At 35.5% G+C, this 72,089-nt stretch overlaps 2 protein-coding genes and 1 long non-coding RNA gene across 3 annotated transcripts; all 3 read left to right on the forward strand.

The window, feature by feature from the left end:
• The first annotated feature begins 21,318 nt into the window (after positions 1–21,318).
• On the forward strand, positions 21,319–31,300 carry LOC134649113 (phenoloxidase-activating enzyme 1-like). The gene is made up of 7 exons (XM_063503831.1): positions 21,319–21,496; positions 24,323–24,531; positions 24,880–25,066; positions 28,813–28,921; positions 29,597–29,784; positions 30,423–30,518; positions 30,949–31,300. The coding sequence occupies exons 1-7, from the start codon at positions 21,451–21,453 to the stop codon at positions 31,260–31,262; spliced, it is 1,149 nt and encodes a 382-aa protein (XP_063359901.1). The 5' UTR covers positions 21,319–21,450; the 3' UTR covers positions 31,263–31,300.
• Positions 31,301–34,200: 2,900 nt separating this feature from the next.
• On the forward strand, positions 34,201–38,595 carry LOC134653622 (uncharacterized). Its single transcript, XM_063509021.1, has 4 exons — positions 34,201–34,349; positions 36,634–36,801; positions 37,800–37,949; positions 38,407–38,595. The coding sequence occupies exons 1-4, from the start codon at positions 34,278–34,280 to the stop codon at positions 38,584–38,586; spliced, it is 570 nt and encodes a 189-aa protein (XP_063365091.1). The 5' UTR covers positions 34,201–34,277; the 3' UTR covers positions 38,587–38,595.
• A 26,181-nt stretch (positions 38,596–64,776) lies between these two features.
• Positions 64,777–65,229, forward strand: LOC134653633 (uncharacterized). Its single transcript, XR_010097273.1, has 2 exons — positions 64,777–64,935; positions 65,049–65,229. It is a non-coding gene; the product is annotated as an uncharacterized LOC134653633 (long non-coding RNA).
• The last annotated feature ends 6,860 nt before the right edge of the window (positions 65,230–72,089 follow it).

The following is a 72,089-nucleotide window of genomic DNA, read 5'->3' on the forward strand; positions in this document are numbered from 1 at the left end:
TGCCTAATTACAGAATCAATTAGTTAAGTCGTACTTATTTCCATTATAAAAAAAATCGTAGTACGCAGGAATAGTTATTTGTACAACAAGTGATCAAAGTTTGATATTTCTTCGAGTGCTTATTTTGAGTCCCGTGCAAGCGAAAGATTCTATAATAAATTCACGAGCGTAGCGAGTGAATCTAATTTAGAATCTTGAGCGTGGTAAGGGACTCAAAAGCGCACGAGATGTAAATAACTTTGATCTCGTGTAGTACACAACATTTTTCACCTCAGCGCAGTGAGAACATACCTATTAGATAACTTGAAAAATGTAATCCTTCTTCATCACTTAATACCTGCACTCATGTTTTCTTAAGATATACAAACAATTAAGTTTAATTACCGCAATGGAACACAAAAACAAAATAATAAATTCCATTAAAATAATATAGAAATAACAAACATTAACTGACACTTCAATCGACAACTTTTTTTTGTAAATCTTTGTTATTTTAATTATACAATAAAATACCTAAAATATAGTATTTTATCAGTTTTTATAAAATCTTAAACTTTATTTATATTTATTAATTATTAAGATTTCATACTCGTACGTGGTTTGGAACGATGCGGTCTGAAGTTTTTCGGGGGTCTATTATAAACCGTGAATATACTGCTGAATGTCGTTTTAACTTTTTTTTGTCTGTTTCTTTTTGCTAACAGTGTGAAAGGGACAGAGATAATAGAACCCAAGAATTTCGAACTTTTATTAGACCCCGCATGTTGAAATGACATTTGACTATAAAGGTAACTTGAATGTCATTTTGTCTCACTTAGTGAGCAAAATCGCATTTTGCTCACTGTTTTTAAGAATCAAAGTACCCTTGTTCGAGCTGCTGAGGTGAAAAATATTTTAAAATATATAGGTACCTCTACCTAATTGAATACCATAGGTATTGATTATTTCGGGTTTTATTTGCAACCGTCCTCCATCGCTGTTACAACCGACTATGGTATGGCGGCGGTTGTAACACTTGTTACCTACGATTACCTACAAATTGAAAAATGACTCGCTGACGAAAAACTATTTATTTATTTATTTATACAAATTGGTTATGCATGAACGTTAACCTAGCGTATTCTTCAGTATTTTTTTTTAATTCTTAGAGCTGTAGGTATTAGCAATAATAGGAGAGCAATCAAGTTGAAATTGTTACAACCCTACTAAATGTGAAGACTATTTCCACTTTATTTTAAGAGAATAAATACACTTCGGCCGCTGCTCTATACAAACGTAGTCCCCATTTTCCTCTCTGGATATTGGCATTATGGAAAATGTTTTAACATATTTTAATGTATATTAACCATAGCTAATGCCCTGCCCCTATGTTTGACTTTTATTGATTTTTTATTTGTGTAAAAATTAAGAGCGTTAAAAACAAGTTTCATACAAATTTGAACTGCTCCTACCTTTTATAATAATTAAAGATTCGAAATAAATCAAACAAATTGTGTCAAAATATTTTAAATAAAGTCATATAAAGTTAATCCAGAGGGGAAAATGAGGACTACGTTTGTAAGAAAAGGCGATTTCGCGCGGCCGCGGTGTATCCTCTTAATAGTGCGTACATACAAACACATTTTGTAACATGACAGGCTCTCCTAAAACATACACACCGACTACGAAGTATGCATCAAACCGTATTTGTTCATCATTTTAGTTAAATTTGAACTCCCTTGGGGCGCAAATAATAGTTTCACTCCAATAACCCCAGGATTTTAAAATCACATAACAATATCATAAATGTTTACAGCCAACAAGCTCGAAACTGTTCAAACTAAACATTAATATCTTGTCCTGATCCTAACTTCAGTTAAGCGGAATTAAATTAACTATTATTGCAACTGTTACGACTCAAGTCCATAGTACATTTGGTGTGTTTATTATTGCTCGTTGTAAAGCAATTTTGAGATGTATTTACACGATTGAGGCGATTAGTCTGTTTCATATCGCAGGGTAGTAGGTATTACAACTTATTTTAACCATAAAGGGTAAATTATAATTATAAGTACCTATCAAAGAATACATGTAAAATTATCTGTAACGCAAATTTGATCTTGGATTTATAAATACTAACTCGGCTGGCATTAGTTTCGCCTTTTAAATGATAAGTTTTTCTTTTGCGCATTAAATATTAAAAAAAAAACTACTGCTCAAATTACTTTCAATGAAAAATTGTTCTTTATGTATCACATACTTCCTTTAACAATAATATGGAATTTGTTTTTTTTTTATAGCTACATGAAGATAAACTATGGTTATATAACCCTAAACACGTTTCCTCAAACGAGGGTCCTGGCGTAATGCTCTAATTTTATGGTGAGTAATACAATGGCAATGAAGCATAAAGTAAACCGATATCACAATATTCACAATAACACCTTTTATAAACGGTTTGTTCTAAATGCGAATGTCGGCATAATAATGCGCATTTTAACTCGTTATTTAAATAGTTCCGTTATGAGTGTTAATGTATAACGCGTTATTTTACTTATTTAGAGACTTAATTGGACTCCAAAATTTAGTTACGACCAATTAACTAAAAATTTTATTAAAATAAAATAGGAAATACTACCACGGCTATGAAAAATATTTCAATCAGAATATACAATATTAGACCTAGGTACCTGCGTATAAAATTAAAAAAGATACCTAATCATAAAACTACACATTATAAACAAACAACTTAGCTTGAGGCAAGAAACTTGTCATTTTGTATTGTAAATATATAAGTACTCGTAGTGTATATCTCATACCTAGGTACTGGTTATTTTATTAAATATGTATTTTAACTTTCCCTTTTCTATTATTAAAATATATCATTAGCTAAGCGCACCTTCAGTTGTAACTCAGCATTAATGTACGTTAGATCTTCAGCAGCGATAAACGACATAAATTCAGAGGAAAGTAAAATAAACCCACCCCTTCCTGAACCAATTCTCTTATGGATCCCGCCCGAGTATATAAAATGTGTATTTTTAAAATGGATTTTTGAGTGCCCGAAACTTTGATGGGCAAATCAAAGTGTTCGAATTTACTGGCGCGTCAAAGGAAGGGTGGGTTTTACATTCTTTTTACTTTTATAGTTAGTGCAGATAAAATGGCATCTGAATTCGTGTTTATACTGGCGGCTAAGTACGTCGCTCGGGATGTGGAAGTCGTAAAACGCCTTACGGTTGTAAGGTGGCAACGAGCCGCTTTGTTTGCTTTTGCGTCTTTCCAATCGCTCTTTACAAAATGAGCTCGAGAGAGTCGAGAGCTGGTGTTCGCCGCAGATCATTTACGACAAGAATTCATTCTTAATTAAATATTAGATTTTATAAAACTTGACACGTACTTACACAAAAATTATATTTACATTGAAACATTTCATATTCTCACTGATAAAGCTCTGGAAAATACAAAATATTTACAGCTAACTTTCAATGTTCAGATTCCAGACTGAATCCTTACAATCGTTTCCAATAAAACTCGTACTAAATTGGATTTTATATCGATACAGGTTAGGATCAATAAGTTTCAATAGCTAAGCATATATCTTAAGGCTTTACTGCAGGCTATCTGTCTGCCGAATCGCTGTGCAAAATGGCCTTATTAATTCCCTTTTATGTCTAGGGGCACATACGGTCGCTGTATAAGCTATTTACGTCTCCTGCAGGGTTCGCTTTCTTTATGCCACTATAAAGTACTGCCCTAAATGTAATGTCTTGTTTTAATTGTCGCCTAACACTGTCACGTAATTGGAGGCGTTTTGTTTAAAACCAGAAATTGGGAAGTTCTTATTTTGTATCCGGAAAACTTAAGCACGAAACTTAAGTATACATTTTTGAAGTGAAAACTTCTTTAGCTAGCTACTTTGATACTGCACGATGTTGTATGGGAACCTTGCACTTTGTGACTATGCGCTGAAACTTGGCACAGTTGATTCTTAGCTAGTCTTGAGTTGATAGAGACCGGGAGACATCGAGAGCCAACGCCCATTTAGTGGGGGGGAGGGGGGGAATTTCGACGCTGCCGCGCTTCAATTGAAGCCACATTTCTCTAAAGCTATGGGTATTAGGGCATGTGATATATCATTTTCAGATAAATTGAGGATGAGGAATCTATTTTTAGAACAAAAACAATGCACTTTCTAACAAAAAAAATGAATAAAGTAGAAAAGACTAAAAAAAGTATAATTTGTTTTTTTTATAATTACCATTTTTTTTTAAAGAATAACAGAAATCTCAAAACAAAAAATATAGTCGTAAAGCTACACTTATCTAGTTTACAAAAATCTATAGTTTATTATATAAATCTGTTGAAACATGGGAGATAAAAAATAATATTCAGTGTGGGTTAGGGTGATCTCAGTGCATGATCGTCCGTGAAGTAGGGCTTAGGTACTGTTTTAAACACACGAATGGTAAATATATTATTGTTTTAGATCTGTTAGCGCCACTTGCATCATCCCACTAACCCGGGGTTAACCGGTTAAACCTAGAGTTACCATAGCAAGTGGCGCGTAGTATTTTAAATGAAACAACGCAATGTACATTTGACAAAATGCCAGGACAACGCGAGGAAGATGATGATGACGATCCACTGCACAAGTGCACATACAGAGGTCTGAACATTTAAGCTGCCTGGTTTTCAAATTGAACCAGCCGCGGCACTGTTTTATGTACATTACATTTGCAGTACATATTTGCACCTGACAATTTCTAAACCTGATTCTGCAGCAACAGGCAAGTACGTCCATATAGGCTCCCAGTTGTTGTTGACCTTCGTGCAACCCCAAGTAGACGGACAGGGTACCTGGATTTTGAGCTTGTGCCAACTGACCCCATGCACCTCTTGATATAATATGGCTTTTAAAAATGCTGATATAAAGTAGCTTTGGTCTGTGGGATGTGTTCTATCTGCCGGTCTTTCTTAGTATACTGTTATTTACGGCACTCATTTACTGAAGTACACTATTCTCTTTCTTTTACCATTGAACAAAGATACCGTGTCAAACCCGTCTTTTCTTAATTTTCTATCACCAAATATACCATTTATACCTAAGGCGGTGGCGATATCATGACAGCACACATACTGATTATGTTTTCCTGTTCCTATATGCACCCACAGTTCCTCAAGCTAAGGTAAATTTTGCACATGTGCAATTGTGCAACTGCCAGTACCACCACATCACATACGTATCCACAGTACGTATTATGAGTGTCGTAAAGCCCCGATCGACAGCACCAGATGCATGCACCATGATCCGAGTGTCATTTTATAAGATAGGTCAGATTTACAGCTTTTTGAAACAAATTATAATAGGATCTCCAAGCTTAAACCAGAAGATTGTGGGTCATAATTGTTATTTCAGATCAGCATCGTATACTTCAGTAAATGATTGCCGTAAATAACAGTACCTATACTAAGAAAGACCGGCAGATAGAAGACATCCCACAGACCAAAGCTACTTTAGATCAGCATATTTAAAAGCCATATTATATCAAGGGGTGCATGTTTGGTGTCAGTTATTGGCACAAGCTCAAAATCTACCCTGTCCGTCTACTTGAGGTTGCACGAAGGTCAACAACAACCGGGAGCCTATATGGACGTACTTGCCTGTTGCTGCAGAAGCACGTTTAGAAATTGTCAGGTGCAAATACTGCAAATGCATAAAACAGTCCCGTGGCTGGTTCAATTGGAAAACCTGGCAGCTTAAATGGTAACTCCAGGTTTAACCGGTTAACCCCGGGTTAGTGGGATGATGCAAGAGGCGCTAGAGTCAGACCAAGAAAAGTCTGCAGCGGATTTGATAGCCCGCGCAGTGCACGTGTCATTTTAAACGTCAAACTTCTATGAAATTATGACGTATAAATAACACTTGCACTGCGTGGGCTATCAAAATCGCTGCAGACTTTTCTTGGTCTGACTCTAACAGATCTAAAACAATAATATATTCACCATTCGTGTGTTTAATACAGTACCTAAGCCCTACTTCACGGACGATCATGCATGACATGCATTGAGATCACCCTGACCCACGCTGAATATTATTTTTTATCTCCCGTGTTTCAAGAGATTTATATAATAAACTATATATTTTTGTAAACTAGATAAGTGTAGCTTTACGACTATATTTTTTGTTTTGAGATTTCTGTCATACTTTAAAAAAAAAATTGGTAATTATAAAAAAACAAATATACTTTTTTTAGTCTTTTCTACTTTATTCATTTTTTTTGTTAGAAAGTGCATTGTTTTTGTTCTTAAAATAGATTCCTCGTCCTTAATTTATTCGAAAATGATATATCACATGCCCTAATACTGCTTTAATTGAAGCGCGGCAGCGTCGAACTTCTCCCCCCCTCCCCCCACCCACTAAAAGGAGGTGGCTCTCGTCGGCTCCCGATCTCTATCAACTCAAGACCAGCTAAGAATCAATTGTGCCAAGTTTCAGCGCATAGTCACAAAGTGCAAGGTGTCGTGCACTATCAAAGCAGCTAAGCGGCGCTGGGCACTTATTAAGGTGGGGAAAAAATTCAAAAAATTATAAACTCGAGACAGCGTAAGGCGATTACGTGACCGTAAGGGGCGTAAGGCGATTACGTGACCGTAACCCCATAAGGTGGCCACTCATAATTTAAATGGCATTTAAGTCGATAAAGAAAAACCACGGACCTAGAGAATAAACTGGATCGAGTACACGGGCCAAAAAGTGTGTCCACATGAGAAGTCAAACCAGAGCCTTGCATCTCGTTCTAATTAGGGTGACCATACGTCATATGTATGTGGGATATTAGGATAAGTTTAAATGTATAGTTTGGCCAAAATTTTTTCACATTCGTGCATAGTCGTAGAGAATCATACTGTCTTTTCCCTATGCTGGTATAAATGCTCCAGAAAAGGGATGGATATAGATTTTTTTCTCTTCTGTAAAACGCTTCACACAACCTTACTAAAGTGGATCCAGACAAGACAATTTTTCGCCAATCTGATGAAATTCTCCGATCGAATCAGCAGGTGCAGACACATAAATGCCAATTTTCATAGTAATTATCTATGGAATGCAAATTTCCTAATCAAATCGACTGATTTGATCATTCCCGTCTGGATACCACTTTAATTAAGTAAGTCAGTTATAAAAGCTGTTACAGATGGGATGAGCGTATTGGATCGCGATCATTGTTATACTTGGTCAACCAGATCTTGATAGTAGAAAAAGGGCGGCAAATTTGAAAAATTTAGGCGCGAAGGGATATAGTCCCATAGAAAATTTGAATTTCGCGCCTTTATTTAATGACAAGATTTGGTTGACCAGCTATAATTGTGACGAAGGTGGTCCGCCGTACGTCCATTAAAAACACAGCTATAGGTGAGAGCGAGACAGATATCCAGGGTCGCGGACCGGTATGCCCGTCTATTACAGTTTTTAACTAAGGCGCTTGTCACTAAGATGAGCATATTAGAGTTAGATCAAAGAGAATTCTAAATTCTCTTTAGCCCCCTCTAGACTATGTGCGTGAATCGCGGCTTCACGCCGCGAATCGCGCACGGGTGTGGAGGGCCCTTTTGGTTCACTATTTATGCTCTTAATAATTTTACAAACTACCTATCACTATCAATATCATACTCATGGTGTTTTTATATACGTGATGGCTTCCCTTTTGCACACTTCAGCTATTCATTAAGCGTAAGCGTCATCGTACTCATCGTAGATCTGTGATTGTAACAAAATTTTCAAATTTGCCGCCTTTGTCTACAGACGGAAATGTGTGTTCAGTCTATATAGAATCGATTACATATACGTAAATAGTTTGAACCAACGTTTCAGTAATTAAATATTATGTTTAAATCACATAAATATGAATCTGTAATGTTTAAGGACTTTGGATTTAAATTTTGGCAATTATATAGCTCTCATTACGTCACTCAAATAATTAAACATGCCGAAATAAAGATATACCTATTTATGTAAACTTTTTTTACATTAAGTACGTAATAATAATTCTGCAAGATCGATCCACATCGTGCCGACATCATAGTCACCCTAATGAGTTTGACAATATCGTTTTGTATTTTTATCGTAAAATTGAATAATTGTGACTTACCTGTGAAAAGATATTCCACAATCAGCATAGCTTTCACTTCTACAACCCCTCACACAACATTTTTTTAACCATTTTTTTTAATATTTTACGAATAAATTCTGAGCGGCGCCATTTACGTATTTTGAAAATACACGAAAAGTTGGGGATACCAATTCATATTCAAAGTTACTACAATTTCTACCATGTTAAATTTAAATGCTTTATTTGTTGTGCGCATGTTTGGTTTAATCAGTTAATAATATTGACATCATAATTATTTACAAATTACTTAAAAGTTATCAGAACTGTAATCTGAATATAGCACTAAAATTGTATAAGAAGGTAATTAATTTCAGTAGTATATTGATATGATTTCTACCACAGTGGTATCTTTTTAACATTGGCAACATGTGCGAGTGAGACACAGGGCTCTGGTTTTTCTATCTCAAGTGGACCGTTTTCTCTAGTCTGGTACGAACAACTTTCTGTCTCGGTGATAAGGTTCAAATTAGTATGGCAAAAAAAGTGACAGTTCCCTCCAGTTTAAAACATTATAACTTCATGAGAAAAACTCAATGTTATTTGACATTTATGTTGCGGACTCCTTTTCAAGACTCTTTACCTATGTTCAAATAATTTGACGTTGTCATGGCAGTATGTAAATAAACATGTCAATGAAAAAGTGTGATCTTATTTGAGAATGATAATAATATACAATAAATAAATAGAATACCTCCACTAAACGTATGTATCGTGTTACCGGGCGTCGGTAACATAGTGAGGTGAGTTTTCACTTCTATCGGTACTCCCGGAGTGCAACCGTTGTTGCTTGTTTTTAAAGTAAATTTTTGGATTCCATGTACTAGATATATAATAATAATATAGTTTCAGCGAACGGTCTAATAGCGAAGTCTCGACCAACATCTTGAGAGACTCGCTAGGTGGTTGGACCAAGGGCCAGATGCAGAAGGCGGTGATCTTGGACACGGCGCGGATAGTCCGCCGGTTCCTCTCTCTGCAGCCCTGACCACCGGCAGCTTGGGCCTTGCCCCGCTGCCGGCGGCACCCTAGGTTAGGTTTTTTATTATGTGTTTATAACCCTAGGTTAGGTTTTTTACTCTTGGAGACCCTATACATTTCTATGGATAATTTGATAAACTATGTTATTTTTTAGTTCTGACACTTAGAGACATTTACACCTCTAAATACGTTTAGATTTTTTTCCATGTATCTGTTTTGTTTTTATTTTAATATTATTATTATAGTTTTTTTTATGTAATTCGACATTAAGAGATCTTATACATCTCTAAGTAATTGTATTACGTTAGTTTGATTTGGTAGTTGTAGTTGTATTTAATAATTGTTGATGTAAAAATTATTTTGCTTGTATGTAAATTCAATGTTGACGTGTAAAAGAGCCCTTGTGGCCTATTTGCTGAATAAATGTTGAAGTTGAAATTGAAGTTGAAGTTATATATTTTTTATATTGTTTTTGTAAGTGTTTTGTTATTTTACTTTTATACTCACATTGTAAAATCCTAACCTAAGACCCAAATGAAATAAAAATATAAGTTGTATAATTTTGCAACGTAACGCCTGTTGCTATACGCTACAGCAAAAATCTAATTGGTTTTGCCTTTATGTTGAATAAAATGAGTTGAGATTCATAATTGGATTTGATATTCTTGGAACGTAAAGAGAAATAAAGTTAGGGCGCGGCCTCATTAGATACCGCCGGGAACGCCAATTATTTTGGAACGAGATTTCTGATGAATGACAAACCATCGGCGGAGTGTATCGGTAAATGCCAGTCGAATTGAAATGTTGATTTGAAAGTAATTGTATGGTCTTTGATTTTTCTAAATTTTCTTAAAATTGTCTTATGCGTTTTTTTTATAATAATTAATCGGGTTATACGAGTATATGACTGACCGGTCTATGACCGAGACGTGATGAACGTGTACAATTGTCATTTCTACTCAACCCGTGTTCTGTACAATGCAGCGCATTGAAGGCACAAGTGATCCATCTCGTAAAAATTAAATACACTAGAAAACAGCTAAGCTAGTTTTAACCGTTTGAGTAGTTAAAGAACTGCCAGTAGGTACTAGTTTTTGTTAGAAATGAAGATCGGTCATTAAATAACTAAATTGCCTCATTAAGATGGTTCGTGGTTTGAAGTCCAGGTATGTACGTATTGCGTAGATTTGCAGAGCTCTAGATTTAAAAGAGCGTTATTGTCAAAAATATTTCTATCGCTGTCCTAATATTATATTATTTAATAGAGTGTATTATCACTACACGTTTAGATACCTTCCTAATGTGTATAAGTAATTTATATTTACTTACATAATACGTAGGTATGCACTGGTTGGAAAAATTCCGAATACCTACCAATATTTTTCAGCACATTTGTGAATTGGCAGTTAAAGTCAAACGAAAGCAAATTCACCGCTAAATCTTGAAACCTAATTTAGTTGTTAAGGTTTAGACAGCGTGGCATCATTACCGGCCCATTGGCGCAAGCCAGTTAGTCGGGTCTGTGCCGACCGGACTGCGTTTACCGTGCAGCTTTCTTCGCCTCAGAGAAAATAAAACCCTGAATAAAGAGGATTTAAAATGATGTTATAGTATCTAAATATTTTTCTAAGGCCATAACCCAATATTCAGTTTATGACTTTTGACGGATTTCATCAAATTGTTGTCGTAATCATTTATTTACAAAACAAGATATATACAGTGTAATTACTAAAAGAAATTAAAAAGTAGCTTAAATCTAAAATAGGCCCTTGAGGCATTGTACCAAGGATGCTGGCGACATTTCCTCGCTGTATCGCAATGCTGATACGTTGTGCGAGGTAGCCGCCAGCTCTTCGGTCACCAGTTACGTCAACCAGACGCTTCGCGATCAAATTGTTTAGATTTCAATTTTGTAAATGTACATTCAAAGTAATTGATTTTGTGATATACATGTTAACTTTAGGTGTTTTGCCACTTTGATGATGCGTGCGAATAGACGTAGGTTACCTACCTATGTCTAGACACTAGTTTTATTCAGGCTATACGTTTAGTTATTTATATATATACGTTTATACTTATGTATTCTTATGATTACAGTCAGCCAGAGAGATTCATGTAAGTTTTATAATACAATTTCACTATTTTATTGACAAAATTATAAGACTATGCGGTCGGTACAAACCCAGTTTGAAAGCTGACGGTAAATAATGATTCCTATTTCCTTTACTTCCGAAAGGCCGACGCAAACTTAAGTGAAAATTTGCTCGGAAATGTTCGCTAAAGTTTTATTTATAGATGTTAAGCTTAAAAAGCACACGATAGACTTTTTTTTATTAATTACCTTCGTCTACAAACATCGTGTGCCTGACTAATCGAAGGAAAACATTTTATTAGTTAAAAACTTTTATTTAGTGTAACCTATGCACATGTTACTACGGCGTGTAAGTCTGTAAAAAAATCGTTATTCCTACGATAATTTTAACAATAAAATGACCAATACTAACTCAACATTAGTTTTCGGTCTTGAGTGACTCGCACGATTGTGCCCGCTGCTAATAGTTAAAAGAAATTTTTAACACCTTTTGCGGAGCCCGGCTTTCGGCATCGGTTGCATTTGGGCATTGAAACAATTTAAGGTCTACTCTCCTGCGAAAGCTCGGCTTTCAGCCTCGCAGGAAAGCTCGCCACAATCGGACGCTTCGAGCTGCTTGCTCTTTCTTTGCGGAACTCGCAGAAAGGGGTGGGAATGGGACGCTCCTCTCCAGTTCTAGATGGTGTTGGACCATTGTTTCATGAACTATCTAGATTTTTCTAAAGCTTGGCCTTTAGACGGTTACAAAGTTACAAGAAATTTCCCTGATACGGCCAACCTGTATTTTTAACTTAGCACAAATAGAGGCTCCCGGGAGCAGATCCTTGTGAGACCCTCCTCATAAATATCTGGCGTCGGAGGACTCGCTCTTGAGCTTTATTCAAGAACTATCAAAAGTTTTCAGTATTTTAATTAGCATATTTTTTCATTAATAGGCGTTAGATAAGTTTCAATCGGGTCATCTGTCCAAAATGTTCCGCATTTATAAAATGTTGGAAATATGATGTATCTATCCGATATATTTACAATATTTGCCATGACAAAAAAAAAACCTACTTACGCGCCTATCTGCTTATTTATATGCAATATCCACAACCAACAGGATTCCCATGACATAGTGTCGGGTATAGATAAGAACCTATACCCTGAAACTCTGTCAAACGGTCTAACGAAGTCGAAAGAATTGGACATATATACGTTTCAAAACATGGGAGTTATGATTTAAGAGCGTATGTGTGTATATAACTCTTGGGCTGTGGGCTAAAAACATAAAAAGGTATCACATCTGTCATACAAAATTATTGTTCATTTCCTTCCAAACTGGTTCATTTCCTTCACCCGACAATATTGGAAGAAATGGAGAGGGATGAATTGGAGTGGAATGAACTTCCGACGGTTTTTTTAAATTTCTTTATAGTCTTTAAGGCTAGAATGTCATCAAGTAAAAGTAATGAAGATATACCAAAATGCTAACAGATTATTAACAAGGTGATTTTTTTGCAATATATATAGCACCAAATTACTTAATGGATAAAAATGAGTAGTAACCGTGACAAAGTGCCTTTCCGGTGAGGAGAACCTAAATTACTCGTAAATCAAGAGCGCGAAACCTCCTTCGTTGACGTATTGCGGTAGACTAAGGTAGTAAAAACACGTAGCAATCACAGTTATTCGTGAATAAAGGCGCGTTTAGATTTGGCATGAGTGGCAATTTTTTAGAGTGAAAATGAAGTCTTTCGCGTGACAAAATTAAAAAGTGCGTTCTCTCTATGATAATTTAACTTTAAAAATACGTACCATGTACCATTATAATTCTGATTATGTGCTTATTTATAAACAATAATGGAAAGTAGGGTTTATCTGCAAATAATAGTGTTTTTTAATTTTCGAACCCAATGGTACGCCATTTTAGGTGCGAGGGAAATGAATTTTTCGCATGTTTTTAATTTTTATTTAATAGATCATTAGGTTTAGCTAAATTCCAAAACTGGCGCATTTTTCGTACCACATAAACATACCTTTTAAAAATAACCACAAGTAAAAAAATATAATTTTAACGCTTCATGTGGGCTCGGACACGAAATCGGCACGAAACGGTAGAACGACCCTTAAAATGTTATACGTGTGAATAAAATCTTCTAATAAAATAAAATAAAATAAAATCTACAAATGTATGTTCTTTCTGATTAAATAAAAAAAAATCTTTTATTTAGGAGAAAACGCCAAAAAATAAATATAAAATATCTTCTAAGCTTACACTGATTACAAAAAGCTTTAACGTGATGTAAGTACCTACATACTAAGAGCTTTTTTTACGCATTGTAATATTCATCTTTCTTTCTACCCTCAACGGAGAAGTTTTTCGGCAGACACTGCCGTTATAAATTGGTTGGGGGTTTTTTAAATATATGTAATGTCAGTAATGACTGAAACAATATTACGATTAGGTACATATTTTTAAGATTCATGACAACGGGATGGTGCGTCATAAACAACGAAAAACATTATAATTATGATATGAACACTATAAAAACGTGGAAATTTACCATAAAAAAATAATCGTACTAAGTTTATCAAATATACAGGTACCACCAAGGGAAGCTCCAAGCTTTGATTGCCGTTTCCGCAGAAGCATTTGTAACCATTATTACAGCCATTATCTATTCTAATTTCAGTCTATTATGTCTACACTCTCACCCATTTATTTACCTCGAAACATGGCCTCCTGATTGAGAAACCGGGCCCGCAATCATTAACATCGTTGCACAAACAACGTTTTTGTTCCTAACGTGATTTACTGCCCGTTCGATCCACCGACGACACCCATTTGTATCAATACACACACTCAAAAGCTTTTAACGTAAGTATTCAGGGACTACTAAATACTGGTGTCGGATAGAACAGAAATATAATGACGATACAATACCAAACCAACACGAATATCACTGTGTCTTGTTAGCATGTACGCAGAGTGAACGCAAGAAATGCAATCCAATACGTTTCCGATTAATGTAATGGGTAGGATAAGGCTATTTGCCCTGGAAAACAATGCCAATGTCAATGACAATGTTGAGTTGACTTTTAACCACGACTTATTTTTTGTTTGCATGATAATGATATATGAACTAGACTAGAGTCTGTGCGGAAAGAGAAGAGCCGTGGAATGTATTAGGCCCCATACATTCCACGACTCTTCTCTTTCCGCACAGACTCTATTAGATTTTTTACATTATCCGAGGCACATGTAATATTTTTAACGTTTCAACTAATTGAGTATTTACTTACCATTTACATTAAATCGATTACTATACTCACTTGCTAAAGTGCGTTACTGATTAGTTAACTTGTTAATTTGGATATCATTTATTTGGTCGAGCAATTAAAAATACAATATTTTATACTATGCGTGATTCATCTCAGATTAAATAATAAAAAGAGATCTATAGTTGCGAGTATTGACACTGTCAACGTCTTTGGTCAAGTGACACATCTACACTTAGCAAAAACACAATTAATGGACAAAACGGGCATTGCAATGTCAAAACGATTGTGAAACAGTACATTTTTTGCTTGCCTTCATATTCCCTTTTCTTTAATACGAACAAAGCGTTCAAATACTATACATACGTAGGTATGTCCGCATGAATATAGGTAGCTATATTTTTGTATTAAAAAATTATATCAATTGATAAGTATTCTTGCGTCTATATGTGCATAAAACTGAGGTGGGACAGCAACAAAAGGTAAAATACTTATGCATACAATCCTTGTTTGCCTCAAAACTTATCAAAAATCCTTCGTTCAAGCATAGTAGCGCAATGCATCAAGCTGAGACGCAGGAGCAAACACCGCACCGCCGTCACTGAGCGCTGGCCGCTCGTAAATAATATCAAGACGCCATCGATAACAAGTCTGACACCTCGGGTTACGAAAATATTTCAATATTTTACGACGTTTTCGATTTTCAGTTTAAATCTTAACTTGCTAGGGTATTTGATTGATTGTACAGGATTATACATAGTAATAAATTAAACTAAAAAAATACTAAAATTACACTTAGATGGCTCTATCCATTTAGCGCCACTTGTACCATCTCCCACTAACCCGGGGTTAACCGGTTAAACCGTTAACCCAGTGTCAAATTGTACTGGTAACCATGGTAACTCCAGGTTTAACGTTATCCCAGGTTAGTGGGATGGTGCAAGACTGCAAGTGGCCCTTAGTCTTGTAATGACAGTTGGTTTGGGCAGGACAGGTGGTGGTGGTTGGATTGGTATATTTGGTATAAGAATTGGACAATCGACCTGTAATTTATATCTTAGGTATGCGGTTTATAAAAATAGAGCTTACCACGTACCAGCGATTATACACATCTGAAACAAATTAATGCTAGTTAAAGAAAGCTTATATGTAATTGTTTATTTTATATAGAAGGAGTCCGTTTTATTATGCTGCTTTACATATTATTTATATATTTTTTTAGTTTTTTATTAAGTACCTATACTTAATAAAAAACTAAATTATCATTCAGGCAAACATGAAAAGAGGTACCACCATCTCCATGTATTACATGATGTCAGCTAGGGCAAGACCTTTTAGCTTGTGAAATTCTTCTCTTCGGCAATGTTTTATTTTAAACAACATTGTCCACACATTGTCAAAGTTACTTAATTTGTAAACAACTTCAAATATTGAAAGCTCTTGAATAACTAAAAGAACATCTCAAACTTTAAAAAACTGAAAAATAAAACATCTAAACCTACATAAACAATCTACAAAGGCCGTTACAAAGTGACACTCAAACTACGGTCTAAAAGGTAAGGTTGTTATGTGTGCTACGGACTTTAAGTAGGTTACAAAGGCATACAGGGTGAAAAAAATGCGTTGTTTTTAATAGCGTTATACTTATAAATCTTATGATACAGTTTTCTCTAGAATGTTTGTAGACTCCTATGTTATACATAATAAGATAATTAGGTATACCTAAGGTATAATTACAGACACATAGGTACTACAACGGCTATCACGACTCATTCTATAACGACTTAAAAAAGGACCAGATCACCCTGCATCGGTACTTGTCGTAGTTTAGGTATTAGTTGTAGTCTCGTCGGAATTATTTACGTAAGCTTTTGAGACAGCAGAAGAGGCCACAACCTCTCCAGTGCCGCCGATCGCCAATTTATCTTGGATTCTCTGGAGTCCGATCGTTTGGGGGGCTATTTTGTATGTTTAGGATAAGACAGTAAAAATATTACACTTCAAAAGTATATTTATGTCAACGAAACACTGAAGCGAAGCGATCCGAGCATTGCATTTCTGTTTGTTTGAAGTAAGTTTAGACATTGAGGAAAAATATGTTAAATTTAAAATTATTAAATTCTGTATTTCTTAGTAATTCATATGAACAGCATTAAGGATAAAATATTATAACTAATTAACGATAGTTAATGACGGGATTTAGCTTTGTAAATTTACAAATAAATAGGCCGCGTAACCTACACCTACTAGTACCTAGTATATATAGGTAGTATAAAAATAAAAGTAATAAGAAAAAAGAACAGTTTATTCTTTCAGATCTTATAATAGGTACTCGTACCTATACTATACTTCAATTTTACACTGAATCAATATGGCTCAATATCATCATCATCATTATTTTTTGCTCCTGTTACAGGCCCCACCCGGTTTATTTTGATTATTTTTACTTATGTAAATTCTAAGATTTTGCGATAGTTAGTATAAATACGAAGAGCAACGTGCGACATTTGTCGCGCGCTGCGAAAGTAACACCCAGTCCTTTCGGTCTCTGTCCAGGCGTTCGATTGAATACGTGCTTCAGTTACTTCACAACGATTTGTTGCTGAATTTACTGACTTTGTTCGTGTAAAATATTAAAATTAATAAAATGTACGAGCACACATGTAAACCCTACCTCACTACTATGATAGAGCGCAATACTAGTGAGCTATTCATTACATATGTACCTACTTGTGCTGAACAAACAAAAACTAGACTCAATGAAGTACCTACGTACCAGTTAGTAATACGAAAATAATATGTGATACAGTAAGATATAAGATACACCAAGTTAACTTTCATTGCCTATATAAGTCATTTTGGTAAACTAAGACGACATTTTATTTCTGAAATTGCAGGCTAACGGCTGCAATATATTTTAATTTTTCTGGAGTAATCCGGTACGGATAATACGTTTTACAATCATCAAGCCCAAGATCTATTTACATTTATCGAGAAGTAACGACTGTATAATCAAATGTACTGGAGATGGGGGCCGAATGCAATTAGCGACGCGACATGAAAGTTAATGTCGTTAATCGTTAAGCGAATTGTGAGGAAATTGCGCCCCACTTGCCGACAAATTGGTTGATTGGGCACTGGGTCGATTGGTGGACGTTTTTTGTGTCATCCGATTTAGGATTAAGGCAGCTGCATTTGTGTTTCCTTCCCAGAGATAGTTTTTAGGTATACCAAATAAATAATTACCTAACTAATATTTTTTCCCGACTTAAGAATTTAACAGAAAAAATGGACTTTAAGGCACGTTGGTAACTACGTCATAATCAGGGCCGGATTAACCCCAGGGATCGGATACCGGTATTTTTTGTATGGGAACGGAAACGGTATTTTTTCGTTCTTTGCTAATTACTTCATTTCTAATTGGGCAATCTAATAATAGGAAGTCGTAACCTAAAAACACAACTGAGTCCTACATTTCGAGTATAAAATAATTCGAAAAATATGGTTATTTCTAAGTTTTTGCAAAAAACCGGTTCCGATCCCTGATTAACCCTAAGTCAGAGTAGGCAACTGCCTATGGGCCCCGCCTCGGCGAGGGGGCCCCGCCTCGGCTAGGGGGCCCCGGCGGACCCGCGCGCGCCAAAAACAATATTTGTTTCATATGGCCAAAATTCATAAATATTGTTTTTATTGTACCTAAATATTTATACCTACTTGATGTCCAATTTCAGTTTCTCAGATACACAATCATTAGATGATTATGTAAATTATGTTATTCTATAGATTTAAAGTCTTTAATATCGAGCTTTCCTTGCTGGTTATAAGTACGCTTCGGGCTTGTTAAGTAATGTGGAGATTGCTGAGCTCGACCTTCAGCCTCACTTTTTACCTCCATTTTTGGTTTGTCTTCCAAATCTCCTCTTCTTCAGCTTAGCCTTTGGCCTCCCTGCGCCAAGCTCGGCCTGTGGTCTTGCTTTTTAATACAATGGACTTTGGTTGGCGTCTGTGCTCCAGCTGAGCTTATCCTGTAGCACGGCTTTGACCTCGCATGAAAGCTCGGCTCACTGGGGAACTTCGGATTTTTAGGCCCGGCCCGGCCTTTTTAACACGCTTTCACAATTTTTTAACAAAAAATTTCGCGCTCGCTGCGCTTGCGTTTTTTTGCTGCTTTTCTGGTTGACCCTGTACCTACATGCTAACTTGACTGGTGAATGAATAGTAATTTAAACCTATGGAATATCTTTATTATTACGTTAATTTTAATCATGTGGCTCGGCGTATGGTATTATGGTCGGACAATCGCTGTTCAGCCTCGCACAATATTTAACTACCTATTGAGAAAAAAAGGGCTCTCCCCACACTTGACGCAAAAAGGAATCGGCAAAAACTGATAGAAAAAAGCTTTATGTCCACGCAATAAGAGCGAAAAAGACATCGCTCGGCATGTTCGGATCGGCTCAACCGACACCTGAAGGTTGAAATTAAAACCACAAACTTACTTCCCTGAACTGAAAAATGAACATTATGTATGCAGAATTGACTGTAAGGGCCTAAGGGGGGCCCCGAGCATTGCACTGCCTAGGGGCCCCGACATGCTTAATCCGGCCCTGGTCATAATATAAATAAATATACCTATATATTTTTGCATTAATCCTCGTAAAATATTATTATGTGATGTAAAAAATGTGATTTCTACACAAAACATTAATAAAGATAAACATAGAAATAGAAATAGAAATAGAAATAGAAATTTATTTGCTAGAAATGTGGTAGGTACAGAAATTAGGTAGTAACATGCAATTTAGCGAGTTCAGCACATTTCGCCAATAATCTAGGCATGCAAATTATGTTTTGTTTTAACCTATATTGTACTATACATTATTTACAAACTATTTACATAATATCATAAACTCACCATCGCATTACAGTGGCAAATATAAATCACTAATATAAATCTTGATAAAATATTTCAAATTAAGTAAAAGTCAACTATAATAAAATAAGAATAAAAATAGTTCTTAAATGTCTAAAAATAACTCCTGTACTGAATAAAAAGCTTTTTCCAATAACCACTTATGCAATTTTGACACAAACCTTGCATAGGTTAATTCTTTTATGTCGTTAGGTAAACGGTTATAAATTTTTATGGCCATTAGGTAAGAATTTTTGCTATAAAGCTTACTGTTATAATTACTTGTCACTACAAGCCTGTTTGGATATCTTGTATTGAATTTACACACATTTCTCAACTTTGTAAACAATTCAGGATGCAACCTTACAAATTTACACGCTTCTAGTATATATAAAGACGGCAATGTTAGAACTTTTAGGCTTTTGAATATGTCTTTACAAGGTGTCAGCGGTGGTACGTTACATATTGCTCTAACGCATTTTTTTTGAGAAATAAAGACTCTCTTAATATCTTTTGCGTTTCCCCATAACATACATACATAAATACGTATAACCAAACATACATCTAGACATACATACATACATAAAAACTATATATTGAATAAAGAAACAACAGTGCATTTTTGTGATTAATCATACCTTCCTCGATATAAAACATGAACTTTGTTTTGGAGGTAAGTATTTTCTTATTCACAACTACTGTCAATTCGGTCACCAAGGAAACGGTTATTAAATTTTGTCGTCCATGCTCACTATACAGGGTGGAATGAACGAATTTATATTACCATCTAGTATACCCACTTTATAAAATGCACAGAACGCAATTAATCCGATTAATCGTGCTTACTAGGCAGACACTATTTCTTAGATCGGCAGGGTGGGAGGTAGGAGGACAAGACTTTCCTTGTTTTATATGCTTGCTAGCAATTTTGGCAAATTCAAAAATTCTATATTAATTTATAATTTTGAGTATTTTTCGTGCTTTAGGTATTTTTTCAGTAAGAAGTATGGAGACGACTAGGTACATGCAAGTTTGTGTAGAGAAATCCCTAAATTGTTCTGATGGTCGCGAGTCTGATGGCGGGTCAGTGATTAGTTATGTGCCAAAGTGTACATCTGTAATATAGGTCTTGAACTGTACGTATGAGTACCTGACACTATAAGAAAACGTTGGTTATCCTCAACAGGTAAATTCGAATACTAGGTACTCAATTAGCGATGACGCATACGTAACTGGCCGCGGACTCCGTCGGAATATTAAAAGGTCGCAAGTGATGAGGATCCATACACGGGACGTACATTGTAAATCTTACGGACCTATTCGTAGGTTATCCAAATATAAACGTATTTGACGATAGAAGATCATTATCATTGACTATTTTTCGAACTACTATTTAAACTTCATAGACCACGAGAACCACGCCATCCTAGAAACGTCGGAGGTAAAAATAGAGCTTAATTTTACACGATTATGTACCGTTTAGTCAAAAATAACTCAATAATGAGTAAAGATTAATGATTCACTACCTTAACCATATTCTGCTATGTGAATATATTGGTCGTACCGGAACAGCTTTTCCTATGAAACCAACACCAAAATTACGGAAAAAGTTTAAGCTTATCAAGTGTCGATTTTTTCTAGAAACAAAATTCGTGATTGGGTGACAATGAGTGAATGTTGTTCAGTATTAAGTACCTACATACATATTCACTAAGCAGATTATGGCTAAGGGTTGAATAATTACCTTATTAAAATTGTTTTGAAATATAAATAAAATGTAGCATCCGTTATTTACATCTATTTTCCTGTATTCTTGGCGGACCATATACATAAAATGTATTTACATCATCGCGTTTTTTGAACAAGAGCGTCGGTAGGAAAAACAAGATAATAATTATGATCCGATCCTATACTTAAATGTGTTCAAGTCAACGTCAGAGACCAGTGTGGCAAGCGCTGCCAAGTAACTTGCCGCGCTCGGCATAAGCTTACTCGACCTAACGTCTTAACTAAACAAACGAATACTGCTTTGTGAAATCATTGTTTTAGTTTAAAAAATGAAGTTGCATGTAGTGTGTTTTGCCTTGCTATGGAATTACGCACGTAAGTTGAGCAATAACATGTTTAATGAGTCGTTTAAAAATTAGATTTATATATAGGATTCACAACCGGTTTTTACTTTATGTGTTCGTTATATGGGGTTTTACACGGTGTAGTGTTGACTTTAAAAGCTATTTTAAGGTTGAAAATTGATTTTTGTTCGTTGGTTATTGATCTAAGTTTTAATAAGATATTTATCATTAAAAAACATAGGTATGTACAGGTAAGTAGCGCTGTGCGTGCCTTTTCTTTGTCTACCTAATTCTTCATCTCACCAGCAACTCACATATATATCTAATTATGTTTTATTTGTAAAGTAAATTCGATTTATCTAAATGTTATTAAATATCTACTTACGAACAAGGCAAAGTGCATTTGAACGATAATAAATCAGTGTTTAGAGGTTATCAATTTAATTATACAAATATTCGTAATGTTGATTTCCGTGGTGACGAGTGCCAGTATAAAACAAAACAATCTAAGACGGTATTAATTTTCTGTCTAAACATAAAGTAGGCTACTTTATATTTGTTTAAGAGTACCTAAAAGTATCAGGTGTTGGTAACAAGAGCATATGTGTTAGGGTAACATTCCATTTCTGACCGCAGCTGCACTACTGGTACTGGTACTAAACGCGTCGCTGTTACTGTCAATTTCCATAGTAAAATGAACAGTAGTGCAGCTGCGGTTGTAAATGGACTATCACCTTTCATTGGTTAATCAAATCTTCGTTAAATCGTGCTATCATTCATAAATGCAAATTTAAAATTACATGTGATGAAGTGACACATTATAAATAAAATTGTTTTGATGAGTGAACAGGTAGCCTAGCCAAGGTGAAGATCGCTTGCGCATCGCCATCGAATCGCTTTGTGTCTCTCTATCACTCTTCCATATTAGTGTGACAGTGACAGTTGCGTTTCGTTCGCTACGTAGCGTTAGCGATTGGCATGTTGTCTACGGGGCCTGGTATACCTATATCGAATGTTATTGCTTTGCTATTGCGATGTACCTAATACCGTGATAGTCAACTAGTGTTAACTCGTTATATTTACTAGCTTATTTATTACATGATATTAATGTAATGTTTCTACCCACCCAAATAACAAACCGTCACAAATAATACATAGCACACTTGGTTGGTTGGTTTTTGTCGATGGTTTGTTATAGGTATTTATTTGAGTAGTTCTTAATCAAATCTAATTAATGACGGCCTCCTAGCCTAGTCGGTAGTGACTAGCGTACGAAACAAGAGGTCCCGGGTTCGAATCCTGGTAAGAGCATTTATTTGTGTGTTTATCACAAATATTTGTTTCCGAGTTATGGATGTTTTCTATGTAGGTATATAAGTATTTATCTATAATTACCTATCTACTATACATATATACCTATATCGTCTTCTGTTAGGTACCAACAACAGAAGCCTAACTGAGCTTAAGTACTTACTGTTTCAATAGGTCGATCGTATAAAATTGTCCTTAATATTATTATTGATTTATTAAATGAAAAATGAAGATTTTCGTAAAGTAGGTAACGCCTGGTTCTATCTAAGTATAATATATTATCATTACTCTTTTGAATTACCTACATAAGTGATGAATTTATTCGAGTGTACGTAAAAGGAAACAGATGAACACAAAATAATAAAATGCCCTTTTAAAAATGCCTACTTAATTAAAACAAATAATACTATGTGAGTACGAAGATCGCAACTGTGTGACATATGTTTTGTAACTTAGTTTCACTGAATTATGAATCGATAAACATCATAATTTATGATAATAAAATTGTCCTAGGGTAAGGGCTTGTCTCGGAAGAAAAATAATAGAAATAACAAAGAAAAACATTCAACTGAATGAAGTATCTTATCCTTTTTAATCGGTTAGAAATAAGTGTAAAGTTGATCGCAAAGCATAGATACCCTATTAGACTACTTAGTGCAAACCTGATTCTCATCAATGCTATCACGTTAGAGGCAATCGTTTGCCGTGAAACTGGTCTTTGTAATCACACAGCTCGAGTAACACACACCACTACAGTTCTGAAGTAAATATCAATAGTTTTGATAAAACTAAATGACGTCGCGTAAAACAATGTATTTTATTGTACTTAACTGCTTTTTTTAATTTGGAGAGTTCTGCTCATAAAATAAGGACGCTGAGCACGAAGAATTTCGTACATGGATCCACATGTTCCTATCTCTATCACACGCGCGTAATTATATTGCTGTCCCACCCATGATGGCGGCGGATCTATATCTGAATCCCTAAAGTCTTTTCTCCTATCTTTGCATTCCCTAATATTATTTGTCATAATGATCAGTTGTTCTAACATTAAAAACCCTAATTTTGGCTTCCCTAATTATTGTTTGCTTATCCTAATGTTATTAAGCATATTTTCTTTTTTGCGAGGGTCGCAGTTCTAACCCTAACCTAACCCACTTTTGTGGCAGCAAGTTCTAAAATCTAACTATTTTTCAGAACCTTACATAATGGAAAATAATCGTTATGACAATTGATCGTTAGGGCATGTGCCCATTAGGACAAACCAGTTAGGGCAAGTGACTTTAGGACAAACGTTGTTAGGGATTCAGAATGACACCCGATGGCGGCGACGATGGTGCGATAGAGATAGTAACAGACTGGTAATATACGAATATCTTCGTGTGTTCCGTCCGTAATTTAGTTATATAATTTATTATCGGTCGTTTATCGTATAATAGTTTTTATTGACATAAAACAAGTATTTATTTAAAGAACCAGTATGTTCTTTAATTACATGAAATAATAATGATAACATTTTTTAATGTCAGTAATACTTTTTCATTAGATTCATCCTGCCGTACGCCACTAGGAGTTGAAAGCGATTGCGTGTCTCTGTACAACTGCCAGCCACTATTGTCAGCCTTCGAGCAACGTCCACTGCCCGGACACGTGGTCAGCTTCCTGAGGCAGTCTTCGTGTGGGTTCGATGGTTACGAGCCCAAAGTGTGCTGCGGCCCTCTGCCTGCTCAGCAGCAGCAACCAGCTCAACCCACGGTAACCACGTCAAACACTTACATGACTCTTTACGTGACTAATAACGCATCTTTACATGACTTTCTCCATCGAGGCATATTTACAGATTTTTACCTACAATTTTATTATTTAAGATCAATAATATGAAATACTGAAATATTAGTTAAATGTAAAAAAAGAATATTTATGGTTAGACTCTTGCACTTGTGACTCGTGCGTGAGCATGTGGAAACCAAGAGAGTCCCGACAATTCCTCAGATATTTTGCGCAGACTGTAATTTCATACCTGATTTGACATTTTTTTTCTAACGAACTTGTTATTTTTCCTATAGATTGAAGTTTAAACATGTATTAGTTGTATATTTATAGCAAAGACCTAGACCAACGCGCCCACCCAGTTCCAACAACGATCAGGCAGCTTCTGTAGAGGACGAGGATTCATCTCCTTCCCCCAGCGGCGAATGCGGCGTTGACACCAACGGAGACCGAATATATGGCGGCCAGTTCACCGACCTCGATGAGTTCCCATGGATGGCTTTATTGGGGTACAGAACCCGTAAGTATTTTTGTGATTAACCCTATAAACCTGAAATAACAAACGGCATATAAACAAAACTATACAAACTATTATGTATCGATGTTATTTCAAAAAATACCTACTGGTGACAGACCTAGTTGACCCAGTAGCATAATAATTTTCAAACATAAATTAAATATGTTATTTCTGTTATACACGTTTTTACTGCTGATGCTGATAGTACACCATGTCCCTCGCGCGTCGTATCAAGCTCAAGCTTAATATGGCTGCGTTAATTTCATCAAAGAATTCCTGTAGCGACCCACGACCTAATGTATGTTAGCGTTTTGTTGCGCTTTGCACCGTTATCCAATATTTTATTTTATTTTATTTATTTTATTTTGAAATATGTTTACATGACCTTACAGACAGATCCAATGCGCCATGAAACTTAACATTAACATATACCAAGCAGGTACATATAACTATTACGAATAACAATCAGGTACAAACAAACAATTACAAATAACACAATTACAAATCACTATAGTCCCTTATCACATCCACAATTACACCTTAACGGATGTAGGCCTCGCATCCATCACCTCACAGAATCTCAGGCATTCATTTCTCACAGACACCCAACGCCACGCAAACAGGTCGCACTCGGGTGCTGATGCCAAGAGTGCATTCAACTGTGTGAGGGCACGGAGCAGCGGAGAGTTCAGTCGTGACACGGTGCGTCCCGCTGGCAAAGCCAACAGATCCCGTCGCCGCGGTCTGAGGGCTATCCTGGGGATGTCTGGCACAAGTCGACTCACCAATTCTGGACAGTCCGAATCACCTCGCAGGGTCCGACACGCCAACGTCAATAAGCTAAGGTTACGTCTCACCTCCAAAGAGTTGTAACCTAAGGTCCCAAGGAGATACTTTGTCGGATAAAGAAACGGGTAATATCCAAACATTTTCTTGTATAAAAACCTTAAAAAGGCTTTTTGTACCTTTTCAAGAAGCAAACTGTAGGTAGATTCGTGGGGATGCCAAACGATCGATGATGTCTCAAGCTTGCTTCTTACAAGTGCATTATAGACAAGCCTGATAGCAACAGGATCGTTAAACTGACGAAGGTTACGTGTAACGAAGCCCAGTCTTCGAAAGCAGTTGGCAGCAAGCGTCGAGATATGCTCATGAAAAGTGAGCCGCGTATCGAAGACCACACCTAGATCTTTAATAGAAAACACGCGGTTTATAGGCTCGGACCCCAGCACATATTGTGCATGCAACGGCATATGAGCACGGCTGAAAGTGCAGACGCAACACTTAGCCGGGTTGAACAGCAGCTTGTTTTCGGTGCTCCAGAGAAAAACAGAGTCGATGTCCCTTTGTAACGACTCACAGTCAGTACTTTGCTCCACTCCATACACCAACTTAAGGTCATCTGCATATAGAAGACACTGAGCCGATTGAAGGACCGAACCGAGGTCGTTTATCATGATCCCGAACAAGAAAGGACCTAATATGGAGCCTTGACTGACCCCAGACCGGGTATGGTATGGGGCCGAGACAAAACATCCATGCTTGACGTACTGCTGCCGATCGCGCAGATAACTAGCGAAGAAAGACAACAATGCGGGAGAAAAACCAATCCGATCCAGTTTCGCCAACAACACATCGTTATCCACGCGATCGAAAGCCTTACTGAAATCAAAATATAGGACATCGACTTGGATACCTCTATCCAGGTGCTCAGATAAACTATCAGCCAAAATTAATAGGTTGGTGTTAACCGAGCGACTATGTCTGAATCCGTGTTGTGCGTCACATAAAAACAGTTTTACCTGTGCACATAAAGTTCGGTGGACTATTGACTCAAAGAGCTTGGCCAGAGTGGAAAGGACGGCAATGGGCCTATAGTTTTCCATGATTGTAGCGTCATTTGCCTTTGGTATAGGTCTCACCCTCGATAGTTTCCAGCGAAGAGGGTACGACCCAGTCCTCAGTGCCAAATTAAAGATGTAGTGTAAAGGGCCTTTAAGGTAATCCTTGCATCCCTTTACAACGTACGCTGGCAAGTTGTCCGGGCCTACTGCACAATTGGATTTGAGGTGCTTTATCCCAGATACAACCTGTTCCATCGATACTGCATCTATATGGATGTAGTTGGCACTACGGTTAAGATGCTCAGTTCCCCTTACGTTGGGATCAAGAAGCGGCGTGTCAGACAAAAATACCCCAGAGAAATAGCTCGCAAACGCATTAGCTACCTCAGCTCCAGTATACAGCTTTCCGTCCAGCTTCACACTACTGACGAACCCTCCCGTCGACTTCAGGCTGTCTAAGTGCTGCCAAAATGCCCTCGGATTGTCCTTCACCTTGCTCTGAATTCGACCAATGTAGTCGTCGTAGGCAGAGGCTATTCGTCCTTTCAACTCAGACCTCAATTTTGCGAACTTGTTATAAGACTGTTTGTTATTTGTGCTTTTCCATTCTCGGTGCAGGTCACTTTTTAGTCTCAGGTCATTAATGAGGTCTGCGGTGAACCAAACAGGATAGCGTCTACTAGCCTTTCTCGGACGACTTCGTTTAGGAATGCAAGTGTCAAAGATTCCGTACAATATTTGGTAAAAGCTATTTACAGCACAGTCGACATTCCCAGCACTGAGAACCTCCTGCCAGTTTACCTCCGAGACTAATTTGTATAAGAGTTCGTAATTACCTTAATATATGCTTATGCCAAATTTTAGCCCAACCAAACACCGAGGACAGTGATCGAAATTTTAATTAATTGAATAATTTGATCCAAATATTTTAATTTTAATGTTATATAAGAAATGAATAATGCTTGACATGTAATATTTAAAATATTATGAATAAATGTCTTTGTCTATGTCTACCATAAACTATAATTCATATGTAGAAACACTATATAAATATTTACGGAACGATGCTGAATAAAAGCGTGTAAAATAATAAGGTAATAGGTAGTTTTAGTGTCTGACAGCTAGGTCAGCTAGACTGTAATATTTGACAGAGTATTATTTGTTACCTCTATTACCATAACGTTAAATTCATTAAGTTTTAAATTACCTAGCATATAATGGAACAGCGTCAAGCACTCGAATATAATTTACCTTACGACCGTCGTTTCAATATCAACCAAAAAGTTTTAAGTATTCTCTACCATGTGCAAATATCCAGTTTTCAAGTCCTGAACAAACATTCTCGTCAAAGTCATTGCGTGTGAATAAAAAAGGGTTTATTCATGACTTAACGAGTATTTACATGGCAACATATTGCGTCACTTGTGGTGTTTCCGTGAGCTACATTAAGTATCTGAATTGTAATAATATTACTAAATTGTAATCAACATTGTACCAGTACTTACTGCTATACTTAATGGTCTGGAAATTCCTTTTACAACTGTAGGTAGGTACGTAGAGTTATATAGGTTGTTTTTTGTGCCTTACCAACCAATAAAATAGATAATGATTCGAAATAACGTGCGTTCAAGGCTAAAATAATTCCAGACAACATTATGCTATCTTAAACGTTTTTTTATCACATTTAACCTTTTCCTTGCTCGTTTAATAAATAAATATACTTATATTTTATTAATTAGAATAAATTAACAATAAAACAGATTTTAAAGAATTTAAAAAAACATGTTTATATGAATATGTTTAAGGATTAAACGCTTGGACTCATCTTGAAGTTTATATCTAGATTGAGATTAGAATAATTGAAATTCGTGATGCCCTATTAAATGTAGTCCAATTGTGTTTCAGCCAACAGAACGATAACGTACCAATGCGGCGGAGTCCTGATCAACCATCGGTACGTGTTGACTGCGGCACACTGCGTCACTGGCGCCATCAACCGCGAAGTAGGCACACTGTAAGTCTTATTTTTATAATACATACTAATTATCACCATCGCCTGTACGAATATACGCCAGTATTTGGTGTGATGTTTTGTTGTTCTATTTCATTAAGTATTTTAATTTTAAAGACTTTTTCAATTATTCGCGGCAACAGGCTTCGGTCAAGATAATTCGCGGATGCATACATAGTAGAAGTTACATAAGCATATCGTGGTAAATTGAAAATAGATAAATTGCTTGAGTAACTTAAGTAATATAGACTTCCTTGGCTTATAATATAAGTAGTATAAGTACTGAGAGATGGCAGCGATCCAGACGAGCCCCGGTAATGTAGTCGGATACGATATCAATATATATTTTTTGTTTAGTTTGGTCGATTTTAGCTTAATGTAGACTATTAAGTCTACAGTAGTCATTAGACTACTCAGAATGGGCGCTGTACGATTTGCTATCGCCCAGTGATTCGATAAAAGTGAGAACAAAAATATTAGGTATATTATGGAGATTTTGCGAGCAATGTAACTAAACCCTTTTTATTTTGTGTCAAAAATGTATTCCCCCACTTTAGTAATGTTTGTACACTAATAAATGACGTAAGCGAGTTAACGCATAGGTACTTTTACGCGCTCACTTTACCGGTTTTGTTTAAACCAGGTTTAAACACTTAAAAAGCCTATTCTGTTTTAAAGTGCCACCGTTCGGCTTGGCGAGTATGACACTCAGAGCGACGTGGACTGCGTGGACAACTCGTGCGCAGACCCACCGCAGGAGATACCGGTGCAAGCCGGCTTCCCGCACCCCGGCTACAACGACAAGAACAAGAACAGGGCGGACGACATCGCTCTAGTTCGGCTGGTACAACGGGCTAAATATACTTGTAAGTAATATTAAACTGTTCTGATTTCAGATAATTAACTTAATTTTACTGGATGGGCTATTTGCACTAACCTGGCCCTTGTTTCACCATACGCTGACAATCGTCGCATAATATTGAAAACAATATTGACGCTATTTACCGTCGTTTTTTACCGAGTCAGAAATGTACAGTCGCCAACAGATAAATTGTCAGTGTAAGGTGTCAATTGTAAAGTTGGACAAATAGGCACGACTATGGGTAATTTGCTTAGTCTATTTACGAAAATTCATTTGACGCAAAAATATCAAATAAATAACGTAGTACATTGATTACCAGTATTAATTAGCACCTACCTAAATAGGTACCTACATATTTGTGTGTGCGCTAGGTTTTCAGAGGAGCTATGGATATTTGCTTGTCGAATTTTCGTCAATAAAACCGAAAACACTCGGGCAAATAAATTAGTGAGGCTAATCCAGATTAACGTATAAATTGTAAATCCAACAAAATAATATTACAAATATAAAACTTGTCTGTATAATATAAATCTATCACACAAAAATGTTTAACAAAAGTAGATTAGGTAAACAGAAAATTTGCAAGCAGAATCCAGTTTACTACAACCAGTTAATAAGACGTACTTACTGTTTATTCTTCAGACTACGTGCAGCCCATCTGCCTGCCGGAACCAGGCCGGGCGCGGTTGGCGGTGGGCAATGACGTTTACGTCGCCGGCTGGGGAAAAACCTTAAACGGTATGTCCACTATTGATTTTACTTCCATTCTGACGATTCCAAGAAACAATCAGTTGGTTTACGAGGGCTGTGGTAAAACGTGTTACTATTTAATACACACTGCGCAATGAAACAAGTTGTAGTTATAGTGTACCTGGTACTAGTAGGTTATGTGACTGTTTTTTTTACACCTCATGCTCATACTGAGGAACTTCATAACTTTTAAGAGAAATCCGAGCATTCATCTCTATTCATGTTATAAATGCGAAAGTAACGCTGTCTGTCTGTTTGTCACCTCTTTACGTTTAAATCGCTGGACCGATTTAGACGAAATTAGGTAGGTACCTATGGAGGTAGTTTGAGACCCGGGGAAGGACATAGGGTAGTTTTTATCTATCATCATTCCACGCAGACAGCAGCTAGTTAAAAATAAAACTAAATTATATTTCAGGACGCAACAGCCCAATCAAGCTGAAACTGAAACTACCCATTTTCGAAAAAGATAATTGTGTACAAAAGTACCGCACATTGGGTGCTGAGCTCGGAGATAAGCAAATTTGTGCTGGAGGGGTGTTCTCCGAAGACGCGTGCAGAGGTGACTCCGGAGGCCCTCTCATGAGAGCCAAGAGCAAGGGAGTGTATGAGTCCGTCGCCGTTGTGTCCTTCGGCTATGGCTGCGGCAGGGACGGGTGGCCTGGAGTCTACACTTCTGTAGCGAGTTACATAGACTGGCTTCGTTCTACGATGAGAGAAAATAATGTTTAGAAACTTATGTACGATTGTTAAAATATGTAAATTGTAAATTTTGGAAATTCAGTCAGTATGACTTCAATTAACGATAACATACCTGTGTTCAAGTGTGAATGACGAACGTTTAGGTATGCATTAATCTCAGATTTGTGATAATATTTAGTGAATTTATGTATTTGACGATTAGAAATAAAAAAAAATATTCATAGATCGAAGATAGGTATTTTCTTTTCTAAATATGTTACATGTTACATGTTACTTGTATTTACTATACAGTTAATTGTGTCTCATAAGTATTAAGCAATTACCTATGAGATAAAATTATGGGACTTTCCTGTAAACATGATAAAATAAACGGATTTTAAACTTCGTAGGTACTTTATCCTCATCGGCATATTAAAACCTTGCCTACTTGTTTAAAGTAAGTATGATGAAAATTTTATTCAATTCTTAAATTCTGTAACGTCCACAAGAAAAACGCCTGTTTTTCCGAACGTTTTTGACCAATTTACTTGTGATTACGTGACATTGCCTATTTACAGAGTGTCAGCCTCTCTGTCAGTTGTCAATAATAATTACTTACTTATGTGCATATATATATATACCGATATACATCTATGGCGTGTCTTTATGGTTCCCATAAAATATAAGTTCTGGTTTTATTGCCCCTTAACATTTTTAGTAATAAATAATGTTTAGTCATAATGTAAAGTGATAATAAAAAGAAATGCAATTAAAACCACCCAATAGCGCTAAATTAAAACAATACTCATCGAAGCATTTGTAAATTAATCATAAATACGCCAGAAAACCTATCAATTTGTCGTCAAATAACAGAACCTTGCATCGAGGTCCAATATCGTGACCAGTAAAAATATTGTACATTTTAATAAAAACAGTTTACTTTACTGTGACAACAACGATCGCTAAAAATGATTGTTCATTGTTAACAAATAGTACTTACTACATTGTTTTTACTCGTATTTAGGTAAAAGAATGTAAGTACCTATGATAATAAAATTATGCTTATAGAACATATTTTTTCTTAAACCGAATTATATTTGTGTCCACTGTATAACGTTTTCTCTAAGGGTCGGTATAGACGGACTGCAACCTGACTGCAACTTGTGTGGGAACTGCACGCCGACGTTGCAGTTGGCGTGCAGTCGGCGTGAAATTCCCATACAAATTGCAGTCGGGTTGCAGTCCGTCTGTATCCTTCCTAATGCGGTTATATCTTATATGTAGTTTAATCGCGTTTAATATCACACACTTAATTATTTACATACATTAGATATTATAGTTACGCCATGAAAAACTTGCTAACTTGATTGATATAAATTAATCCTCATATATTCCCTACACGCATTAATGCATCCCAAAAGTCATCAAGGATTCCCACTTCGATGAAACAAAGAAATTCAATTAAACGTAACGTACATCATTTGCATATAGGTGTCACTGGCAATCAAATTAAGTGGAGCGCTCACAATGCTATGCGCATAATTAAATCTTTTACCCTTTAGATGCGTGGTGGCCCCGGTAGCCTTATATTTTAATCGTCCTCGATGAGGTACAAGTTCAAGATGGTAGATTGAACAAAAACCCATGCTTTACACTAACCTTTTATTTGTTATGTAAAGTGCAATTATCATGATGTAGAATGAAAACGAGCGATATAAATAAAACAAATAAAATATGTTATTACCTGACTATATCATATCTAATCTCGCATTCAAAGTGCCACTTGTCATTTACAAATGACACTTGATTTGTTCTTGTGGATATGGTTAATCAAAGTCAGATTCAACTTTACAAAGCTTTTACTGTAAACACACCGTTCCCCTGTGTTTTCGTCTAGATCCCGCTGAGTTATTGCTAGCGAAGCAGAGATGAAGCATTTATTTCCCGCGTGCATGAACGCTTAAGAAATCCGAGTGAAAATTATTTATATCTCCGCCATTGAGAATTAAGTCTAGCAAATAATTTATGGGAAAACATCGATTGTAAGGAAAAATGACTGTAGAAGATTGGATTCAATTTCTGCAGAGTCTTTTAGATCTTTTGGATTATCAAGGGACGTCAATATATCGCTTAGATTATTTAAAAATAACACACGTACATGTAGGTACAGCAAGCTGCATAGAAAGTTTGCAACTTACGAGTGCATTTCAAATGTATTTTAATGTAGGTATACATAGTCTAGGTAAGATAACATTTTTTTTAAATTAGGAAAAGGCACAATACAAACACCTAAGTTACAGTAACGTAAAAACAAGCTATAAATCACAAGATTGAATATATTCATTTTCTCTGGGAGATAACAAATACGCGAAGGGGAAACTTCAATCGGAATCTAAAAATTACGACAGTTTAAAAGTAGGTGTCATTTACATAAAACTACTATATCGGAAATGATAAACAGTCTCGTTCGCCCCATTTGTTTGTTCATATGAAATTGATAGATAAAAATTCGCGCGTGAAAGATTTTTTTGCCATTACTTGAGAATATTTTTATTCAGATAGAGGCTTATTCAAAAACGTTAAATAAAACATACATGTACATATTTGGTCTTTAAGTATTTAGTTATGCCTCCAGTTTATGTTCGGTTGCTTATGTTTTTCTGGCCGAGTCACAAAACAATCTAAAGTTAAAATAACTACTCACTTATTTATTCATGGATTTTTTTACAATTGCCTGATGTCACTAATCTACTGTTTATGACTGTAACTTACAGATTAGCTATGGTAGAACCTGTTAAAATTGTAGGGATCTCTAGTTATAAGGTTTATCTATAAAAATGTGGGTAGGATGCGCACGCAATATTGTTGTCGACTGATACGTTGTACAACATGCCATGCAAACTCATTACTCGCTCCGATCTCAAAACCATTATCACAATCACTGATCAAAAACAGCGGACACGTGGTTTATATGTAGATGTTTATCGCGCATTCTATATAAGGTTTAGTACAGGTAAAATTACACTATATTTTCTGAACCTAGATAAGTTATTGGTTGGTCGAAGAATGAAGTGTGAGTACATTGCGGTGGAAATATTATATTTCGTCGTAACGTTATTTGGAACTACTAATGGAGATGTAAGTAATGTTGGACCATGTTTAAATAAATTATTTAGCAAAGCATCGGAAAGGCACATGGCCCATTTTCCATCAGGCACTTTTTGTATGTTCAGGGGTTCATCGATTAATCACGTCATATGTTTGGGCCTAGTTTTTGATTGTGATATTTCAGGTTGCCTTCCTCCTACACAGTAAGTATTACGTGTATTTCTCTGCCAATACCAATACAGTTTTGTAACGGATGTTTGCAAAACTATTAGATAGTCACCCTCCATAGAAATATGTATGTAGATGTGCTATATTAATAGTTTGGCTGACTGAACATAAACTCTATAATAGGTGTTTTAAGTAAAAAAAATAAACTTTATATTTTTCTAAAAATATTTTAATGGATTGAGGCTGAAGCACAGAATAACTAATAGTACTACCGTACAGAAAATTCACTCCTTCACAAAAGTCAAATTTAGGTATAAAATTACACCTATATCGCTGCCTGCAAGCAAAATTGAAACTTATAACCGCGCACGAACTGTGAATCTCCTTTGCGCGCCGCAGTTTTATGACCGAGCTGTGAGTGTCGGCACGGGGTTATCACTTGACAAGTTTTTATACCTAAAGTCTATTTTTTTATTCGGTAGACTAAAATGACATTTTATAGTATGAAATGAGACATGATGTTCATACTATGAAATGTCATTTTAGTCTACCGAATAAAAAAATAGTCTTTATACCCACCGATTTATTATTTTTAAGATAAATATGTAGGAATTACAAACGTTGAGATAGTATGTCTGATTCTCACGGAAGTTAAGTTTCGAAGCCATTGTGTATTTTCAATTTTGCGCGAGCGCCACGTGACACGACTATCGTGCACGCCGAGCGGCGAGCGGCAGCCCACTACCATACCCCTGTCCGATGGGCGCGCCGGCCAAATGTACCTAAACTGCGGAGTGACACCCCCCTGGCTGAAGCTCGAGCGAAAAATTGACTGTGAATGATATATTAAGAACCTTAATGATTTCTAAAGTTTTTTTAACAGGGAATTCGTAAGAAGAGTTTATAAAATAAATGTGCGACAGTAGACGAACGGGCCTGTACAGTGCTATGTTAATAGTTTGGCTGACTGAACATAAACTCTATAATAGGTGTTTTAAGTAAAAAAAATAAACTTTATATTTTTCTAAAAATATTTTAATGGATTGAGGCTGAAGCTCGAGCGAAAAATTGACTGTGAATGATATATTAAGAACCTTAATGATTTCTAAAGTTTTTTTAACAGGGAATTCGTAAGAAGAGTTTATAAAATAAATGTGCGACAGTAGACGAACGGGCCTGTACAGTACGTACCCGATTTCGTCAATTATTTACACCATGAGAATCCTAATTGTTTGATTATCTCTCTATACAAGTACCTACGCGTTCTAAACTCTTGTTACAATACCTACAGAAGAGCAACGGTACAAAAAGCTGTAACTATGAACATGATATAAGAAATATCATACTCGATTGCATTAAAATTAATTATTATTATTATTTTACGTTAAGTTAAAAAAGCGCTGGTGGCCTAGCGGTAAGAGCGTGCGACTTGCAATCCGGAGGTCGCGGGTTCGAACCCCGGCTCGTACCAATGAGTTTTTCGGAACTTATGTACGAAATATCATTTGATATTTACCAGTCGCTTTTCGGTGAAGGAAAACATCGTGAGGAAACCGGACTAATCCCAATACGGGCCTAGTTTACCCTCTGGGTTGGAAGGTCAGATGGCAGTCGCTTTCGTAAAACTAGTGCCCACGCCAATTACTGGGATTAGTTGCCAAGCGGACCCCAGGCTCCCATGAGCCGTGGCAAAATGCCGGGACAACGCGAGGAAGATGATTGCATTAAAATTAAGACGATAGTGAACGACCACTTGTCCATACAAAGGATACCGAAAAATTAACTAAAGCAATTAAATCACTGTTAGTAGGTAGGTACTTTAACTAAATGAGAAAAACTGGCTTATTGTGTTTTTCGAGATTAAGCATAAATATTCGACTTTTTATTTATAAAGCAACTCGAATTCACAGATATATGATGCATTGACGGAGAGGGGAAGCATGGCCCAAAATGTAGGTATTGGTATGTTAACTCTTGTCGCTAAAGCAGGTTTCACTTCTCAAGTCCGTTGCTTTAACATCCCATACTCATTTTTAACATTTTAGTCTGTCTTCCTCTTTCCTATATTTCCTGTTATGGCGGCTTATATAACTGACATATAACGTTCTACTCACAACATGTAGGTTCGTTTTGGTGTTGATTTCAGGAATGTTACCGTGCAGAATTTTCAGAAGATGTCTGGCCCTGTGCCGATTTTGACAATAAGGTCATGAAATGCGACCCTCTCGAGCTGGGTATAGTGGAAGGAAAGAACGGGGAATTGGGCTTGCAAGGAGAGATCGGACTTGAATCCGTAATTGAGGAAGGAACAATGGTATAGTATATAATAGATGAAGCAAATAAAAATAATCATATTCTGCTCCAGCATTTCAATCTGTCAATTAAAAACCCGTCAGTGATATCTAAATCATATATCCGTAAATATGTAGGTAGTTAAATCAGAAACTTTACATTAAAGTAATACAAGTGACAGAAACTACATATTACATCAGAAGCTTTTGGGCCCAAGGGTACCTAAGAGGTAATTTGTTACCGCATTTACTCTTGTATACTTTGATTTTATTTTATTTATAATTTTAGGTAGGTACCTACTTATCTTCTGTTTTCTTAGAAAAAATATTGTGTGCAAAGGTACAGGTCGCTGCAGAGATAGTTGGCCCCCCTGCAAACATTTTTTATGCACTTATATATAAGAAAATCTTCTCCGTCTGGCCAACATTATAAGAGACCCAATTCAATACAAATTTCCTACAACGTTAAGTATCTGCAAAATTACGTTTAGTTCAACAATATTGTATTGTTGCAATAGCGAAAGTAAAAAATCAGGTTTCAAATCGGTGAAGTTATTAGAGAAAGGCTCAAGATTGCTGTATGAATTTTTGGTATGATCTTAAAAAGGGCTACTACGATTTTCCAAAAACTGCTGCCTGACCGTTATGCACGTGATTAAAATTGCTACAAATTGTATAGTTCGCGCACGAAGTTTGAGGAATCAACCCGCTCGCCTTCTAAATCTCCGCAGAGACGCGTCACACACCCTCCCACTTCCTCTGCTCATAATAACTCAAACCTCGTACGCGAACTGTAGTTACATTTCGGCACTACTTAGATAAAAAATCGTATCTTGTTCTGTCAATCAACTCAATCAAAAGAAAAAGGTGGTATGTATCTATGTATGGGATACATACAGATAGTTACTGCCTTTTAACTTTGAGCAGTAGTGTGAGATACGAGATTTTTTCAAAGTATTGCCAATTTGACTACGTGACTACGGTTTCATCGAGTGATACACATTGATCGTGTTGTTTATAGATGAACGTCGAGGTATGGAAAATCATTGATATTGGAAAGGAATACCTGTACCATGCTCAGGGTGACATATGTGGCAGTTTAAAAGACCCGAACACACCGTGGTTTCCTATGGTTGATGCAATGAAGATAAAAGAATGCCCTATAGCAGTGGTAATTACTAGTGTTTTTTTTTAAATCTTATAGTGGATCTCTGTTTGTCGTCCACGAGCGTATATTTCTTTGATTTTCAATCGTAGGAAAAAAAAGTATCTGTTTTTGATTGCTGAAACTAAAAGTAATCGCTGCTTTGTCGATGAAATTATCAATTTTGTTTGTTGTTCGAGAAAACGCTAGCGGACGGGAATAGCCCCTATGACGGAATTAGCCACATTGACCTTAATATATTTCGTCATGGTGGCAGTTGAAGTTAATTATAAATCGGCCACTATTCGATTAGGTAGGTACTTATACAATTTCTCGACAATGATTTTTAGATAGTTACTTAAAAATAAAACATGCCGCATCTTAATAAACCGTGATTAAGGATAAAAGACAATTCACTTCTTGAAATGAGTACCTAGACTAATAGATCTTGTAATACTTATTCTAAATTCTGTGATTGTTTCAGAATAAATATGAAGTAAAAGATATGGTAATCAATTTGGAGCACACGAAGAAAATGTTGAACCACGAGTTGTGCGGCTCATATGTTGTGCAATTGTCGATGTCAATAGAACTGGATAAGATATCTTGTCACGAGCTAGGAGTCGATGTGAGTGCATACAGTTGCAATAAAACTGAAGACTAAAATGGTAAACCGAGCATTTTTTCTCACTCTTGAACTCTATATGTTGATACTGGATGACTGTTGATTCAATCTATTCCTTGAAAAGGTTGTTCTAGAGCTCATTTGCAATGCAATGATTTAAGCCCAGTCAACCATAGTGCTTAGCCATGATGCCAGTCGTTTGAGCTACGACGCCGAAACTATCTTTCTATCGCACTAATATGTACGAGTGATAGAGAGACAGAAAGCGTTTCGTTGTCGTAGCGCAAACGATTGGCATTTTGGATAGGCCCCCTGGGGCCTAAATCATTGCTTTTAAGTTTTTTTAGTTTTTCTAAAGCTGGTTATTTTGGAAAAAAGTATGTACTTGCATTTGGATAGGAGGAGCCAATAAACGACTGATTACTTTAAATACAAAACCTGGGTTGAAAGTAGGTAGGTGACGAAAGAGACGACGCTCTTAATAATACTGAGCAGAGGAACGAGCTTATTAAACTTAAATATTTTGAATGACATGTTTGATCCAGTTCGCTTAAAATTGCAATTTATAGGTTTTTAGGCACAGAACATTATTAAAGAGGTTAGAATGGCTATCGCGCGCAGTTAGTATCGGAACCGGTGTCGCCGCTCGTTCCTCTCCACATTTACTAACACTCGCGCAACGGTAGTAAAAACTTGTGTGCGTGGTGAATGGATACGCCTCCTTTAGACAGATTTGATGTCTGGCTTCTTAATCTGAAGGTTATTGTGGCGCAAAAAGGCATGTTTACTTCGTTTTCGGTCAGCGCGGGCGAGTAGCAGCTCGCATCGCCATTCTAACTTGTTCTGTGTTTTTAGGCATGTATGAACTTAATTATATACTTAATAAATACCACTTATTAATCTTGTATCTAGAAAATAACTATGAATTTCATGAGCTTTTGCACTTTCATTGCAATTTCAGCTTGTTACATTGAATACATATATTTATTTTTGGCGAACTATTTCTTTTCTAAGTGTCTTGCTTTCTCCGTTATAGCTCTGTTCCTTACTTAAAGAGGTCTTTAGCCCCTAGTTAAAAGCTATGTGCAAGCACTAGCCTCGTGCAAGCCCGACATTAGTCATTGCACAAAACAGTGCTCGTGACGTCTGCCACCGGCTCTCCGCATAACGGAAGTACTTTAATTTGCGGAGGATTCGCTCGAGAGAATTATTTCAGACTTGCTTACTTTGCGGGCTTTTTGTTCTGTGAGGGTTTGTCAGGGTGTATGTTTTAGTAGCAATCTAATATCCTACTTATCTTACTATAACATATGCGCTCAATGACAATAAATAAAAAAGTGTAAAATGAAATAATGTCTTCTTTGTCAAAGTTTGGAATAATAAAGGTGGACGGTGGAAGGATATCCCTATTAAATAACACAGACAAAACTAATGTCATGTGAGAAACAGGATATTTATTCGTTTTTCTTCACTAAGTTTTGTCTGCACTTCGCAGGCCAAATTTCTACAAAAAAAATACACATGCAATTTTCTAATACAAAACAAATACACTTAATGTTGTATATTGTACCATTAATACAATATTTACTGAATACGGTTATAGTAAAAAATATTTTCTGCAGGGGTAAGATGGCGGCTATCTATCATTTGTCACCATACCTGTCACGCTCGCTAACAAGTGACAAAAACGCGACCATGATATCGCTGATGATCGTTAGCTTGACGAACATGAGCATATAAAATAAAAAAATAACAATGGTACTAGCTGTAAATAAATATAAACACAACGATTTCAAAAATATACCAACCTATGTAGGTATTATAGTGAAATGTACATTAAGTAAATGTACATCACTTAATAAATTTGTGAGGAGAACCAACAAACTATTTGGCAAATTGAGAAAGCGTGTCCGGCTCTTGAGTTAAGTTTGACGAAAAAGGGAAAATCAAAGCGACACTCGACTACTCTTCAGCGCTCTCGGGGCGCACTGCGACGGTCGAAGTTGTCATTTACAGCGGCCCGTCACACGACAGGTTTCCGTTTCGAGTAAACTATTATTGTTCAAATTAAGTCTCTTAGCCGAGTAGGTTATGTCAAAATAGAGAAGTTATAAGAGTAGTTCACAAAACTACCTAAATGTTGGACATCGATTGCTTTATATTTTATAATAAATAAAGGTTGATCTTTGTATTCTTACATGCTACTTATTCTAAAAAGGAAGCATCAATTTATCTCATCTGATAACTACTTAATGAACATATGAATTCAAATTGCAGACAATTTGGCCGTAGGTACTTAATATAATTATTGATAAATCGTTGCACAAAACATCTATGTTTAAGCTTACTGTTTACTAATCTTTGGTAAAATTTAACGAGTCTCCTGGCACGTGTCAAATTGTCAACAAAAAACTGATAAAACATCTCAAAAAAGTCGCGTGAAGTGGTCAAAAAAAGCCGCACGCACATCAAAAAACGTGATAACTAGCGTAAGGGAGTCTTCAAGAGCCCTCGAGCAGTTCCAATAATCCCGGAGCAATAAAGTTGTCAGATCTGAATCGTCAGCTAACGACGCACTTTCGATTTGGAAAGCCGAGTAAACACAGAGGTGCGACGTTCACGAGTTCAAAGATATTACGCTTTTTACTGTCTTCTTGTCTGTTTGGCTTAAGTTGGGCGTATTTGTCTCCGTAAATTTTTTTTTGCTATTATTAGACATGTACATTAGCTTGGGCGATATGTAAAGTTACACGTTACGATACGAGGTTACTTACCCATGATAACTATGCACAGTTTAGTATTAAAATGCTTATCTTAGTCCATCACATTCACATCTGTAATTATGTGTGTAAGTATGTAGCATATTAAATTTGTATATATGTACCTATTCCGACCTAAGTAATTAAATAAAAAGCATTCCGTATTTATCCATGCGAAACTAAATTTAAATGTGGACAATAAACCGACTGGTTTTATGTAGCCAACATTGAATACGGAACCCCATAGGAAAAGACATTTAGGAAAAAAGTTAATGGTGCTTAAAGCTTGGACGCTGTCCTGTAATTACAAATTAAAAAGTTCGCCCGCAGGACGCCGGTTTTTTCTCATTTATTTGAATGTGAAGAAGATAATATTGCACCCCAAATCTATATCCCCCGTCAACGTAATCCCATTACTACTACACAAAAAATAAGGTTGTTAATTCTACTCGTATTGCACGGGACATAATTACTTTGAGCGCTATCTCCTCATGCAGGATATGTTTTTACCCTGTTTCTATTCGTAAATGCGACAGAAAATTAACTTTTACGATATACCTAGGTATGTATTTGTGCAAGGGTTTTGAATGTTAAACGGAATTGGTTTACTTTCATTACTTTGAGTACTTTGCTGAGGGATGATGATTAGTTGATGGCTGTGAACCTGGACATAAACATGTGACTATGATATATTTTCGATGTAGTGATTTTTGTTGCCATTCTATTAAATAAATACATGATTAGTTGTATCCGTAATTTCAAATTATTTACAAATAATTTGAAATGTTCCATTGAGCATTAGGTACCAATGAGGTATGCACAAATAGAGTTATTTATCTGAGGTAGGTAGCAAACCCATTAGGTACAATGATAAAAACTAAACATTTGGTGAAACAATGTGTGTATTTTTTATATTGATGAGGTAGATTATTTTAGTACGTACATAGTTAAACCTAAATTAATAATAAGGTGACTTATAAATGTCACAAGAATTTGTTATAGTTTAATTTCAATTTAAAAAATCGTGAGTAGTCGCATTAAATGTGAAAGCAAATATTGTCTCATATTTTATTGTTAGTTGTTATTACTTGCCATAGTATAAAATTTCGGCAGTAAAGCAATGTCGCTTGTGGCTGTATAAAAATCCGAATAACAAAGCATAATAAAAATGTCTTATTGTGAGAATCCAGATTAGAGAGGGTACAGATTATTGTTAGGGAATTATTTTGTTTTACGATAGGAAAATAATACAAGCATCATATTTATGACGCACAATAAAAATGTGGATGGGGCGTAAAGACTGAGTTTCGGTTGGTCGTATGGTGCGACGTGCGTTACTACTTATTAAATACATAAACTTAGTTGATAGACAATTTTGCATACGCAGTAGAATAATAAGTACCATACTATGCAGAAAGGAGGCTTCTACCATAGCCAGTTCACCGGAGTGAACTAGGGTAGGTTTATTTACTTGTGATGCACATAGGTGGACTAAGGTAACCATGGTATGTAAAGTAATTAATATCGACATGGACAAAGTGCCAAAAATATATATAATCGACCTTATTGCCCATACATTAAGGTTAGTGTGTATAACTTATTACACCGACAAAAAATTGCGATTTATAAGTATTACAAACCAATTTATTTTTCTTAGGTAGGTACTCCATAATTTCGCACATTAAAAAGACAATTATGATGCTATTTATTTATAAGACTACGCGAATATAATTATTAGGCTATAATTATATCAAATGATAAGCATTTGTTTCATATTTTCTTAACTTTGTCGTTCGGATGTCAACTGCAGCTACATTTGGTACTGTTGCGGCGTCGTTGTTGTCGCCGCTATATCTGTCAACTTCTTTAATAATATGTGACGGAATTAACTACATAATCGACACAGAATTCGACACAGTGGTGGCGAAAGTCACTCATCGGTCGGCATATAGAAGAACCGGCGGATATAATAATAATAGTACCTACTACACCTACTCTACTCGGATGTTCTACGAAGTGCGAGAACACTTTTATTTTTAGTGTCAGTAATTTCAACTCTAATCTTAGAAATACATACCATAATTTTTTTGCCATTATCGTTACATTAGAATTTTCAATATGAACCAAAAATTATCATATTCATTCCACTCGGTAATTTTGGCAAAACAAAGGGTTATGGTTGGAAGATCAATGGTAGCCGTGGGCTGGATGTATTTACGGCCGACTGCACTGTAAATTTGACGATATCGCGTATCGCCCCCGGCTTCACTCGCAACGCACACATGGGACATTTTAATTCCAGTAAGACAATTAAATATGAGTGAATGTCGCCAGCATCCTTGGTACAATGCCTCAAGGGCTTATTTTAGATTTAAGCTAGTTTTTTTTTTGTAATACCACTGTATATAGGTATTATCTTGTTTGTAAATAAATTATTATTACATTTATTACAATATGAGCATTAGGTATTTTGTTAGTAAAAAATGATACTCTATGTATCAGTGAGTCGTGACTCACAGCGCATTCCGCGCACTCAAATAAGTGCGAGTCTCATAATCATTGTGAATAACGCTCCTGCATCGATGATAATGAAAGATAATAATGATGAGAATGTACACACGATATAATAAATATGACTAACGTCAGTCAACTATGATGGTGTTGTTATGACCAGCATTCGTACTAATGAAAAGAAAAAAGAATAATTATAAAAACAAACGAACAACTTAACGTAAAATAATAATAATAATAATAATTCAGCCTATATACGTCCCACTGCTGGGCACAGGCCTCCTCTCATGCGCGAGAGGGCTTGGGCTATAGTCCCCACGCGCGTACGTAAAATATGTACTCATAATTGTTACTGTTATAAATCTTGCGACTGTGGCGGGTTTTTGCTCACTGAACAAGCATTGCCATTATTGTCTTGAAATATTTTTATTTAATGAAGTCGTATGGTTTTTTGATAAATAATTTCATGCAGGCTTTTATAGTTTAAGTAGGTAATGCATTGTAAAACGATTCGTATCAAGCGCATGCCTTTGCGGTCACGATAGTAATACAAGCGGTACCAGAAAAATCTTATACTACCAATTTTAAATGAAGTAACAAGAATTTATAAGGCTAATAGAAATGTTTGGACTTGTCTCATGGAGTGTGTTTTTATTTCAATCGCTAATCAAAAATAATTTTTAATGTACTAATAAATAAAAATCACATTTATTTATAGGAGACCTACGATTTTATTTACCTATAGTGAGTCAACGTATTCAGAGATCAAACTTGTAATAAGAAGCTTTTGCTTACCAGAGAGAAGATTTCTGTTCAGTGAACCATCTACAGATAAGAGCTGATGTTTGTAGACCTACGCCGGAAATATTTATATCTCGACCGATATATTCATGCCTAATGGAGAATAGTAGAATATTATAAAACTCATAATAAATCACAGTTACAAATAGGAGGAAAATGTAAAAAAAAGTTTTCATTATACAACGAGTCTGATAAAAAAACAACGGGTTACACTCCGGGAGTGCCGACAGAAGTGAAAACTCAATGACTAGTCCAAAATGTCTGCAGCACTATGTATAATTGACCCATCCTCCTTTCTATTGAAAAACTTTAATTCCGAAATTGCTGATCAGTGAGCTTGTTTAAAATTCGAAATTCAAATTTGTAGCGTTTAGCTTGCAGACCTCGCATCTAAATATATTTGGTCATGATATTTTGAGTTTTATTCACCAGTACTAGAGTTCACTTTTATTAGCGATTTCATCAAGATGTAGCTTTATTCAATTATGTCATTGAGTTTTTCTTTATTGACTTAAATGCCATCTAAATGAGTGGCCATCTAAACCTTACGGTCACGTGATCGCTTTACGCTGTCTCGAGTTTATAATTTTTTCCCCACCTCTATAAGTGCCCAGCGCCGCTAAAGAAGTTTTCACTTCAAAACAAATTTGGTACTTATACGCAATAAGGAATATTATATCGTGAGGAGCCCGACTACTCCCCACAAGGTGTTAGGTCTTACCTTGATCTCTGAAACTCCTTTAAAAATGGAAAGAATTAGAAGTACAAAAAAAGTTCCGAAATTCCGAAAAGTATTTATCACCTTACGTAACCTACTTAATTTCCTGAAGTTCAGTCAAAATATTATGACAAGAATCCTAAAAATGTGCCTCCTTGCTTTTAGTACACTAACTGTGTTTAAGTGTCTCTTATTTCCATAATAACAACACAAACGAGTTTGTCTCCAAAAACTACTGTCATGTAACAAAAGTTGTTGCAAGCGTTTCTAGAGTCGCAAAGCACATTATTAACATTTTCCTCCAAGCAATTTAAGAAGCTAAATGAAATCTGAGTTCTTTAATGAAGACAAGTGAAATATTATTCAGAAAACAGCGAGCACAAACAGCACCCGAACTCACAGAACGTAATTAATTTGAAAAATGTGCAGACGAAACAAAAGGTCGAAACGCCGAAGGAATGCTCGACAAAGTACCAATGCTGGTTGTTAAGATTGCAGCAATGTTTCACTAATTGTTAGTAAGACGACTCCCTACCGTTCCCCTTTGTTAACTAAATTAAATTAATCGCTGGGAAATATTTAAATAGAAACTTGTGGAAGATTCTCTGGCGGGCAATCGGCAGCAGCCTTAGTGTTCGCTTTGTCTAGACCGAGACTCGTCTTCGGCGCACTTTGTGTGCTTACTTGCATAATTAGAAACGGATTTCTATAACAACGTATCCAATCAAGACGATGTACGGGCAAGCTAAATCGGGACGCTAGATTTTCAGTCGGAGTTGTGTTCTTGTAAGCTTAACATGTTTTAGCGAAAGGTATAACATTTTATTTGTCTTTTCGGATTGTTAAGCAAACAGAAGTGTTAAAAAGTACACGATATTTTTCGTTCGATATTCTAGAAAAATATAGTATCTAGAAACTGTAAAATTGGTATCAATACTATCACGATGTTGGAACGTACCTGGCTCTAATACCTCAGTCTTAGTGCTGGCACTAAAGCAATATATCTCCACGGAATATGTTGCTAGCTACCGTTTGTGTTTTACGACGGAGAGAAACAATTTGTATTCGGCGCTGGTTCTGGCTGTAAAAGTTCGGATTGCGACTGTCTGATTCCGTCCAGGTGGACAATCTGATAAGCAGACGGCGGCTATTGCTAAACCTCGGACATATTAATGCCGTACTTGACTGTGTTGTTACGGATTTAGTCCTCCGAAACCCCGCACCTGATAATTCGCTGAAATATATTATTTACCCACATGTCTCTTTTAGCAAACAAAAACATTGAGGGATATAGATTTGCGGTAAAATACATATGTTATAAATAAGTCATAAAACTAATAGTTGCTGGCAACAAAGTTGCTCGGTCCGCGCCGCTAATCCCGTAATAGTGGTCATAAACCGCTCAGATTCAGTTTGACAGGGAATTAAAAGTTAGCGACGTTAAGGTAATTGGAGTTTACGAGCCCTGCTAATACATTCTCATTGCTTGTAAGCGGCAAGTCGAGTTCCAGTAATCCAATGAAACTTGATCTTAAAGTGCGTGAATGGAACGCGTCCTTACTGATTACTGATTCGTTTAAGTTGTGAACTTGCCTCGCTAGGGAAGCGGTTAGAATAATAACTCTGCGGTGACTGAAGTAGGTACGCGACTATCGGATTTTGAGTATACATCAATTAGGACTTAATTCATTGTTATGCTATCAGTTTTAATTATGTAATTTTTGCTAAATACGGAGTTCCATGAAAAACTTATGGTTAAAATTTACTTATCGATATCCGTGGTTAACTATTCGCCATGCATTTAACATAATCAATTAGATTCGAGTCCGAACTGGGAGTGAGACGTGCTGGTTATAAAAATCAATTATACCTAATTATAATGTATAAATTTCCCCTATCACAAGAACACCAACACCAGTCCATTTCATTTCCACATTCTGTAACAGTTCGTAATGTCCTGCATTTTAAACTTTTTGAGAGGCATAAGTGTTATAGATAAAGTGCTGACGATAGGCGTAATATATTTTTTTAATAACAAAACTTCCGTGAGACACAGACATATTAAATATATTTAAAACGGGTCACTCACGTATTTTAAGTCGAAAAACATGTCGAGCGTTTTCGACTTAAAATACGTGAGTGACCCGTTTTTAATATATTTAATATGTAATATATATTTTTTTAGATTAAGTTATTATCCTCACTCTATAGCAAGAAACTAAATAATAACTTTTTTTCTTGTAGGTAACTACGTGCAGAAGCTTTTTAAAACTGCAATATCTAAAAGATCTATCCACTTTTAATTAAAGTAGGTAAGCTTATTTTATCACGAGCTTATAAGCGAGACGTCGTCAGCGATATGTCACTAGCTTATATTAAATACTATTTTATATATGTACAGTTATTTATATATCCTATTTCCTATTTATGTAGGTATCGTGGTTTGTAGATGGTAACGTCATTTATAATTTGTACATTTTAAACAAGTAGGTACCTATAAGTAAAAATACATATCCACATAAAAGAACATTTTGTGAGCATGCATGGACAAAAGTTTTCCAAAGGTTTCTGATTGGCAAGTGCGTTGCTCGTATGTGAACTTAATCCGGTAGAAGGTTTTGTCGAATCATTTTGGCAAGTTAGAGTTGTGAAAAAAGTGGAGGGTTCATTTGAAAAAATATAGACAATACCTGCCTTAAATCTATACCTACTCGTATCATATATCATATTTAGCACACCACCTGTCCGAAATATCCACAGAAAATTAGTACACAAAAGGAACTGGCTTGAAAATAGGAACTGCTTTGTGCAAATTTTACCAGTAGTTAAAACTTTTGAATTTAAGCCGTCGTGAGTAATATTTGACATGGTTTAGGTTAAATTTAATGCATTTCGTTTAGTTTTAGTTCAATAAAATATCACTTCTATACTGCCTAAACAACTACAATTAATAGGTAACGTTTACATCTCAGAAAATAATATCTTAAAGTTTAACTTGAACCTCCAGGTCTTTTTTTTACATATTTTGTAATATTATCTATATTTGTTATTCATGACTGTATGTGTTCTGAACAATAAAAAAAAAATAAAAAAAAAAACTTTGAGCCCGGTGCTGGACAATACAGACATATATTTAATACAAACAGCGAACCTTATGTAATCCTTTAGGTGCGGGACATCAAAGAAACTAGGAAATTGGTTTGTCGTACGGCTTCGGCGGAACCCGAAAAATCTCCTATGCTATAAGGTGGCAGTACTCTTTTGAAAGCGTTCCGGTGTATTTTCGTTGAGCTAAAAAGTTTCGCAATAGCAGCCGGCTCAAGTTTAAACTCCGCGGAAAGGGGCTCCGGCGATCATCTGGCAAAAACACAACGTAAGTTTACAGATCGAACATTTCATACACTAATTTTGGTCATCGGTAATTGCAGAGATTTTGATCAATAGGCGTATTCTGATTGTAATCACAGGTTTGGGTGAAATTTTTTCAACCGGAAATCAGTTTTGACACTGACAGATCATATCCATAACCAATTCGGATTGAATTCATAACCTGTTATTACAAACAGAATATGTACGCATCATGTTCAGTCTACTATGATCGAATTATTAATTACGAAAAACTTATTATTTATATGTTATCATTAACACATAATTATTTTTGACAATCATTCAAGTAGCCTGAATGAATACATTAAGCTTACAAAAAAGAAACTACGCTATTTAGGAACCCAAACATTAATTTTGTTCATTTTGCAGTGGAAGATTTGTTGGCTTACTCTATGGCGACGTCTAATAAAAGGCACGTTGGTGAAATATGTTGTCACTGCATAAACTTTATGACTTTAGTTTCGCTCAGTCGTCTAGAAATGGGAGAACTTTTTACCAACATGATGAAGCAGCTTACGTTATTGTAATATGTCATCGGCAGTGCAATAAAAAGCACTAAGCTGAAGTACTGTCATTATACTGTGTTTATCTTTTATGCATGCCTTATCTTAAAAGTCTTTCTCTTTTGAAGCCATTTTTAATTTTTAATCGCACCTTAATAAATAATATGCTAATGCGCCTGATACACATAAAAAAAAAATACGAAGGGATGTTATAAATTCTGTAAACAATAGTTTCATTTGTAAGAGCCCCTAGTGAATAGCTTTCAGCTGCGACATTAAATAAAGCAATTACGTGAATTTATTTCCAATTTGGCGAGCAAATATTATCGAAACCAATTTCGATAGTGCGTTATATCGTTTGAACGAGATAAAATTCGAACAGGGCTATAATTTGTCGGGTTGCTATAATTTTTCGATCCAGTGTCGAATTTGAATATTCGGTTTACATTTGCCGTCTCGTTTGTCATAGTTACCACCCATGGATGTTAGATTGCACGGGTGTCTTAGTAATATTTATTACTCACAAATTATTATTTGTCCTTTGCTGTGAGACATTTGAATTTTATAGTTATAAAAATAAAATAACAATGAAACATTTTTTTATACCTGTGTAGTTATTACTGTGGAAAACTAATACAGCTGAATATTTGAATGCAATTAACATAGTCTGAGGAGTTAATGAGCACCTAATAATTATAAATCAATGATGAGCAAAACATACATGAGTAGGCTAGTTGAAAGTTTCTTGTCAGCAGTAGAATTCAAATAAATATTTGGGTAATAGTATGTTGTGAATAATTCATAAAACTGCAGTAGTTACATGACAATCGCTGAATATGATATAATTCACAACAAAATCAAATAACCCTGTACCCCACATAATCCATGCAATCATTCGAATATACGCGATTCCCAATTTCACATCGATGGGAGTGATTTAAGTATTTCCCGTATCATTTGTTTCTACCGGCTGCGATACAGCATTTTTTATTTTGTTAAATTGCTTTCCTTTGTATCGTTACCCCTCTTCATATAAACACATGAGCTTTCTTACACAGATACGTTTTTAAGGATTGACGTTTATTTGTTTTTAGCTTACGGCGAAATTGCTCGTCTTAGAGTTTTATTTATTAAGTTTCATGCGCGGTTCAGAAAGAGTTTTGCGATTATGTTCTTATTGAGTTTTATTGCGGTTTTCTTTGTTTTTATGCCTATAAAAGTGTTTTGGATAAGCTGTTTCATGGAGTGTTCTAGCGATTACCGATAAAAATGGTTTAGCCTCGATGTCTCATTATTACTGGTTCAGTTAGGTACCTGACAGATTTTTAAAGGTGGAGGGCTGTGTGGAACGCCAATAAAAGGCCTTGAAAATGGTCAATATCTAGATCTAGAGTTCACATTAAATCATATTTATAACGGGGTCGATCGCGAATTTATTTTGTTTCCTTTATTTCCGACGTTTTGACACAGGTTTCACTGGTGGTGGTGGTTAATATGTGTTCATAACGAGAAAATTTTAAATGTTATAATATCTAGAGTATTTTTCAATTTCTGAGCTTTTGGTCTTATATCATAGCTGAACATTTTTAATTAGAATATAATATTGCCTGGCATTCACAGTTGGAGATAAGATAACGTATAGCCAAGTGGTGACACAAGTGTACAGCACGTGCCTTTTTATTTTTATGTATTAGCAAAAGTATTTTGGTTGTGAGTAGGTACGTAAGTTACTATAAATTCAGACAATGGTCACGAAAATCATCACAAGTTATAGGTAATCATTGTGAATCTGGAAGTGGCATTGTAATAACAAAATGTAATTCAACTTTTGTATTCAACTATTTTTGCTGGATAAAAGCCTCCCCGAGTCAATCAATTAATTCATCCATACCCTAGGGCATCAAAAAATAGTACATGCTTACATATCGCGCAAAATATTCACACTACCAACTCAAGCTGACAAATACAAGGAACATTGCATGTTTCAATCAGTAAAATGGAAAGTATAAACCCGAAGTGCTTTTGTACAATTCAAACGTTAATTCATTTTTGATTGCGCACTCGCAAAGCCTTCATATCCTGTTCACAATCTCCTGTCACCAACCATGCAAAACATCATTTATTACATGCTGACAATAAATAAATTAAATGACACAAAAAGTGCGCAGTGTACGATTTTTCTGCCCTCGTTTCGGCCCTAATGCAATAATCAAAGGAATATGAGGGGAGTCAAATGTCTACATATGCGAGATACGATTAAAGACGTAAATTGAAGAAATCGTTACCTACACTAGGGTCGTGCTACATGGAGTGCTGCCATTGTTTTGCTTACAAACTTTTTAAGTTTATTCGATCATATTTTCTTTGGACGTCATTACTTTTATTATACTAAGGTGTATTATATTATTTATTTTTTATATATTTAAATGTATAATACATATTAGTTCATTTAAGTAAGTATACATAGGTAGTTTAAGTTAGTCCATGTAGCAATGTAAATGTCATATTTTCTAATTAGTGAATGTAAACTAGCTTGTACAAGTATGTAAATAATAACTAAAATTATATTGTTTAAAATGAAATAGAAATTGTGTCTCTAAATCTGTTTAATATTATCAACATATTTGTTAAGTCCTTAGTCGTAATGATCGCAAATTTTGTTGTGGTTTCGCGGGCTTTAATGGAATGATAACAAGGCGCGAGGGTACCGCAGTATGTCGCCGCCTAAGCCCCGGCTCAAGACCCGAGCACCGGCGAACAGCTGTCACGCATGAGATAATCTTGGAGGGAAATCAAAGATCGCACGATTGTATCGACGGGTTCCGTTGGGTTTATTTTTTGGCATTATGAGCTAAGAATATAGCCAAATAAATATAATGCCACGGATTTACAATAGTTAGAGTTTAAGTATCTTATACCTATAAAAGAGCAATTCTTGTATGTTTAATTATTTATGTATATATATTTCGGGGATCTCGGAAACGGCGCTAATGATTTCGGTGAAATTTGCTATATGGGGGTTTTCGGGGGCGAAAAATCGATCTAGCTTGTTCTTATCTCTAGGGAAACGCGCATTCCCGAGTTTTTATATGTTTTCCGAGCTTTGCTCGATCTCCCAGATATTTTTAATTACGCCTGAAATATTAAAACGTAATCACTACCTAACAGGTAAGTACCATTGCATAGACATAAGGTCCACCAATGGTCAGTTAAGGGCCGATTGCATCAACTATAATTGATGGACTGATGAACGCCACTCAACAGTGAACTATATGAAATGTGTGAAAATGGGTTTTGCTGTCAGGTTTTTCGCTCGTTACGCTCCAAGCTACGTTAAATCGTCGATCAATGACTCGCACCACACAATTCCCGACTAGGTACAAGCTCACATGATAATGTGGAAAGTAATTTTATATTAAATCTTTGCCAAAACATAAAAGAGAGATTTCCGTGAGCGTCTTTCTTCCGCTCGACGAGAGCACAGCATAAATTAGTTTTCCCGGGAGATTGTTTGTGTTTGTTTTTACATTTTTTCTATTTTTTGTAGGTTAACATTTATGAGTTTTTAGGTGGAACTGTTATGCTATGCTATTGTTTGCTTACAAAACAATGCAAAAATGTAAAAATAATACCTAGCTGTTATTAAAATCTTTGTTGTTTTCCTGTCATGAATAAAACTCAGAAGCGTGCATCACAAATACTTACATATATGTATGTAAATAGTATATTAGAAGTATGTAAGCCATGCCTAATTTTCACGCATATAAACCGAGACCGCATTAAATAAAATTATGGTTCACTTTTCTTTCATCACAGCATCATTTAATATGCTCTGAAATAATAAGAACAGTAATATGCAAATGTGGAAAAAAAAAGAGTTTTCGTATGAGAGTTCTGTAGATGGTCAGTAATTAATTAAAGGCTTAGGGGCGTGCGATTATAGGCTTTATGTTAATAGACGGCTCTAATATCGACTGTTTACCATTTTAACAGCATATTCACTTTGTATACGCTTGATAATGTGAACTATGGGCCGCGGAAATAAAGTCGACTTTATAACAAATTTCATTGACATACGAGCATGAAACGGCAAGCAGACGATGTGATGTGAGAGCCCTCAAAGGGGTAGCGTTAAATTTTGTAGGGCCACAAAGTGCACAGTAATTTGTTTTCGTTGGCCTTGTCTATAAGTATTATATGAAAACCGTGGTATACCTATACTAAATACCTAATTCCTTTATTTAGATTCTCGGAATTTCCACCTTACACACTTACCTATACCTATGACATGTGTATCGGTCTATAGGTACGGTACTATAATACGGTCACGCCACGCATAACAGCCATAACAGCCATTCATTTTTAAAGCTTGTTCAAATGTTTACCGTATTCTCGTGCAACAAATTACGAGCTCATACTGATTTTTCAATTTACTGTTAAGGCTGATATGTATACGTAGATAATAGACATATTAGCCATAACAGCTACCTACTTAACAACCGTAAGTAAGTCTATCATATTTCTGCGACATAAATTCCAAGCTCAAAACGTTTTTCAATTTCCACATACCTTTAGAAATGCAAAAAAGAAAATGAGTTGTTTTGATATTTCGAATATAAGAATAAGACGCATTTTGTTTTATAAGTATAAGTATGTCTACAAACTATTTTAATGGAGTTCCAACTTTGAATGCACATGCAGTTTCGATAGTGAAAACCGAACTGTTGTGTAACGAAGTGTCATATCGCCAGTGTGATTGTCAGTGCATTTGAGGTGCATGCGGCGTAGGGCGCCGGTGCCGGCGGCTGGTTCAAGGCAGGAGCGACGACCGGTCTTAAGATAAATACTTAAATGCATCTACTTAGGTAGGTGTAGTTTAAGTTTGTTTACTGGTCATTTTGTTATTATGTTGGCAGACAGATTGGCAAAAAAATTAAATATTTTGATCCAAGATAAGTGACCGAAAATTCTCAGAAATCGGACGAAATAGACTCACGATGATTAGTGATTACTTATTAGTAAAACTTAATGCGTCTTATTCTCATATTCTGGGGGATTGTGTTTTTATTAATATAATTGAAAATAATTTATATGGTTTCTCGCACTTTTTTACTATAATAACGGAAATTTCATGGACCAAAATGCAATAATTCTCAAAATTCATCGCAGTAAGTAAGTGTAAGTCAATCCTGACGACCTCCACAAAATGATATCCATACTAAAGTCTATTTTTTATTCGGTAGACTAAAATGACATTTCATAGTATGAAATGACATTGTATGTTCATACTATGAAATGTCATTTTAGTCTACCGAATAAAAAAATAGACTTTAAGGTCCTCCTAGCTCCTGGAGCTACGGGGCTAAAAAATACCCTGTAAAAGATAAGACAAAAGAAATTTCGTTCATTGAACGCCTGTTCCTATCTCTATCGCTCGTATGTCGTCAACGACACTGTACCAGAGGGACAGCTATATGATTACGCGTACGATATAAATAGCAACAGGCAGGTCAATGTTTAAAATTCTTCGTGCAAAGCGTCTTTTGTTTTAATTAAAAGTTTAAATTGTCTCGTGTGATATTTTATCGCCAATATACCTATACCTACCAAGTGTTTCTGCATTCAATCTGTTACTTGCACAACAATAAAAGTAAAATATGGAAGAACGTAAGTAATTTAATCGTCGGCCACGACGTCAATTGTATATTCATAATAATAATACATACATAGCTATAAGGTAAATATCCCAATTAGCGTCATGCTATTTAATGCCAAAGTGCCAATGTGTAGTTGCAGTTGAAAAATATATACTTGAATGGTAAAAAAATAAGCATTGGGTGATTTTTGAACGCGACACTTATTTGACTTTTTACTTGATCTCATTCTTTAGTTATTTATATTTCAACAGAGTCTACGTACAGCCGAACACGAAAACTGTGTATTCGTGGGCTGTGAATCCGTACGAGTCGTGGGGGTTCAACGAGAGTTTATTTCGTTTCCTTTGTATTTGTGCGCGAACTATACTAATGTATGGTACGTCAGCCGCTACCTCTTGTGCTGCGAGCGCCTGCGGGCGGCGGGCGGCGGAGCGAACGTGCGAGTTAAATTGAGCACTCCTCCACCCAGACTCATTTCCTCCATCCACCATTGTGCGCCATTCACAATACAAAACATTTTTTTACGAATTTCGACAAAAAGTGCTTTGAATTTTTTCCAATCTTCGCTTCTGTTCAGCCCTTATAAATTGTCTGTGAATTTTGTTAGGAGTTAACGTCCATTAAACGTAGTTTACTAATTTACAGAGGTCAAAAGTCTTCTTAATTGACGCAAAATAACTGTATTTAAATTCGTGGGATTAAAATGCTAAATCCTTTGCATGTAAAATATAGTTTGGTAAAGCTTAATCGTTGAAATTTAATTTTGAATGCATTTGAATTCACGTCGACAATAGCTATTTCAGTTGGCAAATTTAATTTCGTATAATTGTTTCAGAGCTGAACGGCATATCGCTTCAACGTAACTTTACGTACCTACGCTACTTTACGCACAAAAAATGTGAATACCACCTCTTTAGTGTTAACTTGTTAAATACTTAGTCTAAGATATACATTTTTTTAAGAACCTAAGTGTTAAATAATTGCACCTATATTAGACAAACAATTTTTTGCTTATTTAGAAGTAACTTAACTTTCTCACGGTACAATAAAATGAATCTCTAAAGTATAATTAAGTCACGTCATTAAAGAGCAAATTCTTAATTTTATTGCCTTGATAATTAGTAGAATGATAACTCTTTAGAAACAAGCATAACTCATTTGACTAACTTTATAGAGATTTGTGTTGGAAATGGCCGCATTATTCTAATTTATCGCCTTAAGAAGACCTTAACGGTCGCTACCTCCAGGGATTTATAATATCAGTCAGTAAAAACATACTGCAAAATCATTAATTTTCAGCTTAAAGACTTAAGTGCTTACAGGGTAAATAAGATTATTTACCAGTCAAATTAAAATGTGTAAAATTTCTAGTCTTTTATAAATAACGATTTTTAGCCTCGTATTCTTAGTTTGTTTACATAGGTACCATTTCAAGACATCATGACAAACCATTTCAGGAAAAGATTTATATCAAATTTACGACTATAGTGGTTGGATGGCGTAGCATAATAATAATTCTACTACCACACACACTATACGAGTAGAGCACACCAATAAAAATAAAAATAAACTTAAAATTACCCTCAACTTAATTAAAATGCTGAATAATTGAGCAGTAAATATTGACGTTATGTAAGTAGAACATTCAGTTCAATGTTTTAAGATCTATTTTACTTTTTTAATTGGCTACAGTGTGTTTACCTTAATAGCAGAAGGTAGTTTACATAACAGAGGAGATTTTGCTATGTAATTTAGACCAAGAATAAATGTTTTTGTTGTAAGAAAAAATAAGTAGGTACTAATTCGTTTGAGGCGGCGGAAAGGTTGCGCGAGGAAGGACGTCGACGCGCATCCGCTTCGGCGTAGACGGAGAGGGAGGACGCGAGCACAGTACGCAGCTGATGTGCACCAGATCCCTCAGTAGGGCCGATGGGTTGGGGGCGCACTCTGGGGTGTAAGTTCCCCTTGCACCTAGGAGTGTTTCCTCAACGCATCGGATAGTGTCCCAGAACTTCGTTCTGGTGCGGATGACCCAGCCTAAGGGTCAATTTCTGAACACGATTTTTTTTCTGTCCGTGATGAAAATCGCGGGTTAGCATCAGATAATACTTACCATTTTTTTTTTACATAAAGAAGTCACCCTTTCACACCGAGTTCCATATGAATTCACTGATTAGTTGGTTTTTAGAGTACACTTAAAAATACCTAAAGGCTCAAATTACTACTCCCGTGCCCTGTCCGGAATCGACTTTTGAGCATAATGAAAAATCCTACGAAAAATTCTACATTAGTATCACTAATTTAGTGTCAAATACTTAAACTAGATGATATTTACTATCACTGAGCACATACACTATTAGCTTCATTGTGGTAAATAACTCGTGATCGATGTTTAAATTTTGTCCGAGCGCGCGAGTACAATTTCGTTGGCAAAACTCAAAGGGCTCTGACAGCCGACGTTTGTATTTGAACCGCCTCGTATCCCGCCTCACCTGTACTGGCAGTATTCGGCTGTCTCTCAAAGCAAGCGGATGTAAGTCAAGCCGCGGCGTGTTCGAGCAAATCGCGTAAGTATTTCGGAAGCCGGGTGGGCGACAATTTTTTTCTAATTTCGATGCCCCTTATAAATTTTATTTTCCACATAGCTTTTCAATAACAATTGTCATATTTAGGAGCCCTTTATGTATCTTTATGTAAGAGATAACATAACAGTTTGGTCAAACACGAATTAAATTTTTGGCGAATTTTTTTATTACGAATTCTAATTTCCGTGCCCTAATTCCCATAGCATATTTACCTAAAACAGCTGATTAAGTGGCACGGGAATTAGAAAGTATTACATATATTGTCAACAAATCTTTTATTGGGGGCACTGTAAGTTAATTGGCAATGTTTACATCATATTATTATTACATATATATATTGGCATTGAATATATATTATATGTAATAATAATATGAAGTATATCTTTTTATTTTACATTTAAGGAAATCTTAAAGAATGCACAAAAATCTGTGAACGGTTTTTTAGTATAAGTATTATAGTACATACAGGGTGGACCCGAATAACCCGGGCAATTTTAATACGTAAGGTAAGGTGGGGTAAGACGACACCGGGGTAAGACTATCACTTGTATGGAATCCTTGTACTGTTAGTCTTGCCCCACCTTACCTTATTCATTGATCATATTATAACATTAAAATATTATATAAACATAAAACTATTTCTGGAATGATTACATATTATAATACCTGTACCTAAGGTTACATGAAACAAAATGAGTCAAATTTGCAATGTTTTTTTTTTGTAAATTTGACAGCTGACAGCGTATGCCGTATAAAGTTTAAATATCTGGGAGACTGAGCTTTGCTTGGGAAATATATACCTACCTAAAAACTCAAAAATGCGCGTGTTTCCAGAGATAACACCTAGCTAGATCGATTTTTCACCCCAGAAAACCCTCATATATAATCAAATTTCATCGAAATCGTTAGAGCCGTTTCCGAGATCCCCGAAATATATACAAGAATTGCTCGTTTAATAGATTAGTTGTTATAAATTAGCTTTTCTAATACAAGAAAAATTAAATATATCCTATTCTTACTATATTATAAATGCGAAAGTATCTCTGTCTGTCTGTCTGTTATCTCGTCATGCTTAAACCGCTGAACCAATATTATGTTGATGATATTTGGCATGGAGATAGTTTGAGGCCCGGGGAAGGACAAAGGATCTGGGGGCACGGCAGTGCCGCCGCCAAGTCGAGCAAAACAAAGTGGCACGGCCGTACCATCAAATCTCAATAACATTCTATCAAAATAACATTTAATTTGAACATGTAGTCTAAGAATTAATGCACTTTATAATCCCTTAGTTTTGTCACTGACACAATCACTCACGATCATCATTATTCTAAGGTACTTCTAGCATACCCATAAGTTCCAAATTTGAAACGTAATACTGCAATATTAGTCATGTTCTAAAGATCTAATAACTGCATAAATAAGTTTGTAATCCTAGAAATATATGCGATAACAAATTTACCTTTTAGTTCTTACAACTAGTAGGGAAAGTAAAGGTACACTACGATGTACGATGTGAGTATGTATAAAGATGTGTATAGTTATGATATATGTGTATACATAGTATCAGTATGGTATGGGTATGATTACCTGAAAAGAAGGACAGCCTACAAAAAGAGATGGGATCCTATCAAAAACATTACATGTAAAAAGATGCAAGTCTCGCAACGCAGTTCTTCTACTATAAAAAAGTTTTAGATCAAGACCAAGTCGGTTATTTTAATCAGTGCCAGGGGGTATTAAAACCGTAATACTATTAGATACCTTATTAGGGTTCCGTAGCCAAATGGCAAAAAACGGAACCCTTATGGATTCGTCATGTCTGTCTGTCTGTGATAGTCTTACCCCGGTGATAGTTTTACCCCACCTTACCTCATATGTGGTCAAACAATTTTTTGTGTTATGAATTTATGAAGGCAGCATATTCGATTTCTTCAGATTAACTTACACAATAACTTCTTCTCTCTGTGCCCCTATTTATTTCTTAGTATCATTTCCTATACGGCCATATACCAGATCATACACCTTGTACCTATCTACATGCAGATACATAATGACACTATTTAATGAATAGTTTTGTATGTAAGGCGGACAAGTTTACGCAACTACTCAAAGTATTGTTTTGAAATATGTATATTTTACTAAGAAAGAGAGATTATCAAGGAAACGATTAGTCAAATACGTAGTTTATAGTGTATCATACTTTCGTAGATTTGTCGTCCGAAACTAAGATTAAAGAAGGTAAATATTCGATGCCACTTCAGTATGGTCGAAGTATATTATTGTAGATTAAAATATACATAAATAATAGTTTTAACTACCAAAATAAGTTAAGAAAACAATTCCTGTGCTATGTTCTAATTTACGTGCTAGTAAAATCTAATTCCCATGGACACACTAATTCCCGTGCCCTGACCAAACTTTTAAATTGAAATAACTTTTATAGTTTTATGAATATTTTTACCCCATAAGAAAATTAATATTTATTATATTTTTTATCAAATTATCAGCATAATTTTTTTTGTGTAATGTTGGTATTTCAAAATTCCATGGGAATTAGACAAAAATGCTCGTTTGGTGAAATTGACCCCTAAGCTAGCTGGGATGTCGGGGGCGTCATGGCGGAATGTTAGCGATCCCATGGCGTCCCCCATACGGCAATGCGGGTAAAGCCGATGTGGGTTTAGTGGGTAGGCCGTCTCCCACCTTTTCTCGCTAAGAGAAAGGAATGGGAGATGGGAGTCCCACATAACCCCCGACAGGGGATATGCGTAACAGCATTACCACATCGTTAAAAAAAAGGACTAATTCGTTTAATGCATAACAGGAAATAAATTAATCAACAATACCGATGTCTATTCCATAAATACTTACCTATTTTAAGTACATATTTAGGTAGAGCGATAAATTAAATCGTGAAATAGCTAGATTTCATTTATTATTATTCCTGTTCGCACTGCAAACGAGATGTGTAAACCTTGTTACAAGGTTTGGTATGAGTTTTGCAATTGAATGATATGATGTGAAAGCGTTACACATCAGCCTTAAAAAGTTCAATGACTTTTTGGTTATCATAGAAGTATAATAAGAAATAAATTGAAATAAGGTCTAGTCAACATCAAAGTTAAAGAGACATAATCTGTTATCCGAGATTGTAGACGCGAGGTAAAAGGTTACAAGAGCCTAAGGCGTTAGCAGGTAGATACACATGTTTCGTTTCGGTATCGGTGTTTAAATCGCGACTGAAGAAGCGTAGACGCGCGGTGAATGGCAAGTGCAGGTGGCGCGGAATCTAATAAATCAAGTCTTCGATCAGGGTTATCGACTTGTGTTGGGGCGACCAGCTATTTGTAACGGTACAATAAATACGATTATATTATGTTTTTAAACATAATGTCTTTTTAAACTGTGATCAATTGTACAGTCTTCATCATAAGAAGCGGATCAGACAGTGTCAAAACTATCTACCATTCTCCAGGATCAAACAGAGATAAGTCTTTATAGAAATTAGATTTTGAAAGATACTTTGGAACGCGAACTGTACAGATATATCACTACTTGGAAAAAAAGATTCCAGGGTGGCAGATCCTTTTGGCAAGTTGTTTCTTCCGCAACTACGGGCTCATTTAGACGATGCGAGAACTATCATGCGAGTTTCATTACATTGCGGGTTTTGATCGGTCAGTTGAATTTGAGGTAACCAACAGCCCGCAATGTAACTAAAATCGCATGCGACTTCAAGCGCCGCCGTCTAAATCAGCCATAATATTGATACTAAATAGACACGTACGCAATTCTTTTCTAATTGTAATTGGGCTAAAGTGGTTTCTATCGAAACTGAATGTCTAAATATTAATTACAATTGATAGTTTTAGATGCTGAACCTACACATACTGTGTAATAAATACCTATTTACAGGAATGTCACCGATAAAATTGGTCGATATTTATTTATTGTTTCACTAGGCTGTTAACGGGATTGGAGTCCAACAATAGATTGATGCATACATTCATAAGATGTCTTATGAGTTTATGCTTTCAATTGTGTAAGTTCAGGAATAGTCCATTTTAAATTCACAGGCTAATTTTAATTTTGGTTCTCAGATCTGTTTCCAATAAGATACTGATTTGTTATTGTCAAAACTGACATGTCTTCAACCAAAAACTATTGAACCTGACAGATCAGTATCATATGAGTATCATATCAGTATCCTATTGGAAATAGATTTAATAACTAAAACTAGAATTGGCCTGTCAATCTATTCTTTAGGTAAATGGGTAACGTAATGGTTTGGATATCGACACGAATATTCTCTACGGAAAATTAGCAAAATATGAACCTTGCCCTTAGGCACGGATACTTATAATCGTTCCGAAAAATCATAGAGGCACACCGTACACTGATATGTGCACGGCTCTCAGGTTTGTAATTATATACTAGTCAATAAATAGACTTTCAATTCTGCTTTCTGTTCGAGAATCCCAAAGGTTCTTAATGGATGCCTGCTAGTTAATGAAAATTGGTTAGACGCGCTTATTGAATACCTATTCATAAGGCACTGAGAGAACCTATTTATTAATCTTGATTCTAGATGTATTTTATTAGTAGGTATTTAGAGTATTTTTTATGTAAAAGTCGACGACAGGGTCAACCATTACCAAACAATAAATAAACATAAAGCAGTGTCACATGCCAAATAGTGTGAGCTGACGAAAGGAAAAATAAACATAAGTAAGTAGATACTTTTTTGTGAGTAACTAAATCTAAAGATTACCGGTCTAAATATATGTCCTACTACTAACTCATTTAGTACGTAAGTACGTTTTAGTAGCTTTTTGCCTCACCAAGACAATGTGGTTAGATGGAAATATACGTGGCTCTAAAAGTATAGCAATAACGAAGCCAATAATGTTTTCGGTGCTTGTAATATTTTTAGTGAGGTTATAAAAACGTTACATGAAACAATCACGAATGTGCAATTAAAGTTTAGACATTTTATAATTAATCCGACCTAGTAACATTCGTCATTACTTGCACATTAAGCCAAGCAAAATAGTTTATTCTAAACCCTTATGCGCCACCCCCGCGTACCTACTCGCTCTCGCTATAACATTTGCATATTGCCGTTGAATCTCATGATTAACATTTTTATTAAACAAGGATTAGGTGTAATCCTTTTTTATTCGACAATTAGACCGTTATCGCGGCCCGGCGGCCGTAAAGAGTTGAGGCTCTATCGACTCGGTAATTAACCAAATTGCGACTATCTACAAAATTAACGGTGAGATAATTTAACTTTCTAAATCACACCCTTGTTTTGATGGTGAAAGTCGTAACAAGCTGATTCCTGAAGTAAAGCTTTTGCCAACTACTCATCAGGAATTAAGTATTTTATCAGATTATTAATGAAAATGAATATGTATTATATTTTTAGATGTAGCACAGGCAACATATGCAAAACACAATTTTCTAAACAGAATATTAAATGGTGATAAGTACCTATTTTGAAAAAATGGATACCTAACTAAAAATATTCATGCACAATTCGAATAAAATTTCAACGCTTAGTAAAAAAAATATCCATGCACAATTTGAATAAAATGAAATCTTTAGTAAAAATTTGAAATGTTTCTTGCAAAATAGACTATTTCATAATTTGATTCCTTAGGTTTGCTAGACTGAGTGCATACTCCATATAAACTATTTAAGTACAGCTTTTAAATTTATACGTGTATTCCTTCTGCATCCCGACTTGCGTGTTTTATTCCCCGAGAAGTATTAAAGTTGCTTTAAGTAAATCGTAAAACGTTGACTAGGAGTCCAATTCGTCGAAACTGATTGTAAAGTGTGAGTTTTCGTCTCGAAATGGTCATAAACTATTGGAATACTGTATTGCTTGCAATAATTCCTTAAGATCTTGAATGTGAGGTTTGATAATAATTTGTAAAATAAACTCTCACTTCTTAATAGTTAGAATTGAAAACTCATTGACTGACATTAATATACTAGTCATAAATATCATTTATTTTATTTATTCAGGTAATTACAACACAATATCTTAACTTAATTAAAAAGATATTCTCGATACTCCATTCGGCGGTAGATTTTTACAAAAATAAGATATCTTATAACAACGATATAGGAAAGAAACTATTCATAAAATGCTCAATTTATAGTATTTTATGCAACCGTTGTTTAAGAGAGGTCAAAAAAGGCGAGTGGCGTGAGTAACAATTTAAGGCGAAGCCGAAAATTGTTAATAAAGACGCCACGAGGATTTTTTGACTCAGTTAAACAACGTTGCATGCAATACTTTTTCTACGACCAAGCGCTTACTTTGAAAGAAAATTGTAAATTTAACAAATATTTTTAATTCAAGAAGTAGCAAAAATGGAGGGTACGGGCGGGAAAATAATGAATGAATGAATGAAATAAAAAAACATGTCTATGGTTCACTTATTTGTCAGAGATGACATTTAAAATCAGGTTGGCAGCACTGTATTTCATTCAATATTTTTTAAGTGGTCATTACACGAAGTATCGTAAAATCGCCAAAAAGATACTGCGTGTATGCACAAATTCTTTTTTGGGGAATAGACTAAAGACTTGTCTTGACAACTATAAGGTAGGGTTTTAAAGGTGTATGCACGACCCTTTAAATGACAAATAAAAGTACGGGAGTAGAAAATTTTATTTATCGGCTGTTTTAGATTGCACCACCACTATTGCACTGAGCGTGAATAACATGTTTTTTTAACATTTATTGGCGCAAAAGTAGGTACAAACACAAATGACTGATCTTGCTTTATTTCAATCCCGGGCAAAATATTTTAATGGACTAGCAGAAAGCAAAACAACGCCACTCATTTCCAATATCATGATATACTAGTTTGCTCTCTGAAGCTTTAAAAAATTTAACTCAATTTCCCTTTTTATTCATGTTCGTATAACAACAATCAATTTCGTCGACCGACGACTTTCTGCCGTATTCGAACAATGCTAATAAGATGTCACAGCGATACGATACCGATCTGTCCGTGTCAAGAGTGACGTTTTCAGCCAAAAACGTCACTTTTGACACTTATAGGTCGGTATAGTATCGCTGCGACATCTTATACTCGTACCACAGACCAATTTTCTGTGACTCGTACTAAGCATTGTTCGACGGCCGTATCGGTTCGATGTGCTAAGCCACGCTTGTAGCGCTACGTCGCGTCGTAGCATGTAGCATGGCGTTCCCGCTATGTAGCAATAGTGCTTCGTAGAGGCGTAGCGATAATGATTGTATCGTGACTAGCACTGAATGGATGCCCATCTACCACAAAAATACAGCTTTTTTAAAATCCTAATAGACATTGTATTAAACAGCAAATCCAGCTTATTTAAACATTTACGTAAGTATTTTCCCTAGAGAAAACATAAAAAGGGACGATAAAAAATGTCAATTATTAGAAAAGTTCCGCACCTAAAGTATATTTTTTAATTCGGTAGACTGAAATGACAGTTAATAGTATGAACATGAAATGTCATTTCATACTATTAACTGTCATTTCAGTCTACCGAATTAAAAAATAGACTTTAAGTTAGATAAAATAAATGAAGGTATCATTAGGGAGGTCTTGGATTATAAAAAGGGCTGCTCTCGGAGCGCCTCGTTGTCGTAATTTTTAAACCGCGGGTTTACGAGCTGCATACGTTACTTTTACTCGCTAGTGTTGTTTGCGTTAAGAAGGTTTAAATATCGATATTTCAGGTAAAAGAAGGTAGATGAAAATAGGGTCAGCATAGATAAGGTAAACGTCCGAGTTCTCGTCCCCGTATATGTCATATTTAAACTTGTGTTAACAGTTAACTACCTAACTAAGAGTTAACCAAAGCTAGATCGATTTTTCGCCCCCGAATACCCCCATGTAGCAAATTTTATTGAAATTGTTAGAGCCGTTTCCAAGGTCCTCGAAATATAAAAATATATATACCTATACAAGAATTGCTCGTTTAAAGGTATAAGCTTGTTTATAATAGTCGCTTAGAGCGTGGAAGACATTATTAATAGGCAGTCAGGACGCGTATTCTGAATGGAATAACAGATTATGAATGTGATCTGGATTTGTTATATTATAAATATGATCTGACAGTGTCGAAAGTAACACTGATTTAAACTTTCACGATTTTTACACATTATTAAATTGTACAACGGGACTTAATCGCGTCTCTAAATCTTAAGATTTACCTCCGACGTTTCGAGGACGGCGTTAAATCTTAAAATTTAGATACGCGATTAAGTCCCAGTGTCGAAAGTGTCATTTTTATATCCAAAAAACTAATTTTGACACCAAACCAAATAATAATATCAAGCCTTGGAAATATTTTATAATATTTGCTAAAGAAATATTAATGAAGCATTATTATATATTTTTTCTACTCCAGCACTTAAATGTGTCAATTAAATGACTGACAGTGATATCTAAAGCAATGTCATTTGAATGCTTTGTCTATAGGCTCATAAGATGACTGCTAGCAGTCATCTTATGAGTATAATACAACTGCTTTATTTTTTTTAAAGATACAAGTTCCGATCATCTTGATTGAAAGAGGTATGTTTTCATTTACAATAATAACTCTTTATTTTTTTTAAATAATAACTTTTTTTTTTAAATAATAACTCAATTTTTTTTAAATAATAACTCTTTTTTTTAATAATAACTTTTTTTTTAATAATAACTTTTTTTTAATAATAAATCTTTTTTTTTTTTTTTTTTTTTTTTTTTTTTTTTTTTTTTTTTTTTTTTTTTTTTTGCTGCAGCTGTCATAGAAAAAGTAATGTATGCAACAGCTCATAATTGGTTCTTAAAATTCTCGGGTCTTTTTTTACAAAACTCGACTACGTCTCGTTTTGTAACTTCGACCCTTGAATTTTAAGAACCCTTATTATATCACTGTTGCATAAACTACTATTTTTCTTAGCTATTAGCTAGTTTTTAAGGATATTTTTTAAAACTTAATCAGAAAATTTTCAATAGCTATAGTAAAATAAAATAAAAAAAACTGGTCGATATTTTTCCCCTCACTACCTGTGTCTGAAACCGAAATTTATTTAACAAAGCTCCCCGCAAGTCGGATTATTGTAAATAAGTATTATTCCCGACACCCAAATTAATCCTCACTTTTAACGAAATGCGAAAAAGTTTTCAACTTTCTGTTCACCTCCCAAACCCGCCGAAATATCGTTTTCGTTGCTTTATTATTTGTATCAATAGAATGTTAGAAATTTGCTTACACAAATAGAGATGGCTGCGGAATTTGAGGGTCCCACTTTAAAAAGGTGTGTTTGACTTTACTAATGAGATTGCTGTACTAAACAAAGATTGTCCATAAATTTCGAGACTTTAACATATCGAGAAAGTTCTCGAGAGAAAAGTTTTGTATAGCGTTAACAACAAAATCCAGCCAAAGGTTCCGTTTAGAGATTCATTCTCAAATATAATTTTGATTGCAGGAAAAGGTAAACCTACGTCCCTACCAACTTTAAATATCTTACTCTTAACTCTAAAAATATCTTTCATTAAAGGTACAATATTTTTTATCAAATATTAGAACGGGCTGTTATAGAATACTTTTGATTAATTTATCTTTGGCACACAGGCAGATTCTTTTTCGAAATTCTCTGATGATACGTGTACTTTGGTAGTTGTTGGTTTTTCGTAATGTGGGATTCATTGAACCTCATTACAATTACCGGTAAATTATAAATATCGAACTAGCGTGGTAATGTATTATTTTAACTGTTTTAACAATTAAAATTTGATTAATATATTATATTTTCGTTTTTTGCTAGCATACAAATATTTTAGGTGAGGTTAATTTTATAATTACATAGGCTTCATAAGTTTATAAAAAATCGAATCGAATCGAATAGGCAACTAGTTAGTCGATCTCCCTACGGAACGCTAAAAACATGCGAAACGAATGCGATGTCTAGTTAGGCTACTTTATTAAATCAACTCCACTTGAATGAAGTTGTTCGGTGTGTAAGTTTATTTTACGTATTTGAAAACTTTGCTTTTATTTCACGAGCAATTTTTAGAAACTTTTCTTGCTTTTTATTTCTTAAAATTTGTTTACATATGTTTTGATAAACATGCTTTATATTTTTTATCTCTTTGCTCATACACGACGGCGGAGTGAGCCTGAGCATCACGGCCTTTCTTATCTACAGAAAGGCGAAGGTTTCATATGAAAACCCCAGTAGATCAACATTTTTAACTGTTTATACAGCGTTTAATTTTGATACGATCACATGTTATAAGGATAGTTAGTTTAGGCCCAAATGTTTTTAAGTACTAAACAATACGACCTCTATTTTTCCTTATATAACAATTCAGCACAAAATGTAACATTTAGGTACTTTGTTTTATTCAAAACTCGCACTTAATGACGATACGTCATAACTGTCACAAGTGATGATTATGTACGCAATAAATGCTCGATAATTTTTCCAAACTTAGTTGCACTTTGTTAATTAAGGCTAAATAAAAAGAAATCATTTAGAATCGCTTCATACCAATCATACCTCATAGCACTGAAACCTCCGCCTCGTTTCAATTTGCGCTTGTATTAAAAATGCACGCTGTATACCCATGATGAAAACTCCATCAATGTGGCCGCAAACATGATCGTTGAGAACTTGGCCATATACATATCCACGTTTACTAATTATGCATTTTGCATTTTCCTCTCATGACAAATTACCGTAAAATGGGGTGAGTAGGGGCAAAACTGACATTCAAACCTCGATAATATTTTACTTTTACATATGCAAACTGAATGGTGTATATAATAAGTGTTCCGGCCGTTTGTATTTTATTTTGGGTAGTTCCATTTCATAACTTTGACGATAAACAGGAAATCCCACCTCACCCCGTAGTCCCTCGTAATTGGGGTGAGATGGGATTTCATACAAAGGTGATTTTGGAAGATTGTTGGATCGATTTTTTTTATTATGAGTATTACTATAGCTCCATTTTAAATTGGAATACATTATTTTTGTAGCAGTAGCCTTAAAATCCAATCTCACCCCCTTTCATCCCTTCTCTCCTCATTCATAATCCAACTCTCCCCGCGAACCCTACTCACCCCATTTTACGGTACCAAGGTCTTTGTGATCATACTTTCGAATCGGAAACCGTATTTTAAACTCATGAAGATACCTCCACAAATCAACCTGCACAACTGAGCCTCTCGCCACTCTCGTAATATATCGGTAAAAGCTATCCCGTTAATTGACTGCTGGAATAATTTGAATACATTGCGACCAATGGCGTTATTGCAACCGTTCGCGATAAATCAACGGATTAGGAACGGAATGGGTAAATAGATACTGGTAATGAAGATAATACATGTTTCATTCTGCATACGTTGAGGGCGATAACAGCAGGTCGATAAGGGTGGGTTAAAAATTAAACACTCTGTGTAGCTCTAAATAAAACGCTATTGGACGTGTTTTTAGCATTATGCCAACTCATCGTTTATTTACCTTTACACTTAGCACCTAATGGGTACTGTTTCCTCTATTTTATTTTATTTTACAAAAAGTAACTAGGTAATCACAATAATATATCAGCCTAATTATTGACAGGAAGTTGTGTAAGATCTGAATAGGTGGCGTGCTCTCGTTTCAGAGGCCACAATAGCTGGTTAGGCGATATTATTATAATAAGGAGATATGGTACGTAATTTCAATAATATTACATGGTTTTAGGTACCTAGATTTTCTCTTATCATCATCATCGCTTACAGTAGCTGGTTGACGTGAGTATACAAAACTGACCCTTTATGGACAATCGACAGGGCTGGCCCTCGCTGCGGGGGCGCGAGCCAAAAAGTACTAAGTGCGAGTTAAATACCCTTTGTGACATCTCTCCGGACCAGCCCTCTCATTATTCAGTTGAAATTCGATTATTTTCCCATTTCACAAAATATCCATATCGTCCTGGCTTTCATTTTAATTGAGAATGGAGCTTTTTGGACGTCACAACGATCCCTGTTTAATTTATTTAGAATCGCATTGCAGCTACTTTGTCATGAGGCACTTGACATACGAACAATAAATGCTTTATGCGAAGGGGAATGTATTTTAGGATAAAAACAAAGAATGTTTTTCTACAATGTTTATTAATTTGAACTAAAATTTAAGCCTAGAATGAATTAATATGTTAACAACCATACAAATCAGTTTCCCTAATTAAAACTAGTTTTCAGCAAGGCCTCGGTTAAAACTAGTTTAACAAGGATTTTTCTGTCAGAACTAGTTTTCGCTAATAGGCCAGTCAAATTAGATCCAAAAAAATCCATTTTGAGGAATTAATTCCCAGCAACCTGAAAAACATTTTAGTACCTTCATTTGGTCCTAAGTGCGTATAATCCGAGTTTGCTCCATCTCAGGAGGTGTGGATAAATTTTGGAACCCTTGGGAGATACATTTTACTTTGGATTGACATAACCGCTCGATGTATAAGGAACGTACCATCAATTACAATGTCACTACCAGCAAGGTTGTTGTGGATCAGACGCTGGTATCAGGCAAATAATTTCAATAAAACTAGCTGGAAAAATAGTTTTATTGAAATTATTTTTTATAATTACTGAAAGCTAGTTTTTGGCACGCCAGGTTTTTACTGGAACATCTCAGTAAATACTAGTTATCACTAAGACGTTTCGGACAAGACAAAAAATGGAAAGAAAGTAACTGTCGTAAATATGAAGTGAATACTTTTTTCATAATGCTTGACGTTGAAGGTTTTCAAGAACCGTTTCACTAAATATTATTATCGTGGACCGACATTCCTTCGCGAATCCTTTTAATAAGGCCAGATGTACGTCAGAACAGACGTCAGTAATATCCTGCCCAAAAATGATTACTCGGCACGGCCAGTTAACCGTCGTTATGACCGGCTTATTCCCCGTTCCGGGGGTATTAGTCTACCAATTTCTGTAATTTATTAACAGTTTTGGTACCACTGGCCTTTGCTGGCTTCTTTCCGCTCGAGGCAGGAAAGAAATATAAGCAGTTAGCCCTCCGTGATCAAAGACCTTTCCGCCGGAGTGATCCCTAATATTTCACTCATAATTGGTTTATTCTAAGCTGCCCGCGTTTCCGTGTGTGGCCCTTTGATCCGCACTGTATTAAGTTGCGGCCGGAGATGTATGACGCGCATTATTTGTGAAGCCAAAGATTTACTTAATGCCGCCATTCGTCCTATTGGAGTGAAAGGATTTTCTATCCTTGATATTTTTAACACAAATTACACCCAAGGATAAAGTCTGTTTACATGTGTTAATGATTTTGATTTCCCTGTAGGTACAATTATTGTATGTATACTAATGTACCTAAATACAGTAAGAGTCATAGTAGGTACTTTTCATGAAGGGCGAGTCAGGTATATCTGCAGCTGACTATAGGTATATATTATAACATTATAATACTTAGTAAGGCCTATGCCACTTTATGAGGCACAATTCATATTTGTCACCAAGATAAATGTAAGCTAATTGTCTCAGCAAGTTATTCCACCAGAATGATTTACACATCAATTTCCTTCGAATGTTGAGAGATTGTTTTTGCTTACTGGTCCCGTCCCTTCAGACCGGAAGCTGTCTGCCCTTTGTCCGCCATTACCGGTCGCGAAAGTTACCGTCAAAACAGTATAAAACTTTACGTCCACATAAAATACATTCTCATTTATTTTATGCTAAAATATTCTCTCTCGAAATTCAGCTATAAAATTTTCATCTAAAACTGTTATTTTAGAGTGAAACATAAATCTTGGCTTTGCTAATAAATCATGAAACTTACAGTTTTAACGGCTTTCAAACAATGCATGGATACTGATCATGCGAAAATTTAAATTTTAAGAGAATAAAATAATTAAAATTATGTCTTTACGTGCCCGTTTCAAATACAAATTATACCTAAATGACAATATTACTTAATTTAATCTCGCCCCTAACTTTGACAATCAAACCCGATATGATAGTAACATTATGAATCGGATATCCTATCCATCACTAAGCATTCTAAGCAAGCTGACACAGTCTTGTATAGTTTTCAAGTTCCCAATACACCTACTTATTGTCAGTGTCTATTCTAATTTCTCTCTAGTGGCTTTTTGCTCTTGCTATCAAGTTCTTTTTAAACTTTTAGGTTATTACTTGTTAATTATGTTGTCCTCAAATTTCATTCTGCTAGTTAAACGCAAATATGTATAGTATACATATATAGACTTATAAAGTATACAAGGTTCTTAACTCCACAAAATTTAATTTAACAAAATCATATTCCAACCCAATCAATTTATGATCCAGTGTTACGAGTAATAGCGTCTGCAGCAGACTTGCGATAATAGATTAATCCTGGGGCAGTTAGGATAGTTTTCATTAAGAGCTATTTCGCATTTTATCCCGGCTATTGTGGAGCGGACGATTGGAAGCATTTGTGGAAAGCACGAGTATCCCCGCTCTTTGTAATGCCTTATTGCGCTGATTAATGCTACGAGGGTTCACTGTGAGCTACGTTGCTGATTATTTTGTAAAACAGCTTTGCTATTTTTAAGCTTAAAACTATGAAA

The sequence above is a fragment of the Cydia amplana genome, chromosome 1 (assembly GCF_948474715.1).
Source record: "Cydia amplana chromosome 1, ilCydAmpl1.1, whole genome shotgun sequence".
Classification (NCBI taxonomy): Eukaryota; Metazoa; Arthropoda; class Insecta; order Lepidoptera; family Tortricidae; genus Cydia; species Cydia amplana.

Excerpts from the sequence above, each read along its gene's own strand:
- LOC134649113 (XM_063503831.1), top strand. The coding sequence starts at position 21,451 with ATGAAGTTGCATGTAGTGTGTTTTGCCTTGCTATGGAATTACGCAC. Across the intron at positions 21,497-24,322 it reads CTTGCTATGGAATTACGCAC|ATTCATCCTGCCGTACGCCA; the intron begins GTAAGTTGAGCA and ends CTTTTTCATTAG. Across the intron at positions 30,519-30,948 it reads CTGGGGAAAAACCTTAAACG|GACGCAACAGCCCAATCAAG; the intron begins GTATGTCCACTA and ends ATTATATTTCAG.
- LOC134653622 (XM_063509021.1), top strand. The coding sequence starts at position 34,278 with ATGAAGTGTGAGTACATTGCGGTGGAAATATTATATTTCGTCGTAACG. Across the intron at positions 34,350-36,633 it reads TTGGAACTACTAATGGAGAT|GAATGTTACCGTGCAGAATT; the intron begins GTAAGTAATGTT and ends TGTTGATTTCAG. Across the intron at positions 37,950-38,406 it reads AAGAATGCCCTATAGCAGTG|AATAAATATGAAGTAAAAGA; the intron begins GTAATTACTAGT and ends TGATTGTTTCAG.